This window comes from Triticum aestivum, chromosome 2D (genome assembly GCF_018294505.1).
Source record: "Triticum aestivum cultivar Chinese Spring chromosome 2D, IWGSC CS RefSeq v2.1, whole genome shotgun sequence".
Lineage (NCBI taxonomy): Eukaryota > Viridiplantae > Streptophyta > Magnoliopsida > Poales > Poaceae > Triticum > Triticum aestivum.
In genome coordinates this window covers 525,030,262-525,102,350 of record NC_057799.1, presented here as the reverse complement: position 1 = coordinate 525,102,350, position 72,089 = coordinate 525,030,262, and the positions used below count along the sequence as shown (strand labels likewise).

Genomic DNA, 72,089 nt, shown 5'->3' with positions numbered 1-72,089 from the left:
AGAATGACATGTTTGAGAATATATTTGCTGCAATTAATGTTTGTCCCAAGCTTGGGGATGCTATTTTTAATGAAGATGATATTTTTAGCCTACCAAGTTTTGATGAGCAAATTTATTATGATGATAGCATGCCTCCTATTTATGATGATTATTGTGATGACACTTATGCTATAAAAAGTAGTGATGATTATATTTATAAAACTTGTCATGATTATGATTACCCTTTTTCTAAACATTACTCTTTTAACGTGGAAACAATTTATAGTATTCGAGTCTCTTATGATACTCCCACTATTCTGAAAGAGAATAAATTTGCTTATGTGGAGAGTAATAAAATTTCTATGCTTGTAGATCATGAAAAGAATGCTTTAGGTGCTGGTTATATTGTTGAATTCATTCATGATGCTACTGAAAATTATTATGAGGGAGGAATATATGCTTGTAGGAATTGCAATAATATCAAGTTTCCTCTCTATGTGCTTAAAGTTTTGAAGTTATGCTTGTTTTGCCTTCCTATGCTAGTTGATTATTGTTCCCATAAGTTGTTTGCTCACAAAATCCCTATGCATAGGAAGTGGGTTAGACTTAAATGTGCTAGTCATATTCTTCATGATGCTCTCTTTATGTTTCAATTCTTATCTTTCATGCGAGCATCATTGAAATCATCATGCCTAGCTAGGGGCGTTAAACATTAGCGCTTGTTGGGAGGCAACCCAATTTTATTTTAGTTCTTTGATTTTTGGGTCTGTTTAGTAATAAATAAATCATCTAGCCTCTGGTTAGATGTGGTTTTATGTTTTAATTACTGTTTGTGCCAAGTAAGACCTATAGGATCTTCTTGGATGATAGTTATTTGATCTTGCTGAAAATTCCAGAAACTTTCTGTTCACGAAAACAATTGTTTAAAATCACCAGAACGTGATAAAATACTGATTCCAATTGCAGCAGATCAATAAACAAATTATCTAGGTCGTCCTATTTTGGTAGAAGTTTTGGAGTTCCAGAAGTATAAGTTTGATACAGATTACTACAGACTATTCTGTTTTTGACAGATTCTGTTTTCTATGTGTTGTTTGCTTATTTTGATGAATCTATGAGTAGTATCGGAGGGTATGAACCATAGAGAAGTTGGAATACATTAGATATTACACCAATATGAATTTATAATAAGTTCACAACAGTACCTAAGTGGTGATTTATTTTCTTATACTAACGGAGCTTACGAGTTTTCTGTTAAGTTTTGTGTTGTGAAGTTTTCAAGTTTTGGGTAAAGATTCGATGGACTATGGAATAAGGAGTGGCAAGAGCCTAAGCTTGGGGATGCCCAAGGCACCCCAAGGTGATATTCAAGGATGACCAAGAGCCTAAGCTTGGGGATGCCCCGGAAGGCATCCCCTCTTTCGTCTTCGTTCATCGGTAACTTTACTTGGAGCTATATTTTTATTCACCACATGATATGTGTTTTGCTTGGTGCGTAATTTTATTTCCTTTTGTTTTGTTTTGCTTGCTGTTTGAATAAAATACCAAGATCTGAAATTCTTAAATGTTAGAGAGTCTTCACATAGTTGCATAATTATTCGGCTACTCATTGATCTTCACTTATATCTTTCGAAGTAGTTTGTCGTTTGCTCTAGTGCTTCACTTATATCTTTTAGAGCACGGCGGTGGTTTTATTTTGAAGAAATAGATGAACTCTCATGCTTCACTTATATTATTTTGAGAGTCTTAAACAACGTGGTAATTTGCTTGGGTTATAAAATTTAGTCCTAATATGATAGGCATCCAAGAGGGATATAATAAAAACTCTCATATAAAGTGCATTGAATACTATGAGAAGTTTGATTCTTTATGATTGTTTTGAGATATGATGATGGTGAAATTAGAGTCATGCTAGTGAGTAGTTGTGAATTTGAGAGATACTTGTGTTAAAGTTTGTGATTCCCGTAGCATGCACGTATGGTGAACTGTTATGTGATGAAGTCAGAGCATGATTTATTTATTGATTGTCTTCCTTATGAGTGGCGGCCGGGGACGAGCGATGGTCTTTTCCTACCAATCTATCCCCCTAGGAGCATGCGCGTAGTACTTCGTTTCGATAACTAATAGATTTTTGCAATAAGTATGTGAGTTCTTTATGACTAATGTTGAGTCCATGGATTATACGCACTCTCGCCCTTCCACCATTGCTAGCCTCTCTAGTACCGCGCAACTTTCGCCGGTACCATACACCCACCATATACCTTCCTCAAAACAGTCACCATACCTACCTATTATGGCATTTTCATAGCCATTCCGAGATATATTGCCATGCAACTTTCCACCGTTCCGTTCATTATGACACGTTCCATCATTGTCATATTGCTCTGCATGATCATGTAGTTGACATCGTATTTGTGGCAAAGCCACCTTTCATAATTCTTTCATACATGTCACTCATGAGTCATTGCGTATCCCGGTACTCCGCCGGAGGCGTTCACATAGTCATATTTTTGTTCTAAGTATTGAGTTGTAATTCTTGAGTTGTAAGTAAATAAAAGTGTGATGATCATCATTATTAGAGCATTGTCCCAGTGAGGAAAGGATGATGGAGACCATGATTCCCCCACAAGTCGGGATGAGACTCCGGACTAAAAAAAAGAGGCCATAAAAAAAGAGAAAAGGCCCAAATAAAAAAATGAAAAAAATGAGAGAAAAAGAGAGAAGGGGCAATGCTACTATCCTTTTACCACACTTGTGCTTCAAAGTAGCACCATGATCTTCATGATAGAGAGTCTCCTATGTTGTCACTTTCATATACTAGTGGGAATCTTTCATTAAAGAACTTGGCTTGTATATTGCAATGATGGGCTTCCTCAAAATGCCCTAGGTCTTCGTGAGCAAGCGAGTTGGATGCACACCCACTTAGTTTCTTTTTGAGCTTTCATACACTTATAGCTCTAGTGCATCCGTTGCATGGCAATCCCTACTCACTCACATTGATATCTATTGATGGGCATCTCCATAGCCCGTTGATACGCCTAGTTGATGTGAGACTATCTTCTCCTTTTTGTCTTCTCCACAACCACCATTCTATTCCACCTATAGTGCTATGTCCATGGCTCACGCTCATGTATTGCGTGAAGATTGAAAAAGTTTGAGAACATCAAAAGTATGAAACAATTGCTTGGCTTGTCATCGGGGTTGTGCATGATTTAATATTTTGTGTGATGAAGATAGAGCATAGCCAGACTATATGATTTTGTAGGGAAAACTTTCTTTGGCCATGTTATTTTGAGAAGACATGATTGCTATGTTAGTATGCTTGAAGTATTATTATTTTAATGTCAATATTAAACTTTTGTCTTGAATCTTATGGATCTGAATATTCTTGCCACAATAAAGAAGATTACATTGAGAAATATGCTAGGTAGCATTCCACAACAAAAATCTGTTTTTATCATTTACCTACTCGAGGACGAGCAGGAATTAAGCTTGGGGATGTTGATACGTCTCCAACGTATCTATAATTTTTGATTGTTCCATGCTATTATATTATCTCTTTTGGATGTTTAATGGGCTTTACTAAGCACTTTTATATGATTTTTGGGACTAACCTATTAACCTAGAGCCCAGTGCCAGTTTTTGTTTTTTGCCTATTTCAGTGTTTCGCAGAAAAGGAATATCAAACGGAGCCCAAACAGAATGAAACCTTCGAGACAGTTATTTTTGGAACGGAAGCAATCCAGGAGACTTGGAGTACACGTCAGGGAAGCTTCGAGGTGGCCACGAGGCAGGGAGGCGCGCCTGCCCCTCTGGGCGCGCCCCCCACCCTCGTGGCTCCCTTGACCGACTTCTTTCACCTATATATGTCCATATACCCTAAAAACATCGGAGAACACAATAGATCGGGAGTTCCACCGCCGCAAGCCTCTGTAGCCACCAAAAACCAATCGGGACCCTGTTTCGGCACCCTGCCGGAGGGGGGATCCCTCACCGGTGGCCATCTTCATCATCCCGACGCTCTCCATCACGAGGAGGGAGTAGTTCACCCTCGGGGCTGAGGGTATGTACCAGTAGCTATGTGTTTGATCTCTCTCTCTCTCTCGTGTTCTTGTGGTGGTACGATCATGATGTATCGCGAGCTTTGCTATTATAGTTGGATTGATCTTTCTCCCCTTCTGCTCTCTTGTAATGGATTGAGTTTTCCCTTTGAAGTTATCTTATCGGATTGAGTCTTTAAGGATTTGAGAACACTTGATGTATGTCTTGCCGTGCTTATCTGTGGTAACAATGGGATATCACGTGATCCACTTGATGTATGTTTTGGTGATCAACTTGCGGGTTCCGCCCATGAACCTATGCATAGGGGTTGGCACACGTTTTCGTCTTGACTCTCCGGTAGAAACTTTGGGGCACTCTTTGAATTCTTTGTGTTGGTTGAATAGATGAATCTGAGATTGTGTGATGCATATCATATAACCATACCCATGGATACTTGAGGTGACATTGGAGTATCTAGGTGACATTAGGGTTTTGGTTGATTTGTGTCTTAATGTGTTATTCTAGTACGAACTCTATATAGATCGAACGGAAAGAATAGCTTCATGTTATTTTACAACGGACTCTTGAATAGATCGATCAGAAAGGATAACTTTGAGGTGGTTTCATACCCTACAATAATCTCTTCATTTGTTCTCCGCTATTAGTGACTTTGGAGTGACTCTTTGTTGCATGTTGAGGGATAGTTATATGATCCAATTATGTTATTATTGTTGAGAAAACTTGCACTAGTGAAAGTATGAACCTTAGGCCTTGTTTCCTAGCATTGCAATACCGTTTACGCTCACTTTTACCGCTTGCTACCTTGCTGTTTTTATATTTTCATATTACAAAAACCTATATCTACCATCCATATTGCACTTGTATCACCATCTCTTCGCCGAACTAGTGCACCTATACAATTTACCATTGTATTGGGTGTGTTGGGGACACAAGAGACTCTTTGTTATTTGGTTGCAGGGTTGCTTGAGAGAGACCATCTTCATCCTACGCCTCCCACGGATTGATAAACCTTAGGTCATCCACTTGAGGGAAATTTGCTACTGTCCTACAAACCTCTGCACTTGGAGGCCCAACAACGTCTACAAGAAGAAGGTTGTGTAGTAGACATCGGGCATCCCCTCTTTCTTCTAACGACCATCGGTATTTAACTTGGAGCTATATTTTTATTTGTCACATATCATGAGTTTTGCTTGGAGCGTCTTGTATTATATGAGTCTTTGCTAGTTTAGCTTTTGTGTCATCTATCCTTGTTGGGCACACCTATTTGAGAGAGCCAAAATTATTCTATCATTTGTTAGAATTGCTCTTTATGCTTCACTTAAATTTCTTGAGCTATGGAATTGCTCTAGTGCTTCACTTATATCTTTTTGAGCATGGTGAGATTTAGTATTTTTTAAGAAATGCTCTCATGCTTCACTTAGATTTATTTGGGAGTTAGTAGAATTTTTAAGAAATTCTCTCATGCTTCACTTAAATTATTTTGAGAGAAGAAACTTTTATGCTCATGTTCTTCACTTAGATTTATTTGAGCTATCAAAAGCAACATATGAAATTAGTCCCAAAGTGATAGATATTCAAGAGGGATATAATAAAAACTTTCATGAAGATCATTGGACAAATTACACTTGATTCTTTGTAATAGTTTTGCGATGCGTTGATATAATATGTGAGTCATGTTGATGAGTAATTGTGCTTTAGTAAGAATATTGGTGTTAAGGTTTGTGATTCCCTATAAAAGCACGAAAGTCAATAATTATGCAATGAAATTACATCATACTTGTCGTGCATTATTCGGTGTTAGTTATGCTTAATGCTCGCTTATGAGATTTTTCGTTCCTAGGTTGGATGCTTCTCAATCTTTTTGCTAGTCTTCACTTGTACTAAGTAGGAATACTACTTGTGCATCCAAAACCCTTAAACCCAGTTTTGCCTTATGACTCCACTATACCTACCTATATGCGGTATTTTCGTGCCGTTCTAAGCAAATTTGTATGTGCCATCTCTAATCTTCAAAATAAGCTTCCTTTTTGTGTGCTCGTACCGCTCATGAAACGGTAGGGGGTGGCTGATATTTTTCCATGCTAGATGTGTTATTCTCAATATGAGTGTTTATTCACTTGTCATTGCACGAGAGTACGACAAAGGTATTAGGGATGCCCAGTCCCGAAAATGAATTTACTTTATGTTGTCAAATGATAAATTCCTTGGAAAGTGTTGGTATGGACGGCACCCGTGGATACGGTTAGCCGTGGTATGTGAAAGTATGGTGGAAAAAGGAATAAACTTTATTTTCTGTTTGGGAACCGCCTATGATATATCTAGCATGGAAAGTATTGGGAACTACTCGATCGTTTTCGTTGACAGGAAAAGCATGTCACCCAAAAAAGTTTATCTCTCAATTTTCTCTTTGAGCTCTGTGACCTCTACAAAACCCTACTTCCCTCTGTGAATGGCCTTTCTATTTACTTTATGCAATTTTATTTTTATTTGAGTCTCCATCTTCTCTTACAAAGCACCAACTGAGGGGCACTATGATCGTACTTGAGCATTGGGTGTAGCTAATATGCGAGTGTGTTTCATGAATGGATAAATGATTGAGCATAATGGGCTAGGGATAACTTGCTTTAGTGTTGATATTTTGAAAGACATGGTTGCTTATTGATATGCTTGAGTATTGAAATCTTCATGTCAAAACTAGACTATTGCTTTGAACCATATAAAAGTCCGAATGTCCATGCTACAAAAGAAAAGAATATGTGATGAACATGTTAGGCAGCATTCCACATCAAAAATTCTGTTCTTATCATTTACCTACTCGAGGACGAGCAGGAAATAAGCTTGGGGATGCTGATATGTCTTCAATGTATCTATAATATTTGATTGTCCCATGCTGTTATATTATCATTCTTGGATGTTACAATCATTTTATAGCAACTTTATATCTTTTTTTGGGACTAACCTATTGACATAGTGCAGAGTGTCAGTTGTTGTTTTTTGCTTGTTTTTTACTTCAGAGAAAATCAATACCAAACGGAGTCCAAACGCAGCAAAACTTTTTGGAGAATTTTTTGAGCAGAAGACACACGATGGGCCAAGGAAGTACAAGAGGGGGCTCCGAGGGGAGCATAACCCACCTCGGCCACCTCCCGCACCGCCTCTTTGCTCTATAAATACCCCGAAAATCCAAAAACCCTAGGGGAGTCGACGAAACACAATTTCAGCCACCGCAAGTTCCAGAAACCATAGATCCAATCTAGACACCATCACGGAGGGGTTTATCATCCTCATTGGTGCCTCTCTGATGATGCGTGAGTAGTTCATTGTAGACCTACGGGTCTGTAGTCAGTAGCTAGATGGCTTCCTCTCTCTCTTTTGATTCTCAATACAATGGTCTCTTGGAGATCTATTTTATGAACTCTTTTTGCGGAGTGTTTGTTGGGATCCGATGAACTTTGAGTTTATGATCAGATATATTTTATCCATGAAAGTTATTTGAGTTTTGATCTCTTATATGCATGATTTCTTATAGCCTCGTATTTATTCCTCGAATCTCTGGTCTAGTTAGGCTGACTAGATCGATTTTTCTTGCCATGGGAAGAGGTGCTTTGTGATGGGTTCGATCTTACAGTGCTCAATCCCAATGACAGAACTAGACTATTGCTTTGAACCATATAAAAGTCCGAATGTCCATGCTACAAAAGAAAAGAATATGTGATGAACATGTTAGGCAGCATTCCACATCAAAAATTCTGTATTTATCATTTACCTAGTCGAGGACGAGCAGGAATTAAGCTTGGGGATGCTGATATGTCTTCAATGTATCTATAATTTTTGATTGTTCCATGTTCTTATATTATCATTCTTGGATGTTTTACAATCATTTTATAGAAACTTTATGTCATTTTTTGGGACTAACCTATTGACATAGTGCACAGTGTCAGTTGTTGTTTTTTGCTTGTTTTTTACTTTGCAGAAAATCAATACCAAACGGAGTCCAAATGCAGCGAAACTTTTTTGAGATTTTTTTGGCCAAAAGACACATGATGGGCCAAGGAAGTACCAGAGGGGGTCTCCGAGGGGAGCATAACCCACCTGGGCGCACCTGGGGGCCCAGGCGCGCCCTGGTGGGCTGTGTCCACCTCGGCCACCTCCTGCACCGCCTCTTTGCTCTATAAATACCCCAAAAATCCAAAAACCCTAGGGGAGTCGACGAAACACAATTCCAGCCGCCGCAAGTTCCAAAAACCATAGATCCAATCTAGACACCACCACGGAGGGGTTCATCATCCTCATTGGTGCCTCTCCGATGATGCGTGAGTAGTTCATTGTAGACCTACGGGTCCGTAGTTAGTAGCTAGATGGCTTCCTCTCTCTCTCTTTTGATTATCAATACAATGGTCTCTTGGAGATCTATTTGATGTAACTCTTTTTGCAGTGTGTTTGTTGGGATCCGGTGAACTTTGATTTTATGATCAGATCTATTTTATCCATGAAAGTTATTTGAGTTTTGATCTCTTATATGCATGATTTCTTATAGCCTCGTATTTCTTCTTCGAATCTTTGGTTTAGTTAGGCTGGCTAGATCGATTTTTCTTGCCATGGGAAGAGGTGCTTTGTGATGGGTTCGATCTTACGGTGCTCAATCCCAGTGACAGAAGGGGACATGCCATGTATGTATCGTTGCTATTAAGGATAACAAGATGGGGTCTATTCCTACATGAATAGATCTTGCCTACATCATGTCATCGTTCTTATTGCATTACTCCATTTTTCCATGAACTTAATACGCTAGATGCATGCTGGATAGCGGTCGATGTGTGGAGTAATAGTAGTAGATGCAGGCAGGAGTCGGTCTACTAATCTTGGACGTGATGCCTATAGAATGATCATTGCCTGGATATTGTCATAATTATTTGAACTTCTATCAATTGCCCAACAGTAATTTGTTACCCACTGTATGCTATTTTTCTTGAGGGAAGCCACTAGTGAAATCTACGGCCCCCGGGTCTATTTTCTCATCATATATTTTCAGATCTATATTGCTATTTGCCTTTTTGTTTATTTGCCACTTTTATTTTCAGATCTATATTACCAAAAACCCAAAAATACCTCGCTGAATTTTATTTGCCGTTATTTGCATCTATCAATCTATTACAACTTTCTCCCGTCAACGTGCCAATTTCTGGCGCCATTAACCGAAAGGGATTGACAACCCCTTTAACACGTCGAGTTGCAAGTATTTGTTCTTTGTGTGCAGGTACCGTTTACATAGTGTTGCTTGGTTCTCCTACTGGTTCGATAACCTTGGTCTCATCACTTAGGGAAATACCTACCGTAGATGTGCTGCATCATCCCTTCCTCTTTGGGGAAATACCGACGTAGTTCAAGCCGCAACAGTATGTCATCCAAGAAGTTGTATCCAAATATCGCAGACACTTGAAGCAACTCATCGTATGATGGCCAAGATCATTTGGTTGTGCGCAAATTTTCGAGCAAGTAAGTTGTTCTATGTGTTGATCATTTGGTTGGATATGCAACTTGTTGGCTGAACATGCTCTACGTGTTGGTTATTTGACCAGATCAGATACGAAACTTCTTGACAATGTTTTACTTTGTAGTCTTCTCGTGTGTGCAGTTTGTTCTGGGAGTTGGAGAAGAAGAACTTCATCGTCATGCATTGTTGGATAAAGTTGAATTGGCAACCCAAGTGGAATGTATTTAGTGCCAACTCCGCCAAGACCACCAGCATGGGCACCGAGGGAGAAATGGGTGATCCAACCAACCTAACAAAGGAGCTGCCCAAGAAGGCCAGAAGAGGATTCTAGGGAAAGAAGTGGGAGGAGGAGAAGGCGAGGCGAGAGGGGTGGTGGCCAAGCTGACAAAGAGGTTCAAGGACATCTTGGCGAAGAAGAAGGAGGCCTGTGTCAAGCCTCCAACATCAGGGAGGCATGTAAGGCCAAGAGGTATAACATGTTGATGGCCGCGACCGAGAAGAAACTCAAGCTTGAAGAGAAGAAGACCATGCTCGAAGAGAAGAAGGTTGAGATCACAGTCGCTTCGAAGAAGGCGAAGATGTTGACCTTGAAGATGGAGAATTTGGTTGAGGATGCAAGGATGATTGTGCAAGCCGTCTGATGACCCACAAGTATAGAGGATCAATTGTAGCTCTTTTCGATAAGTAAGAGTGTCGAACCCAACGAGGAGCAGAAGGAAATGACAAGTAGTTTCAGTAAGGTATTGTCTGCACGTGCTGAAACTGTAAGTAGCGAGTAGTTTGATAGCAAGATAATTTGTAACGAGAAAGTAACGATAGTAACAATAAGTATGCAGCAAGGTAGCCCAATCCTTTTGAGGCAAAGGACAGGCCAAAACGGTCTCTTATGATAAGCAAAGCGCTCTTGAGGGTACACGGGAATTTCATCTAGTCACTTTCATCATGTTGGTTTGATTTGTGTTCGCTACTTTGATAAGTTGATATGTGGGTGGACCGGTGCTTAGGTGCTGTTCTTACTTGAAAAAACCTCCTACTTATGATTAACCCTCCCGCAAGCATCCACAGCTACGAGAAAAATATTAAGAATAAATTCTAACCATAGCATTAAACTTTTGGGTCCAATCGGTCCCTTATGGAATAGTGCATAAACTGGGGTTTAAGCTTCTGTCACTCTCGCAACCCACCATCTATTTACTACTCCACAATGCATTCCCTTAGGCCCAAATATGGTGAAGTGTCATGTAGTCGACGTTCACATGACACCACTAAGGAAATCACAACATACATACTATCAAAATATCGAACACATATCAAATTCACATGATTACTTGCAACATGATATATCCCGTGTCCTCAAGAACAAAGGTAACTACTCATAAATAATAAACATGCTCATGATCAAAGGAGTAATAAATATCATCATGTATCTGAACATATAATCTTCCACCAAATAAACCATATAGTAATCAACTATAAGATGTAATCAACACTACTAGTCACCCCCTAGCAACAATCTACAGTTCCGGTAACAAGATTGAATACAAGAGATGAACTAGGGTTTGAGATGAGATGGTGCTGGTGAAGATGTTGATGGAGATTGCCCTCCCCAAGATGGGAGAGTTGTTGGTGATGATGATGATGATGATTTCCCCCTCCGGGAGGGAAGTTCCCCTGGCAGAATCGCTCCGCCAGAGAGAAAAAGTGCTCCTGCCCAAGTTCCGCCTCGAGACGGCGGCGCTCCGCCCCGAAAGTCTTCTCCTTATTTTTTCTAGGTCAAAATGACTTATATACCAGAAGATGGGCACCGGAGGTGGGCCGAGGAGGCCACAACCCACCAGGGCGCGCCTGGGGGGCCTGGCGCGCCCAGGTGGGTTGTGCCCACCTGGTGGCCCCCCTCTGGTGATTATTGGCTGCAATATTTCTCAAATAATCCATAAAAAATCTCCGTGAAGTTTCAGCTCATTTGGAGTTGCGCGGAATAGGTGGCCTGACGTAGCTTTTTTAGGTCCAGATTTCCAGCTGCCAGAATTCTCCCTCTTGGTATGTACCTTGCAAATTATGAGAGAAAAGGCATTAGAATTACTCCAAAAGGCATTATTATGGATAAAACATTATAAATAACAGTAAGAAAACTTGATGCAAAAGGAACGTATCAACTCCCCCAAGTTTAGTCCTCGCTTGTCCTCAAGCGAAAACCGAAATCGAAAAACATGTCCACATGCTTTGAGAGGGAAGTGTCGATAAAAACAAAATACGGACATAGACGCATCATGTTGATTATTATAACAAAAACAAAATTAACCACAAGACTTTTATCATAGAACTTCTATCATATACTTGCCATGAATAAGTAACAGTTCATCACATAATCGAAGTTAAGCAAAAACTCTATTAGAAACCAACAAACTATGTTCTCAGTCAACTTTGCAACTACAATTCATCATCTTTTCAGGAAGGGTCATGTGTCGGAGCCTTTAGGCAAGTCCACACACTCAACTATCATATAGTCTTCTATGATTGCTAACACTCACCTTCTACACATGAGCAAAACGTTTCAACCGGACACATAGAAAGATAGGGGCTTATAGTTTCGCCTCCCAACATACTCACCTCAAGGGTGATGTCAACAATAATAACTCATGCTATCTATATTCAACTGGACATATGTGCCTAGATCTTTCCTCACCACATGATGTTTGCCAAAAGAGAAAATAAAAAGGAATAGAAGGAAAACTTTGACTCTTTGCATAAAAGTAAATACATAAAGGTAAAGGATAGGCCCTTCGCAGAGGGAAGCAGAGGTTGCCATGCGCTTATTTGTTTGTATGCTCAATCCCTTAGTGCAAAAGAACGTCACGTTAATTGCCCCTTAAGATGACAAACTTTATTATGCAGTCTGTCGCTTTTATTCTTTGTCATCCAAGTTCGTGCAACGCTCAATTTTCTCTTACACTAAACAATCTCACATATTTAGAAGAAATTTTTATTGCCTTTTTGCACCGATGACAACTTACTTGAGGGATCTTGCTCAATCCCTAGGTAGGTATGGTGGACACTTGAAAAAGATTTGGGTTTGAGGGCTTTTGGATGCACAAGTAGTATCTCTACTTAGTGCAGAATTTTTGGCTAGCAAAGATAGGGGGCAAGCACCACATGTTGAAGGAAAACAAACATAAACCATTACGTTGTCTTCCTTGTCCAATGTCGACAATTTTGGCATATAATATTTTGATGAGGGCTCACAATCACAAAAGATTTCTAGGATAGTGTATTTATATGTGAATCTTCCCTTCCCTTATTAATTCTTGCATGAGTTGCATCACTGACAAATGCTATGTTTGTCAATCTCTAATAAAATTTTCTTACTTATACTTTTCCTTATGTGGTGCTATCACCTACCATAGGATTAGTATATGATCTATTTATTTGTTTCCTTTCTTTTATTTGTTCACTTCTTCTTTCTCATTTCTTTTCTTTATTTGCAACAAGAAGGTAAAGAAAGTAAAAAACTCAAACTAACTTTATTATATAACTTGCACACGATTACAATGATAGATCACTAAGCAAACTCACAAAGAAAGGAAAGGATCGAACTAAACTTTATTTCATCTAAAGCAAAAAGATCAAACTAAGATAAGTAAAAGCAAAAAGATAGTGGGATGATACAATACCGGGGCAACTCCCCCAAGCTTGGCGGAAGCCAAGGGGAGTGCCCATACCTGATACTCAGTTCTCCTTTGGTGGTGAAGAAGATGATGGTGGTGATGAAGCGATCCTATCCTTAAGGATCAAGAGATCCTCCAGCCTACGGATGACGCTCCGGAGATGGATAATATGCTCTTGATGCAGAATATTTTCGCGAGTGAGATACTTATTCTATATGCGAACTATTTCAATGACGCGAAAAGCTTCAATTTCAGCAGGGGTAAAATGAGTATTGTAGGGCTTAACGATATCTTCTTCCTCCTCCTCGGCCAGCAATGCTTGTGCTGCCACCAAGGATGGATCTACGGTAGCTTCCTTGCCCTTGCCTCCCTTGACAGCGTCCGTAGGCTCCTCCCTCTTCGTCTCGATCTTCGTCAGCCAAGCATCTTCTTCCATGTTGTTGGAGGAGCAGGAAGACATGATGCCTGGCTAGATAAATCTGACCGAAAACAGCAAGAAAAGAGAACAGAGGATTTCTCCACGATACGGTGGTTAACAGGTTCGGGGAGTATATATAGATTTTTTATCTTGGAGGATAACTATACACGAGAAAAAGGAGTACGAAAGGTGTCCCAGGTGGGCACAACCCACCTGGGCGCGCCAGGCATGCCTGGCGCGCCCTGGTGTCTTGTGCCCACCAGGGGACGCTTCCTGGAAGTTTCTTTATTTCCAAAATTTTAAAATATTCCAAAACTGACAAAAAAAAGTTTTGCGGATTTTTCGGAGTCCGTTTACTTACTGTATCACGTACCTCCTTATTTTTACGATTCTGGAGTGTTCCGGAAGGACTCTTTTATGTGCTCTTCCGGTGTCAAGGTTTGGATAATATTGCTTTCAACATTAATAGGCATACCTGAGATATAATGCTTTACTCGTTGCCCATTGACAACCTTCGGGTTAGTACCTTCGGTTTTATTTTGATGACTCCAGACCGGTAAACCTCCTCGATGACATATGGGCCTTCACATTTCGAGAGGAGCTTTCCTGCAAAAAAAATCGAAAACGAGAGTTGTACAAAAGAACAAATTCTCCGACTTTAAACTCACGCTTTTGAATTCTTTTGTCATGCCATCTTTTAACTTTTTCTTTGAATAGTTTTGCATTTTCGTAAGCTTGGGTTCTCCATTCATCTAATGAGCTAATATCAAATAACCTCTTTTCACCAGCAAGTTTGAAATCATAGTTGAGTTCTTTAACTGCCCAGTATGCTTTATGTTCTAACTCAAAGGCAAATGACAAGCTTTTCCATAAACCATTTTATAAGGAGACATACCCATAGGATTTTTATAAGCTGTTCTATAAGCCCAAAGTGCATCATCTAATTTCTTAGACCAATTCTTCCTAGACCTATTGACAGTCTTTTGCAAAATTAATTTTATTTCTCTATTGCTAAGCTCAACTTGACCACTAGACTGAGGATGATAGGGTGATGCAATTCTATGGTTAACATCATACTTAGCAAGCATCTTACGGAAAGCACCATGAATAAAGTGTGAACCACCATCAGTCATTAAATATCTAGGGACTCCAAACCTTGGGAAAATAACTTCCTTAAGCATTTTAATAGAGGTGTTGTGATCAGCACTACTAGTTGGAATAGCTTCTACCCATTTAGTAACATAATCAACAGCAACCAAAATATGTGTATGCCCATTAGAGGAAGGAAAAGGTCCCATGTAATCGAATCCCCAAACATCAAATGGTTCAACAGCAAGTGAATAATTCATAGGCATTTCATGACACTTACCAATATTACCTATTCTTTGGCATTCATCACAAGATGAGACATACTTACGAGCATCCTTGAAGAGAGTAGGCCAATAAAATCCAGATTGCAATACCTTATGAGCAGTTCTATCTCCAGCATGATGCCCTCCATATGGTTCAGAGTGACACTTCCGTAGGATTTGTCCCTGTTCATGCTCAGGTACACAACGTCTAATAATACCATCTACTCCTTCTTTATAAAGATGTGGGTCATCCCAAAAGTAATTTCTTAAATCATAGAAGAATTTTTTTCTTTTGTTGGTAAGTAAAGCTAGGAGGTAAACATTTAGCAACAATGTAATTAGCATAGTCAGCATACCAAGGAGTGCTATTAGCAACATTGCAGCTAATTGCTCATCAAGAAAACTATCATCAATAGGTAGTGGGTCATCAAGCACATTTTCAAGCCTAGACAAGTTATCAGCCACGGGGTTCTCAGCTCCTTTTCTATCAATAATATGCAAATCAAATTCTTGTAACAAGAGAACCCAACGAATAAGTCTAGGTTTAGCATCTTTCTTTTCCATAAGATATTTAATAGCAGCATGGTCTGTGTGAACAGTTACTTTGGAATCAACAATATAAGGTCTAAACTTATCACAAGCAAACACAACTGCTAAAAATTCTTTTTCAGTAGTAGCATAATTTCTTTGAGCACTGTCTAGAGTTTTACTAGCATAATGAATAACATTCAATTTCTTATCAACTCTTTGTCCTACAACAGCACCAATAGCATAATAACTAGCATCACACATAATTTCAAAAGGCAAGTTCCAATCAGGTGGTTGAACAATAGGTGCAGAAATTAAAGCTTTCTTAAGTGTTTCAAGGCTTCAAGACAATCATCATAAAAAACAAAAGGAATATCCTTTTGCAAGAGACTAGTAAGAGGCCTAGAAATTTTAGAAAAGTCTTTGATAAATCTCCTATAAAAACCAGCATGACCTAGGAAACTACAAATACCTTTTATGTCCTTAGGACATGGCATTTTCTCAATTGCATCAACCTTAGGTTGGTCCACTTGAATAGCTCTTTCAGAAATTTTATGACCCAAGACAATGCCTTCATTAACCATAAAGTGGCACTTCTCCCAATTCAAGACAAGATTTGTTTGTTCACATCTCTGCAAAACTCGATCGAGGTTGCTTAAACAATCATCGAAAGACTTCCCATAGACAGAGAAGTCATCCATGAAAACCTCAACAATCTTTTCACAAAAGTTACAGAATATAGCCATCATACATCTTTGAAAGGTAGCAGGTGCATTACATAAACCAAAAGGCATACGTCTATAAGCATAGGTTCCAAAAGGACAAGTAAAAGTGGTTTTTTCTTGATCAGGTTGAGAAACAGGTATTTGTGAGAAGCCAAAATATCCATCAAGGAAGCAAAAGTGTGTGTGCTTAGATAATCTTTCAAGCATTTGATCAATAAAAGGCAAAGGGCAATGATCTTTTCTAGTAGCTTTATTTAACTTTCTAAAATCAATTACCATTCTATAGCCTGTAACAATTCTTTGTGGAATAAGCTCATTCGTATCATTAGGAACAACAGTTATGCCTCCTTTCTTAGGGACACAATGAACATGACTTACCCATCTACTATCAGCTATAGGATAGATTATACCTGCTACCAGAAGTTTTAATATTTCCGTTCTTACCACCTCTTTCATCTTCGGATTTAACCGACGTTGGTGATCAACAACTGGTTTAGCATCAGGTTCCATATTAATTTTGTGCTGACATAGAGTGGGACTAATGCCTTTTCATCAAGAGTATATCCAATAGCAGCTCGGTGCTTCCTTAGAACTTTCAATAATCTTTCTTCTTCATGTTCTGAAAGGTTAGCACTAATAATAACAGGATATATCTCCTTTTCATCATGATAAGCATATTTCAAAGTGTCTGGCAATTGTTTTAACTCAAACACAGGATCACCTTTAGGTGGAGGAGGACCTCCGAGAGTTTCAATAGGCAAATTGTGTTTAAGCAGAGGACGTTGTTCAAAGAAAATCTTATCTATTTCATTTCTTTCATGCATATGTAAATCATTTTCATGGTCTACCGAGTATTGTTCTAAAGGATCAGTAGGTGGCACAGCAATAGAAGCAAGACCAATTAATTCATCCTTACTAGGCAATTCTTTTTCATGATGATTTCTACTAAACTTGGAAAAATTAAACTCATGAGACTCATCACCAAAGCTAACACCAACAGTTTGTTTCTTGCAATCTATCTTAGCATTAACTGTGTTCAAGAAAGGTCTACCAAAGATAATGGGACAGAAGTCATCTTGTGGGGAACCAAGAACAAGAAAATCAGTAGGGTATTTTATTTTCCCACACAATACTTCAACATCTCTAATAGTCCCAAAAGGTGATATGGTGTCTCTATTAGCAAGTTTAATAGTAACATCTATGTCTTCTATCTCTGCAGGTGCTATGTCTTTCTTAATTTCTTGATATAAAGTGTAAGGAATAGAACTCACACTAGCACCCATGTCACATAAACCATGATAACAGTGATCTCCCATTTTAACTGAAATGACAGGCATGCCAACAACTGGTCTATGTTTATCCCGTTTACCGGGTTTAGCAATTCTAGTAGCTTCTACACAAAAGTAAATAACATGCCCATCTATATCTTCTTCTAAGAGATTTTTGACCATAGCAACATTAGGTTCTACTCTAATTTGTTCATCTAGTTTAGGTGTTCTAACATAGCTTTTGTTAACCACAGTTGAAACTTTAGCATGTTCCTTTATCCTAACAGGAAAAGGGGGTTTCTCAATATAAGCAATAGGAACAACTGGGCCAGCATTATAGAGTATAGTTTCTTCTTTAACTGGTACTGGTTCCTTAATTTCTTCTTTAATAGGTGGGTGATATTTGAACCACTTCTCTTTAGGGAGTTCAACATGAGTAGCAAATGATTCACAAAAGGAGGCTACTATCTCAGAGTCAAGTCCATATTTAGTGCTAAACTTTTGAAAAGCATCGGTACCATAAAAGATTTAACACAATCATACTTAAGCTTTATACCTGACTCTTTACCTTTGTCGAGTTCCCAATCTTCAGAGTTGCCTTTAATTCTTTCCAAAAGATCCCACCGGAATTCAATAGTTTTCTTCATAAAAGAACCAGCACAAGAAGTATCCAACATGGTTTGATCATTACGAGAAAGCCGAGCATAAAAATTCTGAATAATAATTTCTCTTGAGAGCTCATGATTGGGGCATGAATATAACATTGACTTAAGCCTCCCCCAAGCTAGAGCAGTACTTTCTCCTTCACGAGGCCAAAAATTATATATATTATTCTTATCACGATGAACTAGATGCATAGGATAATTTTTTTGGTGGAATTCCAATTTCAATCGATTCCAATTCCATGATCCAATATCATCGCATAGCCTATACCATGCCAATGCTTTTCCCTTCAAAGATAAAGGGAAAACCTTTTTCATCACCTCATCTTGGGGTAGACCTGCAAGCTTGAACAATCCACAAAATTGTTCTACATATTTCAAGTGCATATCAGGATGTTCAGTTCCATCTCCTGCATAAGGATTAGCTAGCAGTTGTTCTATCATACCCGAAGGAATTTCATATTCAATATTTTCAGTAGGTGCAGTAGGTTGAGGTGCAATTAATTGTGGTTCCGGACAAGGTGAGATACCCCGAACAAACCCCTCAAAGGATTGTTTTCCATAGTAGCAAGTGACAATAAATTTCAGCACACTATATAAATGTTTCCTTACCGAATTCCACTTACCAAAGGCGCTTCACTCCCCGGCAACGGCACCAGAAAATAGTCTTGATGACCCACAAGTATAGGGGATCAATTGTAGCTCTTTTCGATAAGTAAGAGTGTCGAACCCAACGAGGAGCAGAAGGAAATGACAAGTAGTTTCAGTAAGGTGTTGTCTGCAAGTGCTGAAACTGTAAGTAGCGAGTAGCTTGATAGCAAGATAATTTGTAACGAGCAAGTAACGATAGTAACAATAAATATGCAGCAAGGTAGCCCAATCCTTTTGAGGCAAATGACAGGCCAAAACGGTCTCTTATGATAAGCAAAGCGTTCTTGAGGGTACACGGGAATTTCATCTAGTCACTTTCATCATGTTGGTTTGATTTGTGTTCGCTACTTTGATAATTTGATATGTGGGTGGACCGGTGCTTAGGTGCTGTTCTTACTTGAACAAACCTCCTACTTATGATTAACCCTCCCGCAAGCATCTGCAACTACGAGAAAAGTATTAAGAATAAATTCTAGCCATAGCATTAAACTTTTGGGTCCAATCGGTCCCTTGCGGAATAGTGCATAAACTGGGGTTTAAGCTTCTGTCACTCTCGCAACCCACAATCTATTTACTACTCCACAATGCATTCCCTTAGGCCCAAATATGGTGAAGTGTCATGTAGTCGACGTTCACATGACACCACTAAGGGAATCACAACATACATACTATCAAAATATTGAACACATATCAAATTCACATGAGTACTTGCAACATGATTTATCCCGTGACCTCAAGAACTAAGGTAACTACTCACAAATAATAAACATGCTCATGATCAGAAGAGTATTAAATAGCATCACGGATCTGAACATATAATCTTCCACCAAATAAACCATATAGTAATCAACTACAAGATGTAATCAACACTACAAGTCACCCCCTAGCAACAATATATAGTTTCGGTAAAAAGATTGAATACAAGAGATGAACTAGGGTTTGAGATGAGATGGTGCTGGTGAAGATGTTGATGGAGATTGCCCTCCCCAAGATGGTAGAGTTGTTGTTGGTGATGATGATGATGATAATTTCCCCCTCCGGGAGGGAAGTTCCCCTGGCAAAATCGCTCCGCAGGAGGGCAAAAGTGCTCCTGCCCAAGTTCCGCCTCGAGACGGCGGCGCTCCGCCCCGAAAGTCTTCTCCTTATTTTTTCTAGGTCAAAATGACTTATATACCAGAAGATGGGCACCGGAGGTGGGCCAAGGAGGCCATGTAACGCCCCAAGACCGGTGCGCCAGAAGCCTTCCATGTTTTTCGCTGTCGTCGTGTGTTTTATCTGCTTGTTGCATTTCATCATCGCATCATTCGCATTGCATCGGCACTCCGTTGCCGTCATGTTTTAAAACTTGCATTCGTTCATCGTTGCCGTTTCTCCCTTTGCCTTCATCACCTTCCCTTGGATCGCCTTGCCTGCGTTGACCGTTCCAGACCAATCGGGTTTTCGCTTCCCTCTTGACCGTGACCGCCTAACCCCTCTTTGCGCAGAGCATCGACCCCTCGCCCGTGTCCGAAACTTCCCCCAACCCGAACCGGACTTTTGTTACCGTTGGGTCCGGATCATCCCCAAACATCTATAAAACATCTCCGGTTTCTTATTTGAACTCCCTAACCTATTTTATCTTGAACATCCAATTTCGATCGGATGATCCAAACCCCCTCTCTTTTCCCTATATATAGTCAAACCTTAATCTATTTGAGACCAAACCCTAAAATCTAGGGGAGCTGTCCCATCTTCCCCGTCGTCCGCCGCCACCCCCTGTCCAAATCCTCCTCGGAGTCCACATCGAGCCAACCACAGCCACCAACCTTCCTCCTCGTCCAGCCACCACCCAACCTCCAGATCCATCCATCTGGACCCTTGGATAGAGATCCAACATCCAGGAGGTGCTCCCTGCAACTCCCGCAAGCCCCCTCCTTCCATGGTTCCGCTCCACGCCCGAGCTCGTCCTCGAGCACGACGGCGCCCTTGCCGACCCCCGTCGACCAGGCCAGTGCTCCGCCGTCCCGCGCCCTTCCCTCTCCTTCCTTTCCCCATCTCGTTTCTTCTCCCCCTCTCATGGTCTCTCTCCCGTGGATCACAGGGACCCCGCCGCCATCGTTCGAGCTCCCCACGCCCGGATCCGCTCCTCCTTCGCCGCGCCAAGTACTGGAGCTGCACGTCGCCACCAGGGAGCTGTCGCCCTGCCAAGTCCCTCGACCCGCCTCTGCTCGCATGCTTTGCCAGCGCCAAGCCTCGCTCGCGTTGACCGCACCAACCGCCTCGACGCCGTCCAAGCTCCGGACCTCACCTTGCCCGCGCCTCCCCGTCGGTTCCCTTGTCGCCTCCCCATGCTTGAGAGCCCACGTCGGCCATCTTCCTTGCCGGAGTGCCCCGCCTTGGCCTGCCTTGACCCGACTCCTGCCTCCTCTGCAACCGGGACGAGCTCTGCTCGTCGTGGTCGTGGTCGTGTTGACCGCGCCCTGCCTCTCCAAGCCGCGGCCCAGCCCCAGCTCTCCTCTGCTTCCCCGCCGGCCTGTTGGCCCAATGTGAGCAGCTTCCCCAGCCCAGTTCAGTTCTGTTTCGGCCCGTGGATGTTTTTTTCCCATTCTCTGCGAATTTAGTAATTATCCTAGGATTTACAGATTTGCAGAAAAATCCTTGCTGTTCATGCATTTAATAACTAAATAACCATGCACCATATGTTAAAACTTCAAATATGAAAAATGCTTAGAATTTTATCTAGTTTCATAATATGTGACTTTCATCCATGTTAAAAATGTTTAACCTTGCTGTTTGTTTAATTTTGCGTAAATGCCATGTTAAAATGATATATTTCATAACTAATTAACCGTAGCTCCGAATTTAATAAACTTTATATGTAAATGGGGTGGAAAAATGCCTAGTTTAACATGGTGCACTTTATTTTTCTGTTTAACAACATTAAAATTGTGTTTAGGGCATAACAGTAGCAAATTGAAAATATGCATATGGGGATTTTCCGCAATTGTTGTTTGTTGTTCCGGCCTCATTTAAACTTGCCTAAATAGTTAGTTTACTTATGATTCACCCCTTATGCCTGGTGTTTTGTTCCACTCTTGCCGCCTTAGTTTCCATCATACCGGTGTTATGTTCCTTGATTTTGCGTTCCTTACGCGGTTGGGTGTTATGGGACCCCCTTGACAGTTCGCTTTGAATAAAACTCCTCCAGCAAGGCCCAACCTTGGTTTTACCATTTGCCACCTAAGCCTTTTTCCCTTGGGTTTTCGCGAGCCCGAGGGTCATCTTTATTTTAACCCCCGGGGCCAGTGCTCCTCTGAGTGTTGGTCCAAACTAGAGCACCGTGCGGGACCGTCCCTTGGCAACTTGGGTTACGTTGGTACCTGTACGCTTCGCTCATCCGGTGTGCCCTGAGAACGAGATATGTGCAGCTCCTATCGGGATTTGTCGGCACAGTCGGGTGGTCTTGCTGGTCTTGTTTTACCATTGTCAAAAAAGTCTTGTAACCGGGATTCCGAGCCCGATCGGGTCTTCTCGGGAGAAGGAATATCCTTCGTTGACCGTGAGAGCTTGTGATGGGCTAAGTTGGGACACCCCTGCAGGGTATAAACTTTCGAGAGCCGTGCCCGCGGTTATGTGACAGATGGGAATTTGTTAATGTCCGGTTGTAGAGAACTTAACACTTTACTTAATTAAAATGCATCAACCGCGTGTGTAGCCGTGATGGTCTCTTTTCGGCGGAGTCCGAGAAGTGAACACGGTTTGGGTTATGTATGAGCGTAAGCAGTTTCAGGATCACTTCTTGATCATTTCTAGCTTCACGACCGTTGTGTTGCTCCTCTTCTCACTCTTATTTGCGTATGTTAGCCACCATATATGCTTAGTGCTTGCTGCAGCTCCACCTCATTACCCCATCCTTCCTATAAGCTTAAATAGTCTTGATCTCGCGGGTGTGAGATTGTTGAGTCCTCATGACTCACAGATTCTACCAAAATAGTTGCAGGTGCCGACGATACCAGTGCAGGTGACGCAACCGAGCTCAAGTGGGAGTTCGACGAGGACCTTGGTCGTTACTATGTTTTGTTTCCTGATGATCAGTAGTGGAGCCCAGTTGGGACGATCGGGGATCTAGCATTTGGGGTTGTCTTCTTTTATTTTGGTTCCGTACTCGTACCTTGATTGTACTCTGAATGATGTGTGTTTAATTTATGTATTGTGTGAAGTGGCGATTGTAAGCCAACTCTCTTTATCCCATTCTTGTTCATTACATGGGATTGTGTGAAGATGACCCTTCTTGCGACAAACCTACAATGCGGTTATGCCTCTAAGTCGTGCCTCGACACGTGAGAGATATAGCCGCATCGTGGGCGTTACAAGTTGGTAATCAGAGCCATCCCCGACTTAGGAGCCCCCTGCTTGATCGAATCGCTGGCGATGTTGAGTCTAGAACAAAAATGTTTTGAGTCTTAGGATTATATATATCGGAGAGTAGGATTCTTTTTACTCCTCAGTCCCTTCGTCGCTCTGGTGAGGCCCCCTGACGTAGAAGTTTTGACTTTCCTCTCCTCAAATTTCACTAAATTTTTTTTAGGATCACGCGGGTATCTTGGAATTGTTCCGATGGTTTTGTGATGAGAACATTGTTCTTGGTGCCTCCTGACATTTAGGGGTTGTGGCAGTGTCCCGGGGAGTTGAGCTCCGAGGTGTTGTCGTCATAATTTTATCGTTGCAGTTCTGGAATACCTGAGTCTCGCCGACATCGAAAATCTCTTTTATGCAGTTGTTGATGAGATCACCTCGACGCCACCCAGTACTGGGGCGGGAGTTTGGGAGTATTGCCATAACTCGTATAACGGATGCTTTTCGAAGGTTGAGGTACACGATTTCTGGAGTTTTCTTGGTTATGTGTTGACGGATGGATACAGCTGGATCTAGGTATTGTTAGTTTGGGTGAGATATATTGCGTCCCCTATATCCCCAACACCATATTGCATAACTAGAAAGTTTCGGGAGTTTATAAGTGGGAATTCAAGTTTCTCGTAGGATATCTTTCCAACACACACATGATACGATATGGGATCTATCATATGTTTGTTTCCGGCTTATTCTGCAAGCCAAATCCTTTGTTTTTGTTTTGTTTTGTGGTATTCGAGTTGCTTCAATGCCAAGTGTTGATTCCATACCTTATTCTAAGCGGTGTTCTCATATTTCTATGGGAGTGCTAATCCTTCTCGATCATCGAGATTGTCATGCCAATTCTTTTCCAACCGACGTGCTCTTTTTCAAGTGGATCCGATCATTTCAACATTTGCGAGATCAATTCTCAGTTCTTTGCAACGGTGTTTGCTTCATCCGTCCCAAGTTGTCTTTGTTTTCCCCGCCCTCCCACCCTTTTTCTTCAAGGACTCAGATTTCTTAATCAAGTATCCATCTTATAGATGGGAAGTCTCTCCATTCTTTTCCGTCAATGTTCTTATCCGGTGATTCTCAGGAAGATACTAACGGAGCCTTAACTTCATCATTATTCGTTCTCTTTCTTCTCCAGTGGATTAAATTCAAGCTTTGTCGATCATATCTTTTCCTTGTTTCAAATGTTTTTCTCGTACCGGTGCACCTCTTAATCATCCACTTCTCGCTATTCAATTGTTCCGGAGTGATGAAGATATCTCAGAAGATTCAAGTTTCCATTCTCAATTCACTCAAGTTCTTTTGAGGATGCTATCTCATTCAAGCCATCTAATTCAACCGGTGCAATCTCTCTTTTCAAGCAATCGTTCAACGGTGGTTCTTTTGAGTGGGCCCTAACCCACAGGTCTTTTCCCAGGATCTTACCTGACTCTTCTAATTTTCCCGGAGCTTCTAAAATTCTTTTCAAAGTTTGACGCAAGAATGGGTTATCATCAGTCATATGTCTTCCTCCAAGATCTTTCAATTTCTTTTCATCGTTGGTTCAACCTTTCCAATTTTCATTCCGGGGTGCCTCAACAATTCATGGTGGTGTTTCTCATTGTCATTCTCAACATTTGAAGACCGAAGAAGATTTTCTCTTAAATCTTGCTCCATTCTCTTCAAGATTCATGGTTCTAGCTTGATGCCATCCTCTCATAATTGTTTCCGATGTGAGAATTCTTTTCACCCATCCGGAGCAATTCAGGAGTCTTTTCAGTTTGATTCTCCGGAGCCCATCATCTCAGAATTATTCATTCAAGCTTTCAGCTCTCGTTCTCCAAATCATACCGGTGCATCATTCAAGTATTATCTAATCAGCTCGTGATCTCTTCATTCTCTTGTATCTAAATTTCCAAGTATCGTTGTTCGTTTTCAATTCTTATGGTGGTTTGTTCAGGATTCCTCGTCCTATATTTTCATATTTAATTTATTCGTTGTTTCAATCCTACCCATGGTTCGTAGAAGACCTTCCCATGTTGAGCAACATCTCTCTTCAATCCTTTTTCAATGAGTATAAGTAGTATGCCAAATCCGTTGCTTGTCATCAATTTAAATTGATGAAGGATACGCATAACGTAATTCTTATTATTGTTTCATCCAAGTGATCTAGTTTCTTCTTTCGAGAGTTGTGCATCATGTCATTTTTCTCGGTTCGAGATGCTTCATCTTTTCTTTCCCGGAGTTCCAAGTTTTCCGCTTTATCTCATCGCGAAGCTCCATCTAATCATTGCACGACTTCACCTTGTGTTTTCAACTTCTCTTTCTTTCTATCATCCTTGTATTACCGGAGTTCTTCATGGAGGCTCTACATGGTAGTTCCTCAAGGATTCCTTTCATTCTTCAATTGTTCTTCAAGTTTTCTCTCGAAGTTATGGTCCGCCAAGCTATACTTCAATTATTCTTCATCTTGCATTCCGAAGTGCAATTCTTCATACCTTATCTTTTGAGGTGGTGTTATGTCATTTTGACAGTTTCCTTCATGTTTCATGATTGACAAGTTGTCCGGAATGACATATTTTAAACCCATCATTTTCAATTCGTTCATGAGATCCTTTGCAACCCATCAATGTCTTCATTGGAATTATCTTGGGTTATACTTCACCTAAAGCTTTCCCTAAGGATTGTTGCTTTTATGGTGCTTATAAATGACCCAAGTTCTTCATTTATCCTCCCGGTAAAATAAGTTTCTAGTCTCCTTGTTGATATCAATCCAATCTGTTGTTTTTCGTTAGTGGCAGAATTTCACCTCAAGATTTCGAGATGTTTTCCATAAGCCCACAACAAGCTTACTCTTTTCGTTGTTGTTAATCCAACAAATCCATTCTAGCATTTGTTGTAAGCGTGCTCTCTCAAGATCTTGCTTCCCTCCGTTCATTCCATTCCATTCCTTCATTTCTTCCGAAGGCATTGTCATGTTGCTCTCTTCTCTCATCATCTCGAGTTGTGAGGATCGTGTTCTTTTCATGCTATCCATCAACCAGAGTGTTTTGTCCTCTGCTCAAGTTCTTTTCATCTTATCTAGTCTTGCATCTCTTTTCAACCGGAGTGTGGTCCGAATTTGTTCTTCCTCGTTCCTCTTTTCTAACGGAGTGTTTTCAACGTCGATCATCTCTGTTCTATTCTTTTCCCAAAATGGTTTAACCTCTCAAGGTTCTTTGGTTTCACTCGTTTGTCAAAGAAGCAACTTTGTTTTACCTCTTCATCTTCCGTTTTCCCTCGGTGCCATCCTAGATCTCGGGACGAGATCCTCTTGTAGTGGTGGAGTGTTGTAACGCCCCAAGACCGGTGCGCCAGAAGCCTTCCATGTTTTTCGTTGTCGTCGTGTGTTTTATTTGCTTGTTTCATTTCATCATCGCATCATTCGCATTGCATCGGCACTCCGTTGCCGTCATGTTTTAAAACTTGCATTCGTTCATCGTTGCCGTTTCTCCCTTTGCCTTCATCACCTTCCCTTGGATCGCCTTCCTGCGTTGACCGTTCCAGACCAATCGGGTTTTCGCTTCCCTCTTGACCGTGACCGCCTAACCCCTCTTTGCGCAGAGCATCGACCCCTCGCCCGTGTCCGAAACTTCCCCGAACCCGAACCGGACTTTTGTTACCGTTGGGTCCGGATCATCCCCAAACATCTATAAAACATCTCCGGTTTCTTATTTGAACTCCCTAACCTATTTTATCTCGAACATCCAATTTCGATCGGATGATCCAAACCCCCTCTCTTTTCCCTATATATAGTCAAACCTTAATCCATTTGAGACCAAACCCAAAAATCTAGGGGAGCTGTCCCATCTTCCCCGTCGTCCGCCGCCACCCCCTGTCCAAATCCTCCTCGAAGTCCACATCGAGCCAACCATAGCCACCAACCATCCTCCTCGTCCAGCCACCACCCAACCTCCAGATCCATCCATCTGGACCCTTGGATAGAGATCCAACGTCCAGGAGGTGCTCCCTGCAACTCCCGCAAGCCCCCTCCTTCCATGGTTCCGCTCCACGCCCGAGCTCGTCCTCAAGCACGACGCCGCCCTTGCCGACCCCCGTCGACCAGGCCAGTGCTCCGCCGTCCCGAGCCCTTCCCTCTCCTTCCTTTTCCCCATCTCGTTTCTTCTCCCCCTCTCATGGTCTCTCTCCCGTGGATCACATGGACCCCGCCGCCACCGTTCGAGCTCCCCACGCCCAGATCCGCTCCTCCTTCGCCGCGCCAAGTACTGGAGCTGCACGTCGCCACCAGGGAGCTGTCGCCCCGCCAAGTCCCTCGACCCGCCTCTGCTCGCATGCTTTGCCAGCGCCAAGCCTCGCTCACGTTGACCGCACCAACAGCCTCGATGCCGTCCAAGCTCCGGACCTCACCTTGCCTGCGCCTCCCCGTCGGTTCCCTTGTCGCCTCCCCATGCTTGAGAGCCCACATCGGCCATCTTCCTCGCCGGAGTGCCCCGCCTTGGCCTGCCTCGACCCGACTCCTGCCTCCTCTGCAACCAGGACGAGCTCTGCTCGTCGTGGTCGTGGTCATGTTGACCGCGCCCTGCCTCTCCAAGCCGCAGCCCAGCCCCAGCTCTCCCCTGCTTCCCCGCCGGCCTGTTGGCCCAATGTGAGCAGCTTCCCCAGCCCAGTTCAGTTCTGTTTTGGCCCGTGGATGTTTTTTTTCCAGTCTCTGCGAATTTAGTAATTATCCTAGGATTTACAGATTTGCAGAAAAACCCTTGCTGTTCATGCATTTAATAACTAAATAACCATGCACCATATGTTAAAACTTCAAATATGAAAAATGCTTAGAATTTTATCTAGTTTCATAATATGTGACTTTCATCCATGTTAAAAATGTTTAACCTTGCTGTTTGTTTAATTTTGCGTAAATGCCATGTTAAAATGATATATTTCATAACTAATTAACCGTAGCTTCGAATTTAATAAACTTTATATGTAAATGGGGTGGAAAAATGCCTAGTTTAACATGGTGCAATTTATTTTGCTGTTTAACAACATTAAAATTGTGTTTAGGGCATAACAGTAGCAAATTGAAAATATGCATATGGGGATTTTCCGCAATTGTTGTTTGTTGTTCCGGCCTCATTTAAACTTGCCTAAATAGTTAGTTTACTTATGATTCACCCCTTTCCATGTTTAATAACATTTAATATTGTTGGGTACATAACCGAGAGAGAACTAAATAATTGTTGTGAAGTTCCGTCAATATGCAACTCGTTGCATATTGAGCTCCACTTAACTTGTAGTGTTGTTTGTGCATATTGCTTTGTCATGCTTTTAAACCGGACATGCATCATACTTGCTTGTGCATCATGCCATGTTTATGCTTGTGTGTTTACCATGTTGTTTGCTTCTTTCCGGTTTGCTTCTCTCGTTAGCTTCGGTTTCATTCCGGAGTTGTGAGGATTCGTTCGACTACGTCCGTTTGTCTTCTTCATAGACTCGTTCTTCTTCCTTGCGGGATCTCAGGCAAGATGACCATACCCTCGAAATCACTTCTATCTTTGCTTGCTAGTTGTTCGCTCTATTGCTATGCTGCGCTACCTACCACTTGCTATATCATGCCTCCCATGTTGCCATGTCAAGCCTCTAACCATCCTTTCCTAGCAAACCGTTGTTTGGCTAAGTTACCGCTTTTGCTCAGCCCTTCTTATAGCGTTGCTAGCTGATGGTGAAGTTGAAGTTGGTTCCATGTTGGAACATGGATATTTTGGCATATCACAATATCTCTTACTTATTTAATGCACTTATATACTTGGTAAAGGGTGGAAGGCTCGGCCTTATGCCTGGTGTTTTGTTCCACTCTTGTAGCCTTAGTTTCCGTCATACCGGTGTTATGTTCCTTGATTTTGCGTTCCTTACGCGGTTGGGTGTTATGGGGCCCCCTTGACAGTTTGCTTTGAATAAAACTCCTCCAGCAAGGCCCAACCTTGGTTTTACCATTTGCCAGCTAAGCCTTTTTCCCTTGGGTTTTCGCGAGCCCGAGGGTCATCTTTATTTTAACCCCCGGGGCCAGTGCTCCTCTGAGTGTTGGTCCAAACTAGAGCACCGTGCGGGACCGTCCCTTGGCAACTTGGGTTACGTTGGTACCTGTACGCTTCGCTCATCTAGTGTGCCCTAAGAACGAGATATGTGCAGCTCCTATCGGGATTTGTCGGCACAGTCGGGTGGTCTTGCTGGTCTTGTTTTACCATTGTCGAAAAGTCTTGTAACCGGGATTCCGAGCCTGATCGGGTCTTCTCGGGAGAAGGAGTATCCTTCGTTGACCGTGAGAGCTTGTGATGGGCTAAGTTGGGACACCCCTGCAGGGTATAAACTTTCGAGAGTCGTGCTCGCGGTTATGTGGCAGATGGGAATTTGTTAATGTCCGGTTGTAGAGAACTTGACACTTGACTTAATTAAAATGCATCAACCGCGTGTGCAGCCATGATGGTCTCTTTTCGGCGGAGTCCGGGAAGTGAACACGGTTTGGGTTATGTATGAGCGTAAGCAGTTTCAGGATCACTTCTTGATCATTTCTAGCTTCGCGACCGTTGCGTTGCTCCTCTTCTCGCTCTTATTTGCGTATTTAGCCACCATATATGCTTAGTGCTTGCTGCAGCTCCACCTCATTACCCCATCCTTCCTATAAGCTTAAATAGTCTTGATCTCGCGGGTGTGAGATTGCTGAGTCCTCATGACTCACAGATTCTACCAAAACAGTTGCAGGTGCCGACGATACCAGTGCAGGTGACGCAACCGAGCTCAAGTGGGAGTTCGACGAGGACCTTGGTCGTTACTATGTTTCGTTTCCTGATGATCAGTAGTGGAGCCCAGTTGGGACGATCGGGGATCTAGCATTTGGGGTTGTCTTCTTTTATTTTGGTTCCATACTCGGACCTTGATTGTACTCTGAATGATGTGTGTTTAATTTATGTATTGTGTGAAGTGGCGATTGTAAGCCAACTCTCTTTATCCCATTCTTGTTCATTACATGGGATTGTGTGAAGATGACCCTTCTTGCGACAAACCTACAATGCGGTTATGCCTCTAAGTCGTGCCTCGACACGTGAGAGATATAGCCGCATCGTGGGTGTTACAGGCCACAACCTACCACAACCCACCTGGTGGCCCCCCTCTGGTGATTATTGGCTCCAATATTTCTCAAATAATCCATAAAAAATCTCCGTGAAGTTTCAGCTCATTTGGAGTTGCGCAGAATATGTGGCCTGACGTAGCTTTTTCAGGTCCAGATTTCCAGCTGCCAGAATTCTCCCTCTTGGTGTGTACCTTGCAAATTATGACAGAAAAGGCATTAGAATTACTCCAAAAGGCATTACTATGGATAAAAACATTATAAATAACAGTAAGAAAACATGATGCAAAATGGAGTATCACCGTCCATCTTAAGATGTTGAAGCGCACGAAGGGTCAGCTGGAGAGGGCGGTAGCAGAGTGAACGTGGAGGCTTGGATTTATGCGAGGCGTCTGCGACTCCTTCCAGCAAGCAACTGGCGATGGAGTGGCAGCAAGACCACCGTCCCAAGTGGTTTCGTCCTCAGAGGCGATGGACATGATTCTTGGTGGAGATGTCATTCGGGACCGCATTGTGTTTCTATTTCCTGTTCTTTCGTCCTTTTCTTTACAATGCATGGATTGGTTTGTAATTTTTGTTTTATTTGGGGTCTTGTAGCTTCCTCTAATATGCCATGTGTGATCTAATAACTTGTGTTAAAAATGATGTCTAATCAAGTCCTTCGGGATCCTCCATGTGTTATGAAATCGGTGCTGGCAGCCATTGTAGTAGTGGTATATCATATGCTTTCCTTGGATCTGTGGCGGCGGGTGTTCAAGTGCATCACCAAAATCCATCGATGTTTCTTTTGGACGGGATCAGACAATGCAAATGGTGGTCAGTGATGTGCCTCAGAGCAGGTTTGAAGATCTTATCAATGAGGACGCCTTGGAATTCACAATCTTAAATACATGAACGATGTGTTGCTGATTCGTTGGTTCTGGTTGGAAAGTGTAGGGCCGGTGTGTGTATGGTCTGGTATGTCGGTCCAGATTAATGCACATGCGAGATCCTTATTCTTAGCAGCCACTCACTGACCATTGTTCTGCTGGCAAAGGGGTGGCATCAGTTTCTGGCACGATCGATGGTTAGATTGCAGAAGCTCTGTTGACATTGCATCAAATTTGTTTACCTTCATTAAGGCTCGAGGGGCAACGCGTCAGACTGTGGTAGAAGGGCTTGATAATGACGAATGTATTAAGGATATTCCAGGAACACCCTTGACGCGGGCTTTAGCGGAATTTCTTGAACCGTGGGGAGTAATTCGTGATACTCCGACTCTACTGATGAGGATTGCTTCGTGTGGAGGTTCTCGGTGAATGGTTAGTACTCTACTAGCTTTGCTTCTTCTATCATCTTTCTTGGATCTGAGAAGGGGAATATGCTAAGCTGTTATGGAAGAACAAGACACCTTTAAAGGAGAAGTTATTCATTTGGTTAGCAATGAGAGAGACAAATGTTGGAATACAGATCGCCTGGAGCGTGTTGGAGATATGCCCTAGAGGCAATCATGTATGATGATATTTTCTATGTGTTTATGAATAAAGATAGTCCTTGGACGTTATCAATGATGTGTATCAGCAAGTACGTGACTTGTTTGTGGGACTATACATTGTATGATGACTGTCCTAAAAGGTCCCTAGTCGAAAGGGTTGTGTGGACGCGCAATCGACTAGACTAGCATATGACACGGTGGATGGCTCGGTCTCACTAGCCATGAAGCATTGGATGCTAACCGTATAATATGGACTCAGAAGGATCTGGTCGGATCTGACATAGTCGGATCCAGTCGAGATAAGGTCCGAGTCGGACAGACCTGACTATGAGACGCGGCGATATGTCATCTGTGAGTCTCTAGTACAACATACGTTCTATGTCCTAAGACCTAGGCGCATGCACTCGCGATGGTGACAGACCTGCTTTGGGTCGACCAAACGCTACTCTGTGACTAGGTAGTTACAAAGGTAGGTTTCGGTCTTGTCCAGACCCATGCCGTGAGACATGGTCGAGCAAGATGAGATTTGCCCCTTCGACCAGGAGAGATATACTCTGGGGCCCTCGTGTGATTCGACCAAGATAAGCATGACCATGCAACAGGGATTATGAGATAATCCGGTTAGTGGTCGGCATCACTGGAACGAGAAAGAGGTCGGGCTACCACAAGGATGACAGACTTGCCTTGAGCCCGACAACATATATCGTGTGGCAAAGGGAACAGAAGTGTGATGTTGTACAGGTTTGCCAACCGGCTTCATTGTCTACTTGGTGGTCGGCACGCCTTGCTAGAGGTCGCTACCAACCGAGCAGGTCGGAGGTGATCCGACCTGCGACCCAGCTGACTTGAACCTAAGGGGTCGCGCGCTTAAGGGAAGGAACCTGTGAGGCCAAGTCCGACTCCACGAGTCAGAAGTGATCCTACTCGGACTCAGATCCAGGCCGAACAGACTTTGGGCTTTAGGGTCTGTGCGAGGCCCAAGTGTTGAGCCCGCAATGGACGCCTATATAAAGTAGGGGTGCAGCACACTCATGCGGTTGATCGCTTCAGCGCCGTCACTAGGGCTTTGCATGTGTTGCGAATAGCCACCTCCACTCGCCGCCGGTTGTGTGATCGGACCTAGCAGTCCGCCGCACGACGTTCCTCCTGCACGCGCGGATACCGTTAGAGGCGGTGCACCTGCGCCGCTCCGGCGAACCTGTTCGTGGGATCCGATCGGCTACGTGGGAGAGCGGACGAGGAGGAGACGACTCAGGACGCGCTACCCCAACTCTACTTCCGCTGCACGGCACTGCGCGTCTAGTGATAACGATCTGTGATCCACCTCCCGTAGCATGTTCTTGTTTGTTCTGCGCGTAGGAAATTTTTAATTTGCAGTCGAGGCACCCTAGTAGAATCCAACAGAGCGTAGCAGGCTTCCTTGATGCACCCAATGTTCGTTGTACCCAATGTTCGTTGTGTGACCAAGAGCAAGAACAATTGATCATCTTCTGATGCAATGCTCGTTTGCGAGAGACATGTCATAACGAAGATTGAGTTAGAGGTTGGTGGTGCTCCATTGAATCGAGGATCCCGAGGAATTGTATCGAAGAGACCACTTATCATTGTAGGGATAAGAAAATTGTGGCTGGAGCGTAACGCGGGAGTCTTTGAGGCTAAGTCGAACTCTTTTGGCGCGGTTGCTTCCATCGCTTTTGAGGATTTCAGATTATGGATGGTGGCCCATACCATGAGCAGTAGTAGGTGATGGGAGTATTGGCTAGTGGTGGAAAATTTCATCTTGTGATTATCCTCCCTTTTTCCAATCCTAATGAGAACGACCAGCAACAATTTGCTTGTTCTTGGAAGAGAAATGTCCAATTGCTCTCCTGCCGCTCATGAGTATCGAACCCATCAACATGAAGACAAAGTGAAACATGCATACTATAGCAACATCAATTGCATGTGAAGTTTGTTTGGTCAAATCATTATTGGGCCAAAGCTAGTGTCAGCAGTCTACACATGAAAGCGTGTGCTCTTCAACTATGTCTATGCTTCTGATGAGTCTCACATCATGAAAATAACAACACAAAAGAATAACCAGTAGATAAACTTACAGAGGAAATGGCGTGTGATGGAACGTGCAACATTTGACGAGTAGGCCACAAATCACATTACAAGGGACTCTCCGGTTCAAGTGTCGTGGCGTTCCTGCAAAAAAAGAGGTCACGGGGTTAAGATTTACTACGTGCGGATTTGTTTGCAAATATGAATATTTCGAGCTGTACACATATTTTTCGAATCGAATGGTCATATCTCTTAAACCAAAGTTTGCATGCATATGCTCCATACATAATTTATTTGTGCGATTTTACAGATTTTGTAGAACCATATAGGCACAATTTGTCCTTTCAGACGGCATGCTAGGACCACGGATGGACTTCAGAGTGCTGTTCGTGAGTCCGAAGTTCCGAACGGAACGAACGAAAAACACAGGAAACAAATCTACGAACGTGACACTAGAGACACTACAAATCACACACGTGCACTGCTCTGATTGACGCTGCAAGATCGAGCATTCAGTGTTTATTGACGCCAATCCTGCCTTCACTTTGTGATGCGACCGACGAACTCCTCCATGTCCGCCCACGACGAGCCACCGTTCGCCACGGCGGCACGAACGTCCTCGGCGAGCGCCTTCGCCGCACTCTGCGCGGCGATGCCTTCGTCGGAGTCTATCGCCCTCTTGATGACCTCTTGGATCTCCTTGGCCGGCAGCGTCTCCCGGCTCTTCTCCCACGGCCTCATGACGATCCCGGCCTTGAGGTGGCCGCACACGTACCCCGCGTTCCACGGCTGGTCGGAGTGCATGGGCCACGCGAGAATCGGCTTCCCGTGGCTCAGGCCTTCCAGGAGCGAGTTCCAGCCGCAGTGGCTCACGAACGCCGCCGTGGCGCCGTGCGCCAGGATCTCCAGCTGCGGCGCCCACCCGGTAATCACCAGCCCCCTCCCTTCGGTCCGCCTTGTGAACTCGGACATCAGCTTGGCGTGCCGGCTCTCGCCGGCCTCCGCGAAGATGTCGGCGCGGTCGGCGTCGCGCAGCACCCAGATGAACCGATGCTCGCAGCTCTGCAGCGCGCCCGCCAGCTCCTCGATCTGCTTGCCAGGCAGCGAGGTCATTGTACCAAAGCATAGGTAAAGTACCGATGACGTCGGCTGCTTGTCAAGCCAGTCCATGCACTCGTGGCGCGGCTGCGGCTGCGGCTGCACCGACGGCGCGGGCGTGGTCACGTCCAGCTCCAGCACTGGGTTTAACGGGCCGATGGAGAATAGCTTCTTGCCGTCGAGGGACAGGGTCTCGGCTTGCGCGTCGATGAACTCTCCCTCCAGCGCGCGGCACGAGTTGAGGAGCAGCCCGGCGCCGGGCACGCTGAGCCCGCCCTGCCGCGCCACGAGCTCCATGAACTCCTCGGTGAGGAAGGACTCGGGTGACGGGACGGGCAGACCGAGCGCGCGCACCAGGCGGTGGCTGGGGTTCTTGAACCCGGCGCCGAACGACTGCCCCACGCACTGGAGCGCGTACGCATCGCCGTTGGGCAGCCGCGACGCCTCCGACGCGGGGAAGGCCACGAGGTTGTCGTGCACGACGACGACGCGGTGGTGCGAGGCGGCGAGCTCCTCGAGGAGGCGCCGGAGCGGGGCCCCGGCGTGGTCGCAGAACGCGTCGAAGAGCGGCTGCAGGTGGCCCGGGAACGCGACGGGGCTGTCGGGGTCGGGCGGCGGCGTGGCGTAGGGCGGGATGTCGAGGGTGGCGAAGTGGAGCGAGCGGACGGCGCGCGCGTCCCAGCCCTGCACGCGCGCGCGCGCCTGGCGGACGTGCGGCGCGGGCGCCGCGTAGTGCACGTCCAGGCCCCGGGACGCGAGCAGCAGCGACAGGTGCAGCATCTGGTTGAGGTGCCCCTGCGCGGGGAACGGCACGGCCACGACGGCCACGGGCGCTGGCGCGACCTCCATTGCCGCCGGAGCCATAGTACTCGGGGAGGGAACCGCTCACCGTCTGATCGCGTGCTGGACTGCTAGAGTTACAACTCTTTTACAGGTACTAAGTACATGCCACAGGCGACCGTGCAAACTGCACATTTGTAGGGTCGTGTAGCACGTGACTGCCGGTTAGTCATTCTGTAGATGTACGTACGTGGGTGCGGTCGGAAGTGGGCCACCCATAGCACCCGCACCTCACAGCGCCTCTGTCATTGAGAGGTGGCACCCATGCCAATCGCCGCCGCTCCTTGAGAAACGCTGCCGCCCATGCCCACTGCACTCGCTCCCAAATCTTATCGGCGCCGGGAGAAAAGTACGGGTCCCTCGACCGGCCTCCGGGATCAAATTTGGTCCGTTCTGTAGCATGTGAGCATTGCCGGGTATGCATATAAACCTTGTTAAAGCATCTTCAATCATCATGCCTTTTGTGGAACGGCTGAATCGACCGTTTCTATCGAGTCAGGGCCGAGCGAGTGTAAAAAAGCTCCACCTAATGCATCTTAGTGGCTCTGACCGTGCTGGAAGGTTTGCACGTGCTTGTGTTGTGGGGAGAGTATCCGGTGCTACCGAGGCTTAAATACTACCGTGATATGGGCATCTGGGCCGTCGGATTCTTAGATTGGACGGCATCCGGGAGTTGTTGAATCTGCTGGACTGATGCACAATTTTTGGACTCCTCGTAGGTGTTTTTGCAAATATTGCAGAGTTATTGAGAGCCATCAGATCTGAGAATCCAACGGCCGAGATGCTTGTATCATGGTAGCACCTAAAACTTGGTAGCACTAGATATTTTTCCTTGTGTTGTGCTCGCCTACTTAATCTTCTTCATCTAATACATTCTAATTTAAACAATAATGCTTCGATTTGAGATCAACTCTATACAAAAAAGATGCACATCGATGTGGTGACTTTATCCGTGCGGTCGACTTCTAGTTTCGTTGACCGTAAATCTTCCATTTTGCGCTTATGTTTGGTGATATCATAGACGAGTTTGTCAAAATTGTCTCACACGAGCGACCATTTGAAATTTTCAGTTAGGAGTAGCTTCATCTCGCCGTTTCACATGGTTTTTGTGTTGTAAGTCTTTTGTTTTGACGATAGTAGTCGAATAGACCTATATAGAAAAGTTCGCTTTTAGTTCATCGTATATAAAAAGGGAAAGCTCATTGTGTATCAAAGAAAAATGTTCACTGTATATTGCAAAAAAGTAGAATCTATTCAGAAAATGATCATCATATATTAAAAGATTGTTCACCGTATATTAGAACATTTTTGGTATTTGTTAACATTTTTATAATTTGAAAAAATTATGTAAATTCATGAACATTTTTATAAATATGTTTTTGACCAAACTTTGTTCCTTAATAAAAAATAATTATAAAATATTAGAGTGAAAAACGCGAAAACCAAAAGGCAAAAAAAAAATCGTTGGTAGCCTAGAAGCTAGCGACGAGAGATGTACTTGTAAATGTATAACGATCAGACGCAAAAGCTAACCGATTTTTTTAAGGGAGCTAGTGACCAAATTTTCATATAGGCCGTCCACCAAGGTGGACGCAGGGCGGGCTGGTTTTTAGTTTTGGGCTTTGACAAATTAAAATCAAAAAAAAGGACAAATAATAAATAAAAATTAGGTGGCGCTGGCATCATACTTAGATATGAGGTATTATCTTATATATAGATGTGACATAGACGGACCTTTTTTTTTTGTATACACTTAGTCAAAATTTAGAAAATCTGATTTAAGGCATAGCTCACGAGAGAATAAAAACGGAGAAAGTACATAAAAACAAGAGAAAAGCAATTCTCCCTTGTACGGGACGTCCCGTGCATGCGAGAGCCGTTGATTTTGGTTGAGGATCCGATGCCATGCATTGATAGTTTGATAATGTTGGTAGTTGGTTACTTCTTTATCTGACCAATATTAAATTTTTTGCATGGAATTAAAAAAATAGTGCGAAACAAGTTTGAAGGTTAGTTGTCTAAAAAATAATTTCTAAACATATGTTCAATATTAGTCTTGTTTTAAAGATCTCGTCAGTAAAATACAGTTGTGCAAACAGAATGTGAATCAAAAGATTTTCTTTTTGAGGGAGTGAATCAAAAAGATTTACTTCAACATACACTAGGCATCTACTCCGTATTTATTTGAATGAAACTTAGTGAATAGAGAAAATACTAGTATAGATCATGTCAGATGCCCACATAGCAATGAATGAGGTCCCGTGCATAGAAGAAAATTCTCTCTCAAGGCACGATTCTGCATTGTACTTCCACTAGCACATATGCCCGTGCGTTGCAACGGGAGAAAAATTAGTATGCATTTAAAGTTAGTGAGAATTATATGTGCAAGCAAAACCCTGTGCGCAGGTGAAAATTGAACATTTAGCTTCTCGGTTTCGCCGGGTGTGAAGTAATCAATCCGTTATTTTTCAATTCATTAATCGATGGCATTTAAGAGTTTTGTTACGTCATCGTACACAATAGAAAGCCCAAGAATTATTCAATCTACTTTTCCTTTCAATCGAGGAGATTTTAAGGTATGAGTTTTTGAATATTGTAAGAAACATGAGCCATTTTGTAAATCCGGAACAGTTTTTTTGAAAATTATGTACACTTTCAGAAAACAAGAACAAAATTTGAAATAGGAACATCTTTTAAAATTCACAAACATTTTTTGAAAACACCAACTTTTTTATAAAAAAAACATTATTTGAATTTGCGAACATTTTTTTAGAATGGGAACACATGTTGAAAATTTAAAATATTTTTTGAAAATGTGCATCTTTTAACATTATTTTGAATTGTGAAAATTTCACTAAAATAAGAATACTTTTTGAATTAGGAGCATTTTTTAAATTGCCATTTTCGTTTTAGAAATCTCAACAAAAATTGAAAAAATAAAAAATTTAAAAAAAATGGGAAACTCTTTTCAAGTTCTGAATATTTTTCAAAATATCAACAAATTTTTGAAATTCTGAACGTTTTCTTTTTTCTTGAATTCTGAACATTATTTTAACACGTGAACACTTTTCATGCCATGGCAAGTGAATGTCTAATAGTTTAGTTTAATCTCGTGACGGCAATGCTTCCGAGCTATAGCCTGCACCTGGTCCATCCAGTATCCCTCATATGCCCACTCACTTTTACATTTTGAAATTGTTTTTAAAATATCGACATTGTTTTTTCAAACACTTTTTAAATCACATGGATTTTTTAAAAGAGCGTGAATATATTTTTAAGCATGTGAACACTGTTTAGAATTACATGAACTATTTTCCATAAGAAGTGTGAACATTTTAAAAATTATATAAACATTATTTTAACATGTGAACACTTTTTTGAAACTACAAATCATTTTAAAATGCATGAATGATTTAAAAAAATAGATAACATCTTTGAAAAGGCACAAACACATTTTAAATAACACAAAAAATTAAAGTGTGCTAATAATTTTGTGATATGTATTATTTGAAAAAAAATACTTGATATGACTAGGCGTTGAATATACTGATCATGCCTCATCAACATGAGAAGGTCAGATATAGCACCTTATTTGTTCAACTTCCTCGTAACGAAGTTAGCATGGCTTTCAACTGAAACAAAAAAAAAGGTTGAATATGGCACCCTTTTTTCCAGCTTATTATATCTAGAATGGAGGTCATTCAGGTGACATACCAGTTACCAAGAATAGGTGATTCCTTGTTTGTTATTCACGGCCACCTCATAGATATATTCGGCCCATAATTGTGATTGTACCCCTTTTAATTCCTTTCCTTCTGAGTTTATTCCTTCTTTTAGTCGCTTTCCTTATTTAAGGTATATTCCAAATCCTATTTACAATGGTGCCTCTCCTCTGATTAGGCCCTTATTTATGTCGTCCCTCCCGTAAAGATCCCACCCGCATATGAATTTTGCCCATAATTGTGATCATAACTTTTAATTCCTTCCCTTCTGAGTTTATTCTTTCTTGTAATTTCTTTCCTTCTTCATTTGGAGATTCCCTATCCAGTCAAATTTCCTTCTTTACAATGGTAGCTACAATCCCTCCTTTATTTATATCCGATTAATGACCAATCGCTTAATTTCATCCGCGTCTTTAGCTCTCAACATGACGACTCTTTCGTTGTCGTCAGATTCTTAACTTTCTAGGCATCTCGTTGATAGTTCATGTGACTGACAAAGGTATATAAATTACTCCCTACGTTCACTTTTATAAGTCATTTCAGACAACTCAAAATGGGATGTTTTGTACATTGTCTGAAATGTCTTCAAGGTCTTATAAACGTGAGTAATTGAATTTGATGTATGTGATCGAGGTGGGACAATTCAATTGTGAACACTTGGGCGCCTTCTGTATAATTTATAATACTACTATAAAGAAAGCCCATATGTTAATTCATAAATAGGTCGTGGCTCAGATGGCTACTGCAACTGTACTTCTATGTTAGAGGACTTGAGATCGATCCCTGCACTATTTAATTATTTTTTTACATACCGTGAGCGAAAAATCGTGTGAGATACGTGAGCCGAAGCCCACTGGAGCAATGTTGCCTGTGCGATACGTGGGCCGAGGCCTGTTACGGAGGCCCACTGGAGCAATGTTGCCTGTGAGATACGTGGGCCGAGGCCTGTTGCAGCGATGGTACAGACCAGGTTTTTACTTATTCGCGAATAATAGTACCACCTTAGAAAGTAAAAAATCTAAAATAATCTAAAATAAAAATAATAATAATAATATGGGTGAACGGATGAAAAAAATAGCAAGACGCACCTTGCTTTATCTACTATATCTTTACCTAATAATAAAGAAAATAGGGTTTCTGGTCGTACGTCATGAACTTTTGCAGAAAAACCTTCACTTTTATGGAAATAAACCCGCAGTCCAAAAATAAATGAGAAAAAACGATTCGATGTCGCTCGCTTGTCTTCTGGTCGCCCCGCTGGGCAATCGCCGATCGTAAATGAGAAGAGCCAATCTGAAGATACATACAAAATCGGCCGTGTGATCCGATCTGAAGAAGAAAGCTGCTATCTACAAAGATGGAACAAAAAAAATGGCCATGATTCCAATCTGAGGAAGGAGAGACCCGATCTGACAGAAAAATTACACCACCAACACGGCTCCGTAGGCCGACGAAGCAGGCCGACGCTGCCAGACGCGCTGCCTCTGGCCCGCCACAGCCGCTCGGCCCCGATGGCTCGGGACGAGGCACGGTGGGAACCACGGCGGCCGGGGTCCGGCAAGCGAGCGACTGGGATGGGGGGGGGGGGGGGGGTGTGCCGGGCGCGATGCAACAGGACTGATCGGAGAGGTCGTCGGCGCGGGTGCAAGGGGTTCATCCTCAGGCACACAAAGGGGGAGGGGGGAGGGGACGAGATCCGGCGGCGGCGCCTCGCTCCGATGGAACGTGGGGGCGCCAGCGACTTTGGAGGCTTCACACTGGCTGCGGCGTTTGGGATGAGAAGGAAAGATGGAGCGAGAGAATAAGTGAGATGGGATGCATTGCATCTGGATGGAGACGGATGGATAAGCATTGCGCTGGAGAAGACACGTGATGGCCTGATTTTTTTTAAAAGGTAACTAGGGATTTTATTCAAAGCTCATCAAATCCCGAATACATACAATGTCAGGAAGGATCCCTAGCCACACATGGCGGCCCATCGACAGAGACGTCCTTTTGCAACCGAGTGGGCCTTGAAATCATTTTCTCTACGTTCAAAGCGAAAAATAACTAAAGTAAAAAGGGTCTTGCTAATGTGTATATCTTGCAGAACCGACGCATACACTGGTAAAGCTTGTTGTTTCAAGTTGGAGACCACTTCTAAACAATCTGATGCAATCACCAACTCCTGCAAGTTCAAATCGCGAGCAAGGGCGAGGGCCTCGTTGCACGCATGTGCCTCCAAGCTCGCCGGGTCGATCAAGCCATCAAAAACTAGTGTTGATGCTCCAAGAAACTTCCCTGATTTATCTCGGCATACCACAGCAGCCGCTCCCTTCTCACCCAGTGTTGATATGACACCATCACAATTAAGCTTCACAGCTTCTTCATCGGGCGGTAGCCATGCACGTGCCCTTGGTACCGCAGCCGCTGAAAACGATCGTGTCTTTTGAGCTTCCACAATATCCAGCTCATCCAAGAACCGCCTGATGAAGTTCATAGTTGACAGTGGCCTTTGAAACTCGCTCTCATGGATTGCTTAATGGCGAGCCCACCAAATTGCCCACATTGTCACTAGAACACGCGTTAAATCCAGTTGGCTTGTTGTTTCGAACAACCAGAATAACCAAAGTCGTGCGTCGGCGTTCTTTGATACGTGTCGGCCGCTGGGCTCCAACACGTGATGGCCTGATGGTTGTATTGCTTTTAGTGCAAAAAAAACATTGGCAGAAATATAATCTTCCAAATTAAATAAACTTTCCATTAAAAACATAATAAAAAATATTATGATAATTTTATAAATGCTTTAAATGAATTACTAAATTCTTGAAGAGCGTGTAAGGGCATCTTCAATGTCCAACCTAAAAACGCCTGCAACTAACCGGACGTATTTTGCCTGTATCGGTCCAAACTTAATTTTCCAGCAATCTGAAAACAAACCGGGGGACTTTGCGGGTGTTCGGACCGCTGGCACGCTCGATTCTATCTGCCATGGCCCACCCAACCTTCCTGTCCATACATCTACCCGTCTGAAATGATCAGCGCCGCTCTAAAGCACCCGTATCGCATTCATGCTTCATGATGTCTAATATTTACTCTCTTTGTACCAACTATCTTCAAGAAAGTCATATGGCCCAGATAAAAAATTCCTATTCACCTAGATTTAAATTTGATCAAAGTTATTTCTCACCAGAGGCATAAGGGTTTTCTACCTAACCTTCTCACCCTTCCTAAGTATCCAGGTATAATTTTGTTCTGTGGTCGGCGACGTGCTATCCATGGTATGATAATGGTAAGTTAACCTTGACATTTTGCCAGGATTGATGTACGCTTCAACAAATTCTGGATATTAATGTTAGTGTTGTTGTGTAGGTAGAAGCATTTCTTGCTCCAGGATCTGAATTGTGGATGTTTAATGAGGTGGCAGAGAAGAAGAGGGAGAAAAACTAACTGATGATAGTATGGATATTTTTGGACTAACAAACATTAAATTGTACACAAATAAGGGAATGTTGTCATCAGGCGGCACTTAGAAAGCTTGCCTCTTGAGACCTTTGATTCTGTGAGTATATGCTCCATCGCAGAGATAAATAGAGTGCTCTGAACTTTTCTGTTCAAACAATTATTATTTTTATGAATCGGCCAATGTGGTCCAAAATGGCAAGTCAGCATTGCCCTGCATTTCTTCTACTCAAGTTTACCTGTGCTGAAGCTACCAATGCTAACTTTGGAACCACAAATTTTGATTCTTGCAGATGAGTCAGTGGAGGACTCCATTGTACAATTAGATTCATGGTGCTTAGCTACACTTCTTCTAATTCATGACGTTCATGCGAGCAACAAGCAGCCTGGCTGTGACATACTATATAACTGACAGTGCGCAGGTAACCCAAACGTCTTCCGTTGAAGGAGTCAAAATCACATATACGTCACAATGGCTTTTCTCACAGCTCCTGGATTCAGGAGATGTAGCACGCACTGGAGAACTCGATAACAATCAGTGAAATACTGGACTCGGGAACAATAAACCTTGTATCTGTCTCCAAATTCAGCGATTACGTTCTGTCAAATGAACTTGTTAGTATTTCATTAGCCATGGTGGCAGAAGACAAGCAAATTCGACAGTGTTTCTCGAGGAACTCTTCGCTGAGGAGGTACTATGTAAAATGTGACATGCTTTGAATTGTGCTTTAATAGTTCAAAAGCATGCCTTTTCGACAATCTATGTCTACAGGCCACACTTCCCAGCTAACAATGACTTCAAGTATCTCTATTTAATTATGCACCATATGTTAGTTTATAAAGTTAACCACCGACTTGCCTTAGATCTCATCTGACCGTGGTAATCGTATGTTACAGGAAAACAAGGTGTGCATACGGTCTGCTGAGTTTTACCTGTACGGACAAGAGGAGTTGAGCTTCCTTGACATAATGGCCAGGGCTCGTGAGAGAGACGAGATTGTGACCGGCTCCGTTCGCCGCCGTCCGGGCAGCACGACCTTGCCGCCCCTCGCTCCTCGCCGCCGTCAGAAACACCACGGCTGGACCTGCTGCCCCTCGCTCCTCGCCGCCGTCCGCAGCAACACCACGACCCTGCCGCCCTGTGGTCCTCGCCGCCGTCCGCAAGCCCGCACGGTCCAGCCGCCTCTTGGTGCCGGTCTTGGAGTTCGTTAACTGCATCGCACCGCCCTGCCGCTCTGAAGGTTTGTCGCCCGTAGAAATTTGAGGGAGATTCACTGCTTTGTTGCTTCAAAATATGTCAAATTAGGCCATCAATTCAAGTCAGACCAGTGAATACATTGGTTCCATACTGCTGCCTTTATACTAATTTTTGGAGTTGCACATGCCTCACACAGCATGCACATCCCTGATGGACTGAAACTTTACATCTCCGTAATGTGTCTTCTTCACTTAAATGCAAACAAGTAGATTAATCCTTTTTGGAGTTCGCCTCTTAATAAATTTGGATTACGATGTAGTTAGTTCTGTGCTGTCGGATGTAAACTGCGGATTCTGTAGACTACACCGCTCACCGATCTGTTATTTGCCTCACACAGCACATCTACAAATTTACTGCCCCTTATTATGTCAAATTAGGGCCCAACAATTGCTTCAAATTAGGCCCCAACAATCCAACCAACCATACCTACAATGAGCACATCGTAATATATCTGAAATTCATACCATGTTGTTTACATACCATGCTGTTTCACATTGATTTCGCTTATTACTTTGTGCCATGTTAATGAAAACATAACTCATGATCATCTGATACTGCCCTCAACTATGGTGATAAGCGAATTAGAAAATACAAATCCATCTCAGCCATCATTGCTACCAGGCTCCTAAGCCATTGACCATCTCCTTTGCTTCTCTATCAATTGGTTTATGGTGCTGCTGAGGAGCTTTCATGATTCTGTGATATTCTTCGCAAGTAGATCACGTGCAATGCTTTGGTTTCAAATGACCATTCCCAATTTAGCATAAGTTATTCATTACTTTGGTTCCGTACTGCTAATGCTGGGGGCTTCTGTTCCTTCCTCTGTTTTGTTTAACATTTCTGCTGATGAAACGCAGATGGGCAAGCACAATCCAGATGCACATACGTTCATGTCAGGAATCATTCTCCGTTTACGGACCTAACCAACACATTTACAATTGGGAATGAAAATCAGGACCCGCAACAAAATAGCAGTCAGTCTGCGTAGGCCCAAATATCTGTTGAGAAAGAATCAGCATCCCTGCACTGGCGTCGTGTAAACCTCCAACAGAAGATTCCTTCAGCTGGGGATAGCGTTACCCATGATCCGGTGGCACACACACATGCTTCTTCACTAGGGTCTGTGCAATGTACTGCTTTTAGCAACATAACCAACACACATACAGATGGTATATTCATCCACTTCATATAAGATTGTATTGTTGCACCTATTACTATTGTTTATAAATTCATCTCCTATTTTATTGTAGGGTGTACATCTACAAGCTCCGCGAGTCATCGTCTCGAAGAAGTAAATGGTGGCCGAAAATTAAGAAGTGGCACCAGTTGGTATGCCGGCCTATCCAATGAACAGAGGGCAGAGTGCTTAAATAAGCAACGGATTGCGCGGCTAAAAAGAAAACAGGCCTCAAACAAAGATAATGTCGATGTCACTCAGAGTTCCTCTTTTCCAGTTGGTAAGACGAACTCCAAATAGGAGATACAAATGGACCATCTTCATTCTAAAATATGAGTTGGTCTACTATTCTGATGTACAGGTGCAACCTCCATGGCGCCACCCTCCATGAGGTCATCTCTTCCGGCCGTGCAAAGGTCTGGAGCTAGACCCCGCAGAACATTTTAGACCATCTGTATTACTAATAATAGTAGTAGCAGCAGCATAATAATACAGGATTGGCCCCAAGGATAATGATTTTGGTCCGATATTTAACCTTCACTTTCCCTGGTATTTTCTCTCTCAAGGTCTTTAAAGAGGCCTTTTGTTTTCTGCCTTCCAGACTGGCTCTGGTGCATTCTGGATCCATTGTTTAGTAGTATGCTGCATTGATCATACATAAGGCTCTATTTCTAGCCTTTTTATTCATTTTGTTAATTATGAAAACACTAATGTAAGGAGCTGTATCAGTATATTGTATGTCATCGGAGATGAATGATGAAAGATTCAAGCCTTGATTCTCACATGGTGATGAAAAAGAAAGTCATCTTTGTCGCTTTTTCTTTATATTCAGAACTGAATTCTACTCATTATGCTCGTACACATATCTTTGCTCTTCGTGCTAGGCATGTAGGAATTGTTCCCAAATTATTTGTTTCATATGAGATGACGCAATACTCTGAAATCTTAGACCTTTGTATTTCAAACTTATTTTTTCCAGTGCATAGTATCTAACTGTGGGTTTTTTCCTCATGTGCAGAGTGCTACAGTTGGATATTTGTTCAACACAATTATGTCTGAAGTTCAAACTGCTATCATAAAAGCATTTGCTCCGGTGTTCTAAAGTTTTTCGGTTAAGTGTAATGTATTCGACCATTAGCGACACTACTGACCATAAGCCATAGTACCAATGATGTTATTTCCAATTTGAAATTTGTGTCCGTTGTGACTAATAAGTAACCTGCTCAGGATGCTCTTATTTGTATATATTTTGAAACTGTTTTCTGATTGATGTATTAGAAGAGTGTGGTTAGTCTAGATTTAATCAGTATACTTCAGTTTGGTTTAGTTCAGGGCATATAGTAAGTTTGATTTACAAGAAAATACCAAAATTATCTGCTGCGAACAACACGTCAGACATGCTTTTTCAATCTCCCTGTACTTCTATGGTTCTGAATTTTCTATTGTAGAACTGTACGGCAAGTTAGTTTGTTATTCAAGCAAAATCCATTTATTATAAAAAGGGTGCATGGTTTGCTCAATTACTAGGATTGTAGCCCACTAGGTAGTTCCAAATCCATTTATTTTGTAGAACATTGGCTATTTCATCGGTCTAAAAATTAAGGTAGCTCAATAGGATTGTATACTAACATTAGCTTATTTAGTGACTGTAATTTGCGGCTAATGGCAATCATATTAGTTAGGGGGTTGTGAGTTCTATGAAATATGGGATAGAAAGGTTTATTGAACATATATTAGCTTATTTAGTGACTTTGTAATTTAGGGCTAATGACAGTTCCATGTTAGTTAGGGAGTTGTCCAGTTTCATGTATGTTTGTGTGTCAGAGACATGAACATTCATCGTTTCATGCCATATTAATTTTCCCTATACATCACAATAGGCGCAAAACAACCGTTTCCCGAATGAGACCGGAACATCTGTCGTTTCATGCCATGCAAAATATTCTTATAAATTTTTTATTTGAATAAGTGACTCTTAACTAGGATGAATGAGGAAATATATCTTTCAAGTGTATACGTGCGTTGCACGTACACGTTTACTAGTTAGTAGGTAAGATAAGATAAGATTAGTCCCCCTGCTTCATCTCGCAATATGAGCGATGAATTTCTGGAGGTCTAAGTGCGACGACCCGCCCTCGGCCACCGAGGCGCGGATGGACACGCCCAGCGCGTTTGCCCGCTCCCTCGCTTGCAATCCTTCGCCGGATACCATCGCCTTCTCGATGACCTCGCCGATGACCTCCGACGGCACCACTGTGCTGCGCTGCTCCAAGGGCCGCACGAGGAGACCGGCCTTGAGGTACTTGCAGACAAACTCCGCGTCCCACGGCTGGTCCGAGTGCATGGGCCAGGCCAGAATCGGCTTGCCATGGCTCAGGCTCTCCATGGTCGAGTTCCAGCCGCAGTGGCTCATGAACGCCGCCGTTGCGCCGTGCGCCAGGATCTCCAGCTGCGGTGCCCATCCGGTGATCACGAGCCCCGTCCCCTCGGTTTGCCTGGTAAATTTCGACAGCAACTTGGCGTGTTGGCCGTCAGTGCTTTCCTCGTGTACGTCGTTGACGCCGCGGTCGGCGTCTCGCAGCACCCAGATGAACCGCTGCTTGCTGTCACGCAGCGCCGCGGCGATCTCCGCGACTTGCTCGGCGAGCAGCGAGGACGTGGTGCCGAACGATACGTACAACACCGACGCCGGCGGTTGTCTATCGAGCCAGTCAAGGCACCCGTGCCGCGCCTCCCCCGGCGCCCTCGCGCTCGCGTCGAGGAGTGGGTTCAGTGGCCCGATGGCGAAGATCTTCTGGCCGCTGTACTCCGGGCTCTGGGCTTCCACGTCGATGAACTCGCCCTCCAGCGCACGACACGTGTTGATGACCATGCCGCCGACCGCCGCTCCCTGCCCGTCATGCCACGTCCTCGCGATGTACTCCATGAACTCCTTGGACATGCACGCGTCGGCGGGGTGGAAGTCCATGCCGTGGTCGCGCAGGAGCCGGTGCCCGGCGTCCTTGAACGCGACGTTGTACGACATGGCCACGCACTGCATGCAGAAGGCCTCGCCGTTGGGCAGGCGCCCAGCCTCGGCCGAGGCGAAGGAGCTCAGGCGGTCGTACACGACGACGACGCGGCGGTGGCGGGCGGAGAGGCTCCCGAGGAGCCTGGCGAGCGGGTCCCGCGCGTGGGCGACGAAGGCGTCGAGCATGGGCATCAGGTGGGACGGGAAGGACGTGGGGACGGCGGGGTCGGGCGGCGGGCGCTCGTACGCGGGGAGGTCGAGGTCGTGGAACCGGACGGGGAGGAGGGCGCGCGGATCCCACCCGTGCACGCGCGCGCGGGCCTGGCGGACGTGCGGCGCCGGCGCCGCGTAGTGCACGGGCAGCCCGCGCGCCGCGAGATGCAGGGCCAGATGCAGGAGCTGGTTCAGGTGGCCCTGCGCCGGGAACGGCACCGCCACGACCGCGACGGAATCCATGGAGATTCCTAGATTGAGTTGGATCGAGTACACAGCGCACACGCGTAGTTCGCGGCTCTCGCGATTGGAGCACGACCCCGCCTCGCCCTGCCCTGAAGAAATATGTACACTACTTCATGTCGTATGCCAGCCAAACTGATAGCCTCACATAGCTGCGACTGCGAATGTTCCAACTGCGACTCCGAAGATCTTTCCCTTCTTTCCGCTAAGAAACTGTTCAACTAGTCGCCGTGAGAAAGGATGGTGCCGGTCTGTTGATTGACCTGACAAGTACTAGCAACCACTACTACTGTCGAAATATCGAATGGTCCGTGCGCGATCCGATGTCACTTCATCATCTCAAGAAATTTACCACGTCTGGCGAAAGTGTCTGTCTGCTCACCAGCTCAAATGTTCCCCCATTAACAATAAAACGGGAAGCAATAGTAGAAACAAACTTAAAACAACTGATTTTTTTTCGGCAACAAACATTGATTTGCAATATGCTTTTCAAAAATAGTTTTTTAGAGCATCAATTTTTTCCGCAGCATTTAGGAATGTTTTCTTCACCAAAATTTGCACGTATATAGACAATTAGTAAATGTTTGTTTCAAAAGATTCAAGTTTTCTTTACGTTGTTTACTATTTTTTACTGTTCATAAGGAAGCCGCGAGCTCACGAGCAGAAACTCCATGTCCCTCATCTCGAACATACTAAGGTACCCTTCGTCGGCGAAGGGGTACGCACCCTCACCGACTGAACTTAACGCACGAATGTCTAAAGACCGGAGAATCTATGATGGTAGCGTGAAATACAATTTTATGTCCGTTTTTGGAGCACCATATGTCAATTCGTGCAATGTGAACACTTTGGTCAAACAAGACATCTTTTTAGATTGTCAAAGATTACAGGAAGACTTTTTCGCAAAATAGAATTTACAGGAAGACTACATAACATTGGGAAAGGCAGAAAGGTCATATAATCCGTGCTCCCCAAGGCCTGTGTCAACTGAAGAAGACGCTGAGGATGCTGCGCTCGCCTTGCCGTTTTCACCAGTCGACGATGTGGGTGGTGGTTGCGCTAGTTGAAGCGCCGCCACCGTGTCACCAAGATCAGCGACGCGCCTCTCCAAATATGGCCGCCAAGCGAAAAGATCATTGATCTTGACAGACTGGGCTTGGATCACCGCGTTGGCCGTAAGGATGGTCTCCAGCTTCTTGAGGACGGTCTGGACGACCGGATCCATGGGCGCGAGTTGTGTGCGCGTCTGTTGCAAGCTCTAGGTCTTGATGAACTGCACCAGATTGACAAAGGGATGGGTGGTGATTTGGTCTCTGATACCAGATGAAAGGGTCGCGATGATAGGTAATAGTAATTGATCTAGCTTTCTGAAGTACTTGCTATTACAGAAAAGAGAAAAATTCACTGGTGGTCCTCATACTCGTCGCGTTGGCCAATTTAGTCCTCGTAGTTAGAAATATCTGAAATACGATCACTAAACTTGTCTCAGGGGTTCACATATGGTCCAATGTACAATTTCTTATACGTACATGCTGATTTGGCAGTTGACTGGCTTGTCCACGCGTGCGTTGACCGCCAACTCATCAACACCTGGTCGAAACGAATCAAACGGGGTCTTTTTTGCAAAATTTTCGTAATTAACTCTTCGCCCCCACCTCGTCGGACCGCACCTGGTCGGCCGCCCCCGCACCTCGCCCCTCGCTCTCCGCTCCTCTCCACTCTCAACCCTAGTCCCCTTCAGCCGTCACCCCTGGAGCCGCCATGCCATTCCCAAGACCACCCTCCCCCGGCGGTCGGCCCTGATACGTCTCCAACGTATCTATAATTTTTGATTGTTCCATGCTATTATATTATCTGTTTTGGATGTTTATGGGCTTTATTAAACACTTTTATATTACTTTTGGGACTAACCTATTAACCCAGAGCCCAGTGCCAGTTCCTGTTTTTTCCTTGTTTCAGTGTTTCGAAGAAAAGGAATATCAAACGGAGTCGAAACGGAATGAAACCTTCTGGAGAAGTTATTTTTGGAAGGAAAGCAACCTGATAGACTTGGAGTGCACGTCAGGAAAGAAACAAGGGAGCTACGAGGTAGGGGGGCGCGCCCACCCCCCTAGGGCGCGCCCTCCACCCTCATGGGCCCCTCGTGGCTCCCCTGACGTATTTCTTCCGCCTATATATATCCATATACCCAAAAAACTTCGGGAAACAGAATAGATCTGGAGTTCCGCCGCCGTAAGCCTCTGTAGCCACCAAAAACAAATCAGGACCCTGTTCCGGCACCCTGCCGGAGGGGGGAACCCTCACCGGTGGCCATCTTCATCATCCCGGCGCTCTCCATGACGAGGAGGGAGTAGTTCACCCTCGGGGCTGAGGGTATGTACCAGTAGCTATGTGTTTGATCTCTCGCTCTCTCCTGTTCTTGATTTGGCACGATCTTGATGTATCGCGAGCCTTGCTATTATAGTCGGATCTTATGATGTTTCTCCCCCCTCTACTCTCTTGTAATGGATTGAGTTTTCCCTTTGAAGTAATCTTATCGGATTGAGTCTTTAAGGATTTGAGAACACTTGATGTATGTCTTGCCGTGCTTATCTGTGGTGACAATGGGATATCACGTGATCCACTTGATGTATGTTTTGGTGATCAACTTGCGGGTTCCGCCCATGAACCTATGCATAGGGATTGGCACACGTTTTCATCTTGACTCTCCGGTAGAAACTTTGGGGCACTCTTTGAAGTACTTTGTGTTGGTTTGAATAGATGAATATGAGATTGTGTGATGCATATCGTATAATCATACCCGCGGATACTTGAGGTGACATTGGAGTATCTAGGTGACATTAGGGTTTTGGTTGATTTGTGTCTTAAGGTGTTATTTTACTACGAACTCTAGGGCTGTTTGTGACACTTATAGGAATAGCCCAACGGATTGATTGGAAAGAATAACTTTGAGATGGTTTCGTACCCTACCATAATCTCTTCGTTTGTTCTCCACTATTAGTGACTTTGGAGTGACTCTTTGTTGCATGTTGAGGGATAGTTATATGATCCAATTACGTTATTATTGTTGAGAGAACTTGCACTAGTGAAAGTATGAACCCTAGGCCTTGTTTCCTAGCATTGCAATACCGTTTACGCTCACTTTTATCGCTTGCTACCTTGCTGTTTTTATATTTTCAGATTACAAAAACCTATATCTACCATCCATATTGCACTTGTATTACCATCTCTTCGCCGAACTAGTGCACCTATACAATTTACCATTGTATTGGGTGTGTTGGGGACACAAGAGACTCTTTGTCATTTGGTTGCAGGGTTGCTTGAGAGAGACCATCTTCATCCTACGCCTCCCACGGATTGATAAACCTTAGGTCATCCACTTGAGGGAAATTTGCTACTGTCCTACAAACCTCTGCACTTGGAGGCCCAACAACGTCTACAAGGAGAAGGTTGCGTAGTAGACATCAAGCTCTTTTCTGGCGCCGTTGCCGGGGAGGTGAGTGCTTGAAGGTATATCTTTAGATCTTGCAATCGAATCTCTTAGTTTCTTGTTTTATCACTAGTTTAGTTTATAAAAGAAAACTACAAAAAAATGGAATTGAGTTTGTCTCATACGCTTCATCTTTTTAATATCTTTCGTGAGCATGATGGAAAATTGTGCCAAAGTGTTAGAAGAAGAATGCATTAAAATGTTTGGCACTAAATCTTTGAATGATGAGCATGGTTGCAATGTTGTTAGTATGAACTCCTTGAATATCCATGATGTTAATAATATGCAAAGCCACAAGCTTGGGGAAGCTATGTTTGATGAAGATGATATTTTTTGTCCCCCAAGCTTTGATGAGAAAACTTACTATGATGAAAGCATGCCTCCTATCTATGATGATTATTGTGATGACACGTATGCCTTAAAGAATAATGATAACCATGAAACTTGTCATCTTGATCTTAATTTCAATCATATGATAGTTATTTTGTTGAGTTTGCTCCCACTACTATTGATGAGAATAAATTTGCTTACGTGGAGAGTAGGAAAATTTCTATGCAAGTAGATCATGAAAATAATGCTTTAGGTGCTGGTTATATTGTTGAATTCATTCATGATGCTACTGAAAATTATTATGAGAGAGGAATATATGCTTGTAGGAATTGCAATAATATCAAGTTTCCTCCTATGTGCTTAAAGTTTTGAAGTTATGCTTGTTTTACCTTCCTATGCTAGTTGATTATTGTTCCCATAAGTTGTTTGCTCACAAAATCCCTATGCATAGGAAGTGGGTTAGACTTAAATGTGCTAGTCATATTCTTCATGATGCTATCTTTATGTTTCAATTCTTATCTTTTATGCGAGCATCATTCAAATCATCATGCCTAGCTAGGGGCGTTAAACGATAGCGCTTGTTGGGAGGCAACCCAATTTTATTTTGGTTTCTTGCTTTTTGGTTTTGTTTAGGAACAAATAATTCATCTAGCTTCTGTTTAGATGTGGTTTTATGTTTTAATTAGTGTTTGTGCCAAGTTAAACCTATAGGATCTTCTTGGATGATAGTTATTTGATTTTGCTGAAAATTTCAGAAACTTTCTGTTCACGAAAACAATTGTTTAAAATCACCAGAACGTGATAAAATACTGATTCCAATTGCAGCAGATCAATAAACAATTTTTTTAGGTCGTCCTATTTCGGCTGAAGTTTTGGAGTTCCAGAAGTTTGTGTTAGTTACAGATTACCACAGACTGTTCTGTTTTTGACAGATTCTGTTTTTCGTGTGTTGTTTGCTTATTTTGATGACTCTATGGCTAGTAAAATAGTTTATAAACCATAGAAAAGTTGGAATACAGTAGGTTTAACACCAATATAAATAAAGAATGAGTTCATTACAGTACCATGAAGTGGTGTTTTGTTTTCTTTCGCTAACGGAGCTTACGAGTTTTTTGTTAAGTTTTGTGTTGTGAAGTTTTCAAGTTTTGGGTAAAGATTCGATGGACTATGGGATAAGGAGTGGCAAGAGCCTAAGCTTGGGGATGCCCAAGGCACCCCAAGGTAATATTCAAGGATAACCAAGAGCCTAAGCTTGGGGATTCCCCGGAAGGCATCCCCTTTTTCATCTTCGTTCATCGGTAACTTTACTTGGAGCTATATTTTTATTCACCACATGATATGTGTTTTGCTTGGAGCGTCATTTTATTTTCTTTAGCTTTGCTTGCTGTTTGAATAAAATATCAAGATCTGAAATTCTTAAATGGGAGAGTCTTCACATAGTGGTATAATTTTCCGACTACTCATTGATCTTCTCTTATATCTTTCGGAGTAGTTTGTCGTTCGCTCTAGTGCTTCACTTATATCTTTTAGAGCACAATGGTGGTTTTATTTTGAACAAATATATGAACTCTCATGCTTCGCTTAGATTATTTTGAGAGTCCTACAAAACAGCATGGTAGTTTGCTTTAACAATAATAGGCATACAAGATTAGTAAAAGAAAAATTCTTATGAGTGTGAAATACTATGAGAAGTTTGATGCTTGATAATTGTTTTGAGATATGAAGATGGTGATATTAGATTCATGCTAGTTGAGTAGTTTTGAATTTGAGAAATACTTGTGTTAAAGTTTGTGATTCCCGTAGCATGCACGTATGGTGAACCGTTATGTGATGAAGTCGGAGCATGATTTATTTATTGATTGTCCTCCTTATGAGTGGCGGTCGGGGACGAGCGATGGTCTTTTCCTACCAATCTATCCCCCTAGGAGCATGCGCGTAATAATTTGCTTTGATAACTTGTAGATTTTTGCAATAAGTATATGAGTTCTTTATGACTAATGTTGAGTCCATGGATTATACGCACTTTTCACCCTTCCACCATTGCTAGCCTCTCTAATACCGTGCACCTTTCGCCAGTATCATACACCCACCATATACCTTCCTCAAAACAGCCACCATACCTACCTATCATGGCATTTCCATAGCCATTCCGAGATATATTGCCATGCAACTTTCCACCGTTCCGTTTATTATGACACGCTCCATCATTGTCATATTGCTTTGCATGATCATGTAGTTGACATCGTATTTGTGGCAAAGCCACCGTTCATAATTCTTTCATACATGTCACTCATGAGTCATTGCACATCCCGGTACACCGCCGGAGGCATTCATATAGAGTCATATTTTGTTCTAAGTATCGAGTTGTAATTCTTGAGTTGTAAGAAAATAAAGTGTGATGATCATCATTTTTAGAGCATTGTACCAAGTGAGGAAAGGATGATGGAGACTATGATTCCCCCACAAGTCGCGATGAGACTCCGGACGAAAAAAAGAGTCCATAAAAAAGAAGAAGAAAAGGCCCCCAAAAAAAGAGAGAAGGGACAATGTTACTATCCTTTTACCACACTTGTGCTTCAAAGTAGCACCATGATCTTCATGATAGAGAGTCTCCTATGTTGTCACTTTCATATACTAGTGGGAATATTTCATTATAGAACTTGGCTTGTATATTCCAATGATGGGCTTCCTCAAAATGCCCTAGGTCTTCGTGAGCAAGCAAGTTGGATGCACACCCACTTAGTTTCTTTTTGAGCTTTCATACACTTATAGCTCTAGTGCATCCGTTGCATGGCAATCCCTACTCACTCACATTGATATCTATTGATGGGCATCTCCATAGCCCGTTGATACGCCTAGTTGATGTGAGACTATCTTCTCCTTTTTGTGTTCTCCACAACCACCATTCTATTCCACATATAGTGCTATGTCCATGGCTCACGCTCATGTATTGCGTGAAGATTGAAAAAGTTTGAAAATATCAAAAGTATGAAACAATTGCTTGGCTTGTCATCGGGGTTGTGCATGATTTAAATATTTTGTGTGATGAAGATAGAGCATAGCCAGACTATATGATTTTGTAGGGATAGCTTTCTTTGGCCATGTTATTTTGAGAAGACATGATTGCTTTGTTAGTATGCTTGAAGTATTATTGTTTTCATGTCAATATTAAACTTTTGTCTTGAATCTTATGGATCTGAATATTCATGCCACAATAAAGAAAATTGCATTAAGAAATATGTTAGGTAGCATTCCACATCAAAAATTCTGTTTTTATCATATACCTACTCGAGGACGAGCAGGAATTAATCTTGGGGATGCTGATACATCTCCAACGTATCTATAATTTTTGATTGTTCCATGCTATTATATTATCTGTTTTGGATGTTTATGGGCTTTATTAAACACTTTTATATTACTTTTGGGACTAACCTATTAACCCAGAGCCCAGTGCCAGTTCCTGTTTTTTTCCTTGTTTCAGTGTTTCGAAGAAAAGGAATATCAAACGGAGTCGAAACAGAATGAAACCTTTTGGAGAAGTTATTTTTGGAAGGAAAGCAACCTGATAGACTTGGAGTGCACGTCAGGAAAGAAACGAGGGAGCCACGAGGTAGGGGGCGCGCCCTCCACCCTCGTGGGCCCCTCGTGGCTCCCCTGACGTATTTCTTCCACCTATATATATCCATATACCCAAAAAACTTCGGGAAACAGAATAGATCTGGAGTTCCGCCGCCGTAAGCCTCCGTAGCCACCAAAAACCAATTGGGACCCTGTTCCGGCACCCTGCCGGAGGGGGAACCCTCACCGATGGCCATCTTCATCATCCCGGCGCTCTCCATGACGATGAGGGAGTAGTTCACCCTCGGGGCTGAGGGTATGTACTAGTAGCTATGTGTTTGATCTCTCTCTCTCTCTCTCTCTCTCGTGTTCTTGATTTGGCACGATCTTGATGTATCGCGAGCTTTGCTATTATAGTCGAATCTTATGATATTTCTTCCCCCTCTACTCTCTTGTAATGGATTGAGTTTTCCCTTTGAAGTAATCTTATCGGATTGAGTCTTTAAGGATTTGAGAACACTTGATGTATGTCTTGCCGTGCTTATCTATGGTGACAATGGGATATCACATGATCCACTTGATGTATGTTTTGGTGATCAACTTGCGGGTTCCGCCCATGAACCTATGCATAGGGGTTGGCACACGTTTTCGTCTTGACTCTCCGGTAGAAACTTTGGGGCACTCTTTGAAGTACTTTGTGTTGGTTTGAATAGATGAATCTGAGATTGTGTGATGCATATCGTATAATCATACCCGCGGATACTTGAGGTGACATTGGAGTATCTAGGTGACATTAGGGTTTTGGTTGATTTGTGTCTTAAGGTGTTATTTTACTACGAACTCTAGGGCTGTTTGTGACACTTATAGGAATAGCCCAACGGATTGATTGGAAAGAATAACTTTGAGATGGTTCCGTACCCTACCATAATCTCTTCGTTTGTTCTCCACTATTAGTGACTTTGGAGTGACTCTTTGTTACATGTTGAGGGATAGTTATATGATCCAATTATGTTATTATTGTTGAGAGAACTTGCACTAGTGAAAGTATGAACCCTAGGCCTTGTTTCCTAGCATTGCAATACCGTTTACGCTCACTTTTATCGCTTGCTACCTTGCTGTTTTTATATTTTCAGATTACAAAAACCTATATCTACCATCCATATTGCACTTGTATTACCATCTCTTCGCCGAACTAGTGCACCTATACAATTTACCATTGTATTGGGTGTGTTGGGGACACAAGAGACTCTTTGTCATTTGGTTGCAGGGTTGCTTGAGAGAGACCATCTTCATCCTACGCCTCCCACGGATTGATAAACCTTAGGTCATCCACTTGAGGGAAATTTGCTACTGTCCTACAAACCTCTGCACTTGGAGGCCCAACAACGTCTACAAGGAGAAGGTTGTGTAGTAGACATCAGGCCCCGACAGGCAGGAAGAGGTGTTCGCAGGCCCCAACGACCTCCACCTCGACGAGCCCGGCGAGCAGTGGACGTTCGCTACCAAGGAGCACGACTACGTGATCATGTCTGCATCGCACTAGCGCGACCGTCCATGTACTACCGCCGCGGCCGCGCCGTCGGCTGCTACGGCTTCGGCTCCACGGACGGCAACGCGACCGTGCTCCCAACGCGGTACGCGAAGTGCGTGGCGTTCCACACCGTGCTTCGAGCGCTCGCGGTCCTGCGGACAGTGGCGGCGACGGACTAAGCTACAGTGCTCCGGGCGCTCGTGGTCCTGCGGATAGTAGTTCACCGGCGGCCTTCCGTCATCGGAGGCTAAGCTGTAGTAGTTCACCGCTGGGAACAACTTGTTTTCCGGCGAGATACCGGCAGGGCTCGCTGCCGGAATGCCGCTGCTTCAGGAGTTCGTCATGTCTACTAACAAGCTGTCGGGAGCGGTCCCGACGAGCATCGCGTCGCTCGGTGGCCTCACGTAGATGAACTTCAGCAACAACCAGCTCACCGGCAGGATTGGGCTCTATGCCGGTGCTCATCCTACTCGACCTCTCATCCAACTAACTCTCTGGCAGCATCCATCAGCGCTAGGATCGCTAAGGTTGAACCAGTTAAATCTTTGGCGCTCGCTTTCTCCACCTACGACCGAAGCTTCTTGGGCAACCCCACGCTCTGCACGGCCCGACATCGTCAGGGAACCTTGTCAGCGTGATTTCGCGCGCAACCAGGTCATCCGACAAGGTATCACCAGGCCTCCGCACCGGCCTTGTCGCTACCACTCGTCGTCATCGTTCTGCTCGCCTTCTTCATCATTTGCGACATCAAGAGGCGGAAGGGGCTCGCGCCGCCCGAAGAAGCTTGGAAGCTTACCCCTTTCTAGCCGCTGGAATTTGGGAAGCCGCCATGCTGAGCGGGCTCGCCGGCGAGAACCTTGTCGGCAAGTGCGGTTCGGGACGGGTGTACTGCGTGGAGTGGTCCTCAGTCCTCACGCCGGGAGGGAGCGAGAGGGACGTCAGCAAGGCCCCTCCCAAACGGAGCGGACGGCGGCGGCTCGGCGTCTGACGACGAGCTCATGGCGGCCGTCGCCACACTCGTCCACACCGGCGAGCTCGAGGTCACACCTCGGCAGCGATGACTAACAAGGGAGGAGAGCAGGGAGAGCGGCTGGTCCGACCAGGTGGGCTGCTGTTTTATCCCGTGGCGATTCTGCAAAAAAAAACCCGCATTCCCCCGTATTGATCCTTTCCGACCAGGTGCTGATGAGTTGGCGGTCAACGCATGCGTGGACAAGCCAGTCAACTGCCAAATCAATGCGTATGTATAAGAAATCATACATTGGACCGTATGTAAACCCCTCAGACAAGTTTAGTGATCGTATTTCGAGTATTTCTAACTACGAGGACTAAATTGGCCAACCCAACGAGTATGAGTACCACCGGTGAATTTTTCTCTACAGAGAAATCACACGAATAGGGGAATATGTTCTTGCTTGGAAGGAAGAAGAACAGAGAAAGCGGAAAGTAGGTAGCCGCCGCCTTGTCGTTGATCCTCTGGATCGGGCTCGCTGGGTTAAGTACTCCATGGCACTAGCTGGCCGGGTTCGACCATTCTGGCCCATAGTAGCGCCTGGGTCGCGCTGGTGCATGCTGCGGCTATGCAATGCACGGTTTCATCGAAATCACTAATTGAGGAGCGCTCCTCGCAACGATTAGTCGGGGAGCGCTCCCCGCGCGCCAAGTGTCACGCGCGGAGCGGTCGGGAGACTTTTCCGAGGCGCTCCGCGCGCGACACTTGGCGCGCGCACGGCGTTTCCCGTGTTTTCCGGTTTCTGGTTTTTCCTTTTTTCACTTTAGTCCTTATACTTTTAATGTTTTGTAAAACCTTTTGATCTGTTTTGAGATCTGTTTCTCTCTGGTGTGGGCGAACCGTCGTGGAGCACTGTTCTTTCTTTGCCGTCGTCTTTGCCCGTCAAGGCCACCGCTCTTGTCGCGTGGTTACGGCGGTCCCTGTCCCGGCCGCCGCGCTTGTTGCCTGCTCTTACGGTGGTCCTTCTTTAGCGTCGACCGCGCTTCCCCGTTCGCGTGATCGCCGTTCCCTACCGGTTGCCTTCGTGGGTTCCCTGTTTCCCTTTCTCGTTTCTCTTTTTGTTCCCATTATATTTCCGGGATATGGAGATTTATGGGGTAGTTACGGGTGGGGACTACCAACACTATCAGATGTCAAGTTTCAACTGGGTTTTGTGGGATTAGTTCTTGATAATCATTGTGTTCCTTGCAGTTATGGCTTGTCCTTTTTGCCGTATGCCTGGTGGCCCGTGTTCTTCTGTTGATTCTTCTGTAGATGGGTTCAGTGTGGTCCTGGATCGGCGTTGTTGGAGGCGTGTTGTAAGAATATCATTTTATAATTGTTCAATTTTTGGCACACACGCTTATTTCTTTTGGTGCTGCTCATGCTGTTTAGGTTTTGATTATGATCCTTGTTTTGATTTGTTGTGCAGTATGTTCCGTGCAGTGTTAGAGTTCATCTTGCTCGTTACATCGAGGAGTGTAGGGCTTTAGCCATAAGGAGGGGTGACGAAGATACTGATCTTGCTTTTCAGTGCAATGAGGGTTATTTGTATGGTGTTCTGTTTAGTCATGGTCGGTTGAGGAGCAAATTCCATGGTCCTTCCTGGGAACGATTGGTCAGTGATTATGGTGTTCGTCCTCGTGATATAATGACCATTAGGCTTGAACATTATGGAACATGGATTGGTATTGATTTTTATCGTGTTGGTCGTGGAGATGCGTTGTCTCCTTTACCGTCTGTTGGTAAGGTTTATTTTTAAGGAAGTTTTTAGCTTGTTTTATTGCACATGATGATTTTTCTGTTCCCTTGAGCCTGTGTAATTATATTTTGTAGCTCTTGATGGTTTGAGCGACTCCGAGATGGAACTTGTTGGGAGTTGTTATTACACCCGTGGTGTTTTTCTTAATTATCAGCAGATGTATTTCATGAGGTGTCAACTCTTTGATGATGTCTACATACCGTGTTGTCCTTTTGTTCACAGGATTGATTCCATGAATGTTAATGGTCATCATATGGTCAGATTTTTTTCCACTGTTTTTTCTTTGTTTCTGTTTATTTATTTATTTTTATTATCTCTTCTATTTATAGTTTTGAATTTTTGTTCTATTTCTGATAGCTTGATGTTTTTTGTCAGGTTATTCCTGGTATTGTTGTGAGGAGTTTGAAGGAGTTTGTGACTTTTCCTAGGACTGGCGTTTTAACCCTTGAAGTTACTTTGGAATCTGGTGATGATGATATATATGTGAGCACTCCTTGCTCCTACTTCATTGGCTTGGGTAGTAGAATGGTGTTCAAACAGGAAGGTTTCAGTGATTTTCTCCAGGCATCGTCTATTGAAGTAAACAGCTTGGTGCTGATAACTTTCAAAGAGCGTGATGGGAGGCTTGTTGTTATCTTCAATCTTCTGCCGCAGTGATGTTAGTTATAGCCTTTGAACATAAATGGATTTTGTTTAAAAATCTATGCTACGGTTTAATGTTGTCTAGATACATGAAACGATATGAACCTAAGTGTTCATTGCTGTTGTATGTTTGTAGAAGAGGTATGGCTGTGCATCTCTTTTAAATATGTTTTTTGGACGGATGTTATTTAATTGGGGTCATAGTTATCAATACAGTAGAGGCACGTGTGTTGTTTACTCTGAGGCACGGCTGTGCATCTCTTTTATGTGAGGCACGTGGATTAAGCAAATGAAGGCACGGAATTGAAATCAGTGCAGGCACGGTCGTGAGGAGGCACGGGTATACTGAGAGGTACGTGTGTGCAGCGCCAAAGTTGTACGGGCGAGATACTATGGGTTTCATGCGAGAGGCACGTGTGTGTGTAGTACGTAGAGTTACTGTTGGTTTTATGTGAGGCACGTGGATTGAGCAAAACGGAGGCATGGAATTATAGTCAGTACAAGCACGGTTGTGGAGGTACGGGTATACTGAGAGACGCGTCTGTGCAGCACCAAAGTTGCATTGGCGATCACGCGTGCGGAGCACGTAGAGTTACTGTGGGTTTCATGTGAGGCACGTTGATCAAGCAAACAGAGGCACGGAAGTGCAGTCAGTACAAGCACGGTTGTGTGGAGGCACGGTTTTGAACCCTCTTGCTGCTGTCAAGATTCTAGAGGCACGGATGTACGGCAGTAGAGGCATCGGTCCGAATATCTGGTTAGAGGGGCTCGGTTAATGATGCACAGGTGTGTAGTCTCTAGGGTCACGGGTGCGTGGCACCACAGGCATGGATTGAGTAGACACTTAGTGAGTCACGCTTGTACATAGGTCAGTTGCACACAGTAGTGTAGTCTTGTGGCATCGTGCAGAACTGGTGTACGGAGAGGAACCTGTGTGCAATAGCAAGGATGTTCTGAATGGACGGAGCGGTGTTTGATGTGAAATGGAGGCAAGGATTTTTTTTCAATGTGGTTAAAGTAACAAAGTTCTCGTCGCTTGTGACTGTGTACCGAATGATCTTCTGCAATATTTATGAATTGTTCACGCCAATGTTTAATAAGCATTGTACTGAAAGTTTACAACGATATCATCACATATTCTTGTAAATGCACGATGCATCTTGTAAAGGTTGAGTATGAAAATTATAATACAATATCGTGCGAGATATCTCTCGTTCTATAATCATGGATACAATATATGCTTGCTCAGTACTGGGACATAACTTACTAATTGCATTTCGACATGCAAAACGTAGTATGCATTTGTACATGAGCACACCACTGTGTTCAAAGTTCAAACGTAAAATAGTAATACAATACACACAGCATCTTTGAGCAACAACAAACATATTTACAACATAGGTTCATACAATCTAAATTATGATAATAGTAGTTCCTACTAGTTTAATGTAGACATCCATTTTCTCGCAATTTACCAACCACTGTTTCCCTTCCGGCGCCTCCAGGCGCTGGAAGATCCCTCGTCATTGCTCTTATGTGGGCGGAGTCTTTCTTTCATTGGTTGTTGGTGGAGGTGACGTAGCCCGTTCTTGATGATTAGGATTCTACGGTACAACTCGTAGCTAACATACCCGTCCTTTGCCGCGTACTCAAGGTGTATCGGTGAAAGTGGCTTCCACTCCCAGAACTGGTGCTTCTCCTTTGGGAATGATTTCTTCATGTTCTTGTATGAGGGGTCGATGATGGCCGCTGCAAGGTCAGCCATGGAGTCCCTTTCTCCACCACCCTTGATGCAGAATAGCCTCTGGATGTCGACGTGGTGCTCGTCTGGAATTTTGATCCATGCACGGGCAAGCATGGTCTTGTCGTTCCTGGTGTCGACGCTAGTGAAAGTTACCGCTTTCCGTTGCAGGAAGTCAACTGACGCCTGGGAGCGCTCAGATCTGCAGTAGTGGTATACAAGGACATGCTCGCGCATGGCAAGTTGGACGACGGCGATCCCTTGTCGTATGTAACTTCTCTTACGTGTGTACTCGAGGTCGAGGCCGACGAACTTGTTCTTCTCCTCCTTTAGCCATTCTTCGTACTTTTTGATGATCCGCTCCACAGTCCTTGGGTCGTTGGTGTACACCACCTCGAGCACGGTTGTACCGTGGGTAGTGATGTGTTCGGTGAGTGTTGTTAGTTTCCCGTCGTCCATGGCTGGAGGTGTGCGGTGGTGAAGTGCGGCCGGCGAGAAACTTTCAAGGAAGAGGATGAAATGGAGTCAAAAAAGTGAAAGGGTTATTTTGTCGTGCAAAAAAGGAAACCGCCAAAGAGCAGTTGCTAGTCACGCGGCGGTTCCAGGCGTAGAATTTCGGAAACAGGGGTTTGTTTTATCTGTTTTTTTAAGATTTTCACTTGTCTTGTTCATTGAATTTTTTTATTTGTTGCGTGCTGCCTACGTGATCCATCTTTGGCTGTGAAAGTAGTCGTGTAAACGGTAGAACACTCAGCAGATGCATGGTCGTGCCTTTGTTGTGAAAACGTTTTTTCAATTAATAATCTTCCTTGGTTAGGGAGGCATGGTTTTTATGTTATTTGGTAGAGGTTTTGAATCACAAATTGATTCTTGTTTCGTTTGATTTTTGAAAATGAATCTTTTTGTTTTTCTGTATTTTGAATTGTGAACTTTTCAAAGGATAAGAACTACATTTTTTCGAATGAATCATTTCGATAGTTCAAACAGCATTTGTTTCAAAGGATCATTCCGATGGTTGAAACAGCAAGTTGAGTGTCCGTAAGAGCTACATAAGTTGCAAAAGATCATTCCGATAGTTCAAGCAAGCACATGGTCCATAATAATTAAATTACTCTACCATCCTAACTAGCAAACTTATAGTAATCAGTGTTTTGCTCCTGGAGGCATCATTATGAAACGAGCGTTGAACATTCTAGGAGATACACTGTTTGCTTCCATTTTAGGTGCTGGTTCCGACGGAATCTACATAATGCGCTGAATGATGATGGACACAGAACGGTCATGGCGCTCTTTGAAAGTGATTAGAACAACGTTCTTTTCAACGAAGGATGCAGCTGATATGAAGTCTCTGAAAGAAGACTTTTCTATTACCATCCTGCCGTCGTTTTTGGAGATGTAGTACGATGAAGGAGTGATGCCATGTGTAGGTTCATCAGGAGCTTCAAGGGTTACCCTGCCATTGGTTGGCATGTCCACCCATCTCTTCAGTGTTGAGACAACGCTCCTCGGAATTTTCTAGAAGAAAATCGAAATTAAATAGAAATTAAAACCGTTGATTTGTCACTTGGACAATAAATAAAAGAATGTCTGAATATGGTGAGTGCACAAACATTAAGAAATTCCATATTGGAAGTAATATAGTTCCTGGCATGTTCAGGTTTGTGTGTAAACAGGTAAAACAACATATTAAGAGAACAACGGAAGTTTTGTTGTTTTAGGTTTGAATAAATAGGTTCTTTATAATTTTACATATAAGCAATATTACGTCAGTATTGTTTATATTACATATGAGCAAAATACGTTTGGTATTTTAACAAGGACAGTTGTAACCAACCATGACGTAGTCTTTGGTGTTAGTGTGAGTCAAGACATGGACAAATGGACGGCAACGGATGAAAGTATCTCCGAAAAGGCGTTGTAGAAAGAATCGTGTCTGGTCGTAGGTAAGCTCAATATCCTTAGAGTAGACACAGCAGTGAACATGGTCGAAATCGTCAGAAGAAAGATCGTCGAGAGCTAGAAAAAGAAAAAGCTTTTAAAGTTAGATAAAGTTATATCCAACACGGGGTTAATATTATTCAGTTCGATTCATGCATATAAAATTACAGCGAAAGAAGATAAGTTTGTAATATAAAAATATAACGAAAGAAGATAAGTTTGTAATGTTTGTAATATTAAATACCTACCAACGTGGGGTAATGGAAGCAACCTTTTGTTATCTCGATATGTTTGTATTTCGAGATTGAGACCCTCGTCTGGTAGTTCAAATTCGATGCGGTCTCCGGCACGAAGTTCATAATCAGCCGCAAAGATGTTCCACTCACCACCGCAGAGCTTTGTGTAGTTCGCCCTATGCTTAAACAAAGCATTGTAAGACCTTCCTTCATGTGTAAGAAGGGCTGGCTCTACCTGCTGTTTACGCAATTTTCTTGCTTCTTTCTTCTTCTCTTCAATGTATTCAGCGAGAAAAGCTCTGACATTACAAGGTACATACTGGAAAAAATAGTGCAAATAACAACTTGTAAGTATAAATTTGAACTCGCGTACTATTAATGTTAAAAGTTTCCTTAAATTGGATATGAATTTTTGATAAGAATTACAGATAACAACATAATTGTATTATAAATTAATGGACACATATTTTTGGCATATGTTGACTAATTTTAATTAGAACTGAAGATGCATTATAGTAATCAAGGCATAGGCAGGCAAAACTAATGGACTATATTAATCAGGGCATAGGCAAGCAAACTAATGGAAAATGAAAACACAAGGCAGGTGCGAAGAAGTGGCAGCAGGGGAACCTAGTGTAGGTGCAAGGGGGTATGAGTGACAGTGACGATTTTTACTGTGTTGTAAGCAACTAATTTGTTAGTGATGCTTACTAACCATGCGGCTCCAGCAATTTTCATCAAGAATAACCTCAAACTCCTGGAGAACTTCAGGGTGTGGTTCGCAAGGGCCGCCTGGTTAGCGGCAGGTAGGGCAAATCATACCTAAATAATTCAAAAAAAAACTATGTTAAGAAAACAAGAATATCATAACAATTTAAAAACAAGCTTCAACGTGGAAGGTAGACAACGACTAGCTTCAAATATGTTAGCCATATTGAAGGCAGGCAACAACTACAAATTTACCATAAATCTTCTCATCTACTCCTTCGAGAAAAGCAGTATGACAGAGTTTATAACACTTGTTTAGATTTTCAAATGGTTTTTATATTCCTTTAGAGAATGAAGTCGTTGTACCGGATCTGATGCTTCAATAACTATCAAATGAAAAACCTAAACGTAAAACGTAAATACGGATCGGAGCATGCTGCTTACGCATATGCTTTTTACCTGGGACAGAAGAAGAACGAGGGTTGACGAACGGAGATTTGGGTAGGGGAAGCTTAGGGCAAGCGCACACGGCTAGCAAAATCTACGAGAGAAGCACGGCTTGGAAGTTAATCAAGAGACCCAATAAAAACTCTACAATAACTTGTTTGAAATGAGACTGTGTGCGGGGAAGAAGCACGAACCCTAGAAGTAGGCGGACGGATAAGGCAGATGGGTTGTGATGGGAAGCTTAGGGCAAGCACCCACGGCCAGCAATCTACGAGAGAAGTATGGCTTAGAAATTAATCGATTGTGTGCGGGTTAGAAGCACGAACCCTAGAAGCAGGAGACGGAGAAGAAGCACGAACCCTAGAAGCAGGCGACGGAGAAGGCAAATGAGTTGTGTTGTGGCTGAGGGAGTCGGAGCTTATTGAAATATAAAGGAGACGGGAGAGAGCAAGAGTAGTAATGAGTGCTTCTTGTTTTATTTTTTATTCTGCGAAATGGAATGAATGCTGGTTGTAGATGGTGTGCGTGCATTCCGAGGTGTTATGGGGACACGAGATGTTTGACTCGTCCAGCTGCCTCCCATTATAGTTGTCCAGCTGTGCTGCCTCCGAGCGGAGTCTTTTACGTGCCTATCCTGCCTCACATACTTTCTGTGAGGCACGGTTATACATGCTGAAAAGCATGCTCGTGCTTCTGTGTTTTTTTAATCACATGTTTAATCAGATATGGTTGGGTGTTTCTTTAGGAGAGGACCGGTGATGATGTTATTAGATGCACGGTCGTTGTAACAGGAGAGGCATGGTCGATATGTCGGGGGATGCAAATTGACGGGAGGCATGATGGTTGCTAATGAGAGGCACGTTTGCATCTGAAATCGAGTCACGGTTCGTGACTTTGGTATTGCAATTTTTTTTCAGGCAGTCGTTGACCCAGGGGAGTCACTGTTTTTATGTACGCTGGCTTCAGGCGGGAATATGTATGATAGCCCACGGTTATATGTATGTCAGAAGCATGGACGTGCTTTTGTTTTGTCAATGTTTCTGGTGGTACGCAGACATGGTGCGTTGATGTTAGTGAGGTTTGTCTTTAACCAAAGTGGATGCACGCGTGTGGCTTTTGTTCTGGCGAACCGTGCTTCTATTTTTGTTCACTCCCAGTGTAGTATTTGTACGACAGGGTCATCTCGTTTGCCTCTTCGCATTGTTCTCTCGGTCAAAAGATGTGCTGGTGACCGATGGGATGGCTATTTATTGTTAGTATTTATTGTGCCAGATACCGTGCTAGAGTTAACCTAGAGGCTCCTCGATTACAGCGTGGCAGTCGTGACTTTTGAAGTGCATGGTTTCACGAGCTGCAGAAGCACAATCGTCCATTCACCGTTTCCTTAGCAATTAAATGGGCGCATGGTAACTGAGTCGTCTCTCCCCAAAGGTTAAGTAGTGGTCTATTCCTGGAGGTTATCGCGTCTTATTCCCTCCAGAGAAGTGCAGGTAGCTCCCGTCATCCTCGCCTCGTACGAGAAGCACAGTCAAACTCCATTGTCGTCTCAGCCTCGGTTCCATGGACGACTTCAGGAACACTACTGAGCGTCTCTTTATAGATGCTGATGGTAATACCAAGCTCGATGTGTTGTACACCAATGAGCCCCACAAGGTGGAGGAGATTCTTACTCTCTATGAGGAATGGCTGCGTGAGGACAGGTACAAGTTTGTTGGTCTTGATCTGGAGTACACACGAGAGGATTATTTTGATCGTAGTAGAAAAGTTGCCGTTATGCAACTGGCGATGCGCAAGCATGTTCTTGTTTATCACTTGTGCAAGGCCAGGACGGAGTGCGCTGCTCTAAAGGATTTCCTTCGGAACAAAGGTATAATTTTTGCTAGTGTCGACGTCAGGAACGATAGGGATGTTCTCGCAAACAGTTACCTCAAAATCCCAAGAGAGTGTCACATCGACCTTCAAGAGGAGCTCATGATCAAAGGAGGCAATCTAAGGGATTCAATGGCAGATTTGGCAGGAGCCGTCATAAACAAATCTTACTTGAGTATGAAGTCGTCTTTTCCACAAGGTCTGCATGACTACTGGGAATGGAAGCCGCTTTCCCTTGAACACCTGAAATATGCGGCAATTGTAAGTGAAAATTTCGTCTTTATATTTTTGTTTTATTGCAACAATAGTACTTTTTCCCCTTTACGTATATCTTGATTCTCATCCGCTTTTTATTTTAGGATGGGTATGTCAGCTACGAGCTCTACCGCCGAGTTCTGTCTATGAAGGACATGATGCATCCTCGTTGTCTTCCCGACCCCGGACGCCGTTGATGCTTTTGAGCAGAACTCCAATTGAGTAGAATGGTCCCGGTGGTCTGAGCAGAATGGACTCCTGGAAGACTTTCATTTCTTTTTTTGTATAATTAATGAGTACTTTTAGTTCAATCCTATGGAGTACCGTCTCATGTTATGTGAATATAATTTCTTATGTTTTTTCATGTTACAAGTTCATTGTTGACGTTTGCGCGAGTTCATGTATATTTAGAGAACCTGTTGAAGTGGCGCATATGTATTGTTTTGGAGAAGCGCGTTTTGTGTTTGGCTTTTATTCAGTGCCGTTTGTTTGTGTTTGTATTGTTGTCTTTTACACGTTCGCACAAGAGAGGCACGTCTGCTAACGTACGAGGCAACATTTTAGTTTCGTGTCTTTGTGTGCTTTAGGACCGTGCCTCGAGAATCCGGGCATCCGTGTATGTTCAGGCTTCACTTCCGTGGCTTCTTTCCGTCTATGCATGTACATCCGTGACACACGCCATGTCTGTAACGTGCTGTTTTCACACGGCAGTTCCTCTTGACACTACACAACTGTGCCTTTGCCACCACTCTTTTGTGCGTCCAGGTTGTTTGTACCCGTGCTTCGATAACTATGAGAAGCCGCAATTCTGTGCCTGTATACGCTTTAATTCGGTGTCTCCTGTAAGTGCATTTGCGTGTCTCAGGCGTCATGCTGGCTGTGACTCTACGTGCCTTTGGTGCGAGACGCCCGTCCGTGAGGGGACGCATATGTATTGTTTGGGAGAAGCGTGTTTTTTGTTTGGCTTATATTCACCATGTTTGTTTGTGTTTGTATTGTTGTGTTTTACACATTCGCACAAGAGAGGCACGTCTGGTAACGTACGAGGCAACATTTTCAGTTTCCTGTCTTTGTGTTCTTCGGGACCGTGCCTCTAGAAGCCCGCACCCGTATCTGTGGAGGCTTCACTTCTGTGGCTTCTTTTCCGCTATTCATGTACCTCACGTGACACACGCGATGTCTCTATGTGGTGGTGTCACACAGCAGTTTCTCTTCAGACTACACAACCGTGCCTCTGCCACCACTCTTTTGTGCGTCCAGGTGGTTTGTACCCGTGCCTCGAGAACGCCAATTCGAAAGCCGTACCTGTGCGACAAAAGTCACAATTCCGTGCCTGTATACGCTGCAGTTCCATGCGTCCTGTACCTGCATTCGCTTGTCTCAGGAGACACGCTGGCTGTGACTCTACGTGCCTGTGGTGCCAGATGCCTGTCCGTGAGGGGATGCGGTGGCTGTGACTTGTCGTGCCTGTGCTTCTACACGCCCGTGCCTCTAGACACTTTAAAACTGTGGCTCTTTCACTTCTACCGTTGATTCGCTGCTTGTATTTGATGTATCCTCATGTGATACACGTCACGTGTCTATGTGTCTGCGGTGTCACATGGCTGTCCCTCTTGAGAGTTTGCAACCGTGCCTCTCGAACAGAGTGTTCTTACCGATGCCTCTGCCACCTCTCTTTTTTGCATCCAGAGGATTTTTATGCAGAGGATTTGTATCTGTGCCTCGAGAATGCCAATTCGAAACCGGGCTTGTGCGTCGGAGAAGCTGCAATTCCATGTCTGTACGCAGAGGGTGTCTAGCCGTGGCTCGAGAACGTTAATTGCAAGGCCGTATTCGTGCCTTGCCAAGCCGAAGCACGTGCCTGTAGAGGCTACGTTTCCGTGCCTTTGTTGCCTGCATTCACGTGTTTCCGGCGAGTTGCTGCCTGTATCTCTACGTGCCTGTGGTGATACCCGTGCCTGTGGAATAGACATGTATGTGCGTCGTGTGCCTGCATACCCGTGCCTGATAGACACGTATGTGCGTCTTGTGCCTGCATACCCGGGCCTCACCTGAAACCAGCCTTGACTATCGAGGGACAGATGTTGTGAATCTAGCTAGATGAGGCACGGATGAGTTTTGGCCTTCGGATCTAAGGTGTACGGCTGGCTGTTTGTTTGCTTCATTGGATTCTTCCGTTGGTGGTCTTTGTTCAAAGGAGGAATTGATGACCGATGTGCCGGCTGTTCGATGTGACTATTCAGTGTGTCAGTTACCGTAAAATAAAGTTAGAGGCTCCTCGATTTCTCCACGGCATCAAATATTTGTGCACAGCCGTGACTTTACGAAGTGCATGGTTTTATGAGCTTCGGAAGCACAACCGTCTATTCGCTGTTCCTAGTTCACACGTTAATGCGCATTGTAACTCAAAGGTCCCTCGCCAAGGTTAAATACTGGCCGTGTTTGTGAGGTCTTCACGTCGTATTGTAGCCACAGAACATCAGTCAGTTCCCACCCTCCTCGCCACTCCCCAACCTTGTCGCAGGGTCTTAGGAATCTCCATTGGCACCTTGCTGCTCGTTGCCATGGACGACTTTTTGAACACCACCGAGTACCATCCTATAGTTGCCGATGGTAACACGAAGCTCGACGTGTGGTACACCAACGAGCCTGGCAAGGTGGAGGAGATCATTGGCTTGTACGAGGACTGGTTGCGCGAGGAGAAGCACAAGTTTGTTGGTCTCGGCATGGAGTTCACGCGAAAGGATTGTTACGGGCGTAGAAAAGTCGCTGTCATGCAACTGGCTATGCGGAATCATGTTTTGCTCTATCACTTCTGCAGGGCCAGGACGGAGTGCCCTGCCCTGAAGGATTTCCTTGAGAATAGAGGTATAACTTTCTCTAGTGTGGGCGTCAGGAATATTAGAGATGCTCTTTTTCAAGATTTCATCAGAATTCCAGAAGGGTACCACATCGACATCCAAGAGAAGTTTATGATCAAAGGCGGCGAAGAAAGGGACTCCATGGAGGACTTAGCAGGAGCCATCATTGACGAATCTTATTCGAAGCTGGAGTCATCTTTTCCAGAACTTCTTCGTCACTACTGGGATTGGAAGCCACTTACTTTTGATCACCTGAAATATGGAGCTACTGTAAGTGAAGATTTCATTTTCGTTAGTTTCTGCCTTTGTTGCTAGAACAGTACTTGTTTTTTTGTATATTCATGTTTTCATTTGATTTTCCTTTAGGAAGGGTATGTGAGCTATGAGCTATACCGCCGGTTTCTGTCGATGAGGGACATCCTGCATCGTCGCTGTCTTCCTGATCTCAGATGGCGAGGACGTTTCTGAGGAGTAGTCCAGGTGGAAGTGCTGGCAAGATGGATTGTGTGATGAATTGGTTATTTGATAGTTATTGTATGGGGTAATATTACATAGACTGATGAATTTGTAATTGTGGTTGTTTTATTTTGAACCGGATGGAGTTGACTAGTTTGGAAATTTAAGTTTATTTTCGTTCCATTATGTTTTTCTTGATTGGGTGCCTTCAAGAATATTTTCCTCTATGATTTGTTGCTACGAGTTGGTATAAGATGAGATGTATTAAGGGGAGCACTCAGATGTGCACTTTCATGATTCTAGGCAGCGCACAGTCGTCTGTTCAGGGAGGCATTGTTTTTGTTTTAGGCAAGGCACGCTCTGGTCTTATTAGTTTGCTAGCTTCTTCACTGACAGGTAGGGGCTTTACTTTTGCTTTGTGTTTGTATTGTGTTTGGCACGGTTGTTTTTATATTGAATATATGGTTGT

The 72,089-nt window shown here is 43.7% G+C and overlaps 2 protein-coding genes and 1 pseudogene across 2 annotated transcripts; 1 reads left to right on the top strand and 2 right to left on the bottom strand.

The window, feature by feature from the left end:
• Positions 1-34,029: 34,029 nt before the first annotated feature.
• On the bottom strand, positions 34,030-35,869 carry LOC123054214 (cis-zeatin O-glucosyltransferase 2). Its single transcript, XM_044477932.1, has one exon. The coding sequence runs from the start codon at positions 35,763-35,765 to the stop codon at positions 34,344-34,346; it is 1,422 nt and encodes a 473-aa protein (XP_044333867.1). The 5' UTR covers positions 35,766-35,869; the 3' UTR covers positions 34,030-34,343.
• A 6,564-nt stretch (positions 35,870-42,433) lies between these two features.
• Positions 42,434-44,116, top strand: LOC123055886 (probable ion channel POLLUX; annotated as a pseudogene).
• A 3,165-nt stretch (positions 44,117-47,281) lies between these two features.
• On the bottom strand, positions 47,282-49,006 carry LOC123054215 (cis-zeatin O-glucosyltransferase 1). Its single transcript, XM_044477933.1, has one exon. The coding sequence runs from the start codon at positions 48,803-48,805 to the stop codon at positions 47,420-47,422; it is 1,386 nt and encodes a 461-aa protein (XP_044333868.1). The 5' UTR covers positions 48,806-49,006; the 3' UTR covers positions 47,282-47,419.
• Between the last annotated feature and the right edge of the window lie 23,083 nt (positions 49,007-72,089).

Bases quoted from the DNA above. Each gene is read 5' to 3' on its own strand.
- LOC123054214 (XM_044477932.1), bottom strand. From the start codon at position 35,765: ATGGCTCCGGCGGCAATGGAGGTCGCGCCAGCGCCCGTGGCCGTCGTG.
- LOC123054215 (XM_044477933.1), bottom strand. From the start codon at position 48,805: ATGGATTCCGTCGCGGTCGTGGCGGTGCCGTTCCCGGCGCAGGGCCAC.